This window comes from Engraulis encrasicolus, chromosome 24 (assembly GCF_034702125.1).
Source record: "Engraulis encrasicolus isolate BLACKSEA-1 chromosome 24, IST_EnEncr_1.0, whole genome shotgun sequence".
In the NCBI taxonomy this organism is placed as follows: Eukaryota; Metazoa; Chordata; class Actinopteri; order Clupeiformes; family Engraulidae; genus Engraulis; species Engraulis encrasicolus.
In genome coordinates this window covers 36,725,221-36,786,382 of record NC_085880.1, presented here as the reverse complement: position 1 = coordinate 36,786,382, position 61,162 = coordinate 36,725,221, and the positions used below count along the sequence as shown (strand labels likewise).

At 41.5% G+C, this 61,162-nt stretch overlaps 3 protein-coding genes across 3 annotated transcripts; 2 read left to right on the top strand and 1 right to left on the bottom strand.

The window, feature by feature from the left end:
• The first annotated feature begins 8,011 nt into the window (after positions 1–8,011).
• On the top strand, positions 8,012–13,049 carry tmem254 (transmembrane protein 254). The gene is made up of 4 exons (XM_063191928.1): positions 8,012–8,209; positions 11,456–11,559; positions 12,119–12,178; positions 12,660–13,049. Exons 1-4 carry the CDS (start codon positions 8,123–8,125, stop codon positions 12,778–12,780), a joined length of 372 nt encoding a protein of 123 aa, XP_063047998.1. The 5' UTR covers positions 8,012–8,122; the 3' UTR covers positions 12,781–13,049.
• Positions 13,050–14,184: 1,135 nt separating this feature from the next.
• On the bottom strand, positions 14,185–34,878 carry LOC134441091 (L-threonine ammonia-lyase). Its single transcript, XM_063191282.1, has 10 exons — positions 34,588–34,878; positions 32,378–32,494; positions 30,678–30,919; positions 29,785–29,950; positions 28,800–28,899; positions 26,566–26,641; positions 24,769–24,894; positions 17,787–17,954; positions 16,921–16,978; positions 14,185–15,816 (listed from the first exon to the last, which is right to left on the bottom strand). The coding sequence occupies exons 1-10, from the start codon at positions 34,876–34,878 to the stop codon at positions 15,718–15,720; spliced, it is 1,443 nt and encodes a 480-aa protein (XP_063047352.1). The 3' UTR covers positions 14,185–15,717.
• Positions 34,879–48,322: 13,444 nt separating this feature from the next.
• irf1a (interferon regulatory factor 1a) lies at positions 48,323–58,286 on the top strand. The gene is made up of 8 exons (XM_063191281.1): positions 48,323–48,418; positions 49,839–49,952; positions 52,485–52,584; positions 54,403–54,582; positions 55,471–55,560; positions 55,853–56,005; positions 56,622–56,692; positions 58,170–58,286. Exons 1-8 carry the CDS (start codon positions 48,395–48,397, stop codon positions 58,284–58,286), a joined length of 849 nt encoding a protein of 282 aa, XP_063047351.1. The 5' UTR covers positions 48,323–48,394.
• Positions 58,287–61,162: the final 2,876 nt, after the last annotated feature.

The window sequence follows — 61,162 nt, the reverse complement described above, 5'->3', positions numbered from 1 at the left end:
TTCTGTCGGAATCGAAAGTGCGCCGCAATGCTGTCGGAGCCGGTGTGCGGCCGGCCCTAGGCACAGCAAATGACCTTTGACACCAGCCCACCGCTGAAGGGTCCCGACCGGTACCTGGAGGGTTATCATCCCTCCGAAAATGCATCATTTACAATACAATAGGCTACGGGATGCATAAAAAGCAATGTAAAAACTCATTGAATAATTAACTAATGATGACAAATTCAAAATTATTAACGAACAATAATTAATATTTGTTGTAAATGAGTCGAAAATGTTATGTTAATATTTTATAGGTACGTTTTTTTTTTAAATAAATGATAGAATTCCGCAACATTATTAATGCTTCCAGTGATTTATTTGCACGACGTTTCGGATCTTCGTCCTTTCTCAAGTGCAACGTTTTTTTTAATCAAACATTTGCATTTTTTTGAAAAAAAAAATTTTTGTTTTTAAAGTCTGTTAAAAGGTTTGTAAAATCTTGAACATGTTATTTGTAGATTTTTTTTTTAAAGCATTAGTACAACTTAGTAAATGATAAAAACTTGTTTGTTCATCATTGGTTAATTATTTACTTCTTTACATCATTGGTTAATTATTTAAAGGGACACTGCAGGAAATGGTCAAAAAGGTACTGTACTGCAACTATGCTGCTCATTGAAACTGGTCTGTCTATTGTCAAATGTGATAGTTACATGAAAGTTTACTAAGTAATAAACAAATATGTTCTAGTATGGTCCAAGTACATTCATTTTTGCAGCTAAAAATGGCTATTTTTGGAAATTCAAAATGGCGGACCATGGAGAAGATCCCCCTTTTCATGTATGAAAAGTGCAATTTCTCCGGTCATAATGAATACTTAGAATTTCACGGTGGTGGTAAATATTCATGGAAAAAGGTAACATTAGTGAATGGGCAGCATGAATTCTGGAAATAAACAACTAAAAATCTCACACAGTATCCCTTTAAGTCTTTATAATGCTTTTTATGCATCCCTTATTATAAAGTGTAACCACATCAGTAACAGTGTGCATGAGTTAAACTTTATTTTAAGATGTTTGCCATGTTAATTGGATCCAGTTTAACTTGTCTGTAACAGCATGCAACATTCCATCAACATGTAGTTTGCACTATACGTCCTTTTACCTCGTTGTCCAGCACTTTCAGCTATTTTTCTAAAGTGTTTTACAGTGTGTAGGCCTATACATTTGATTTGACCAGGGGTGGAAAAGTAACTAAATACTTTTACTCAATATTGTACTTGAGTAGCTTTTATGAATACTTTGTACTTTTTAAGTAATTTTTTTAATTAATACTTTTACTTGTACTTGAGTACATTTTGACCCAAGTACTTTACTCAATTACACTGGAACCTGGCCTGAGTACTGAGTAAAAAAAATTGACTGAGAGACAAAATGCCATGCACAATAATACCACAATCCGCCGTAAATGAAAGATTGTGCAGGATGGCACACAGCATTTCCACTATTTTACTATCTTGTATCAATGTATTGGATGATGGCTGGTGCCAAGCAAGAGATAAAGGTTATGGAGGACGATATTCAAGAAAAATAAACATGACATTCTCAAGAGGAAAGCTAATTAAAAGTAACTAAGTACTTTTACTCAAATTACATTTTAAGTGAAGTACTTTTTACTTTTACTTGAGTGGATTTTTAGATAGGTACTTTTACTTGTACTTGAGTAGAATTTAGGCAAAGTAAAGATACTTTTACTTGAGTACACATTTTCTGTACTCTTTCCACCTCTGGATTTGACTCAGGCTTAGGTTTAGGCTTAAATAGGCCTATGTAGTAGGGCCAAACATGTTCATACAAATAGATGCGGGCAGGAAATGTTAAATAAAGCATTACCCCATGCAGAAATCTTTATATTATTACATATAGGTAACAATGTAACAATGGCAAGTCTACTTTCATCTGGTTATACCTGTAGCCTAATATTAACTCTGTAATATAGCCTAGGCTAAGCCTAGGCCTAGATCATGGTTTTCAAAGTGGGGGCCGCGGCAGGTTGGCAGGGAAAATATTGCGAAATAAACTCAATAATTTCAAAAATCAGAAACTAGACTGCCTGTGCAGTCGCCTTCGACTGCTTAAGGAATATCCCCGAAACGCAACGCTTCCAGTCCCCCATCATTCCTACCACTCCCGTCCACCTTTTCATAAACATATATGATAAATACAAAATATTAAAGAAATATATTTAATATATATACAAAGATCAATGACGTGCATAGGCTTAAAACCAAATGACTATTGTGAAAATGAAGCAAAAAATGGGGCAAATGGTAACACTGTTTTAATGGTTCACTATTACAGTGAATATACCACATTAGGTACAGTGTAATAACCATTGTAATATGTATTTAATACCATAATACCAGTGTAATGTACCATGTACCAATTTTGTACTACATCATGTATTTTTGTGTAAGTGGTATTACATGGTATTGCATATTGTTACACTGGTATTACACTAGTTGTACTGTTCTCCCCAACGCCTTGCCAGGTAAACAGTCAGATAACTCCACTCCACAAACCACGCAGACAAGTTCTTCCTTTTGACACTTTATGGCTCGTAGAAATGGGTAAAATAACGATGCCTTCAAGGCAACCTTGAAACTTGGTGAGAAGTGTTTACATTCTCAGGAACAGACCGGTAATTAGAACATGTCCAATAGTTATGACGTCAGTCAACCTTGCACAGAGAATTATCTAAATTTGCCAGAAGGTGGCGATAGAGGACCAAAAATAACAGAAATAACACTTAACCTGAATTTCACATTATGAAAATAGCACCAGTATGCATGAAACAGAACACTCCCCGCCTGAATACCCAAGGGGTTTCAATCATTCTTTCCTTTCCTTTCCTTAGTTGATTAAAAATGTCCTTTCCTGAAAATTAAATGAACTCATTAAACATTACATTCAATTGACCATGTTATCCTTTCTTCTTTTCCTTCTTCTTCTTTTTTTTTAAAAAAGTATTTTTTTTTAACAAATCTACTTCTCAAAACATTAAACCTTAATAAGTCACTCAATTAATATCCGGAGGAAATAAGTGAGATCGGTTCGTCCATAGGCTGTCGTGTAGCTAGTCGCTGTTTGCGCCAGCTGCCCCAGGAAGTGTAGGACAGATTTGGACTCTGCCCTACCGCTGCGAGTCCTTCTGGTCAAAGTAGCCAGACGGAGGCGAGCGTGGACCTAACCTCAGAGTTAGCCGTGATGCGGGTGTGAGCAGGAAGCAGTCTCCCCGCCATCCTCCTGTGCAGGGTCTGTGGGGTCTGCAGCGCTGTTGACTTCCAGCGCTGGGCCAGGATGTAGCGCTGCAACATGCCTGTTGCTTCCACACTCTGTGCAGCTCACGTCGTCATTGCAGTCCTTTGCCAAGTGTATGGCTTTGCAGCACTTGTAGCACACTCCATGCATTTTCAAGAGTGCCTTTCTCTCCTCGTATGGCTTGTCTCGGAATCCCCGACACATGTGTAGGGGATGGGGCTTGTTGTGAAGGAGGCAGTGGTTGGCTGGGTCCTCTCTGCTGGTGGGCCTATCTGTGAGAGGGGACTCAAAAGGAGTGAGTGGGGCAGTGGCGGTCACTCCAGTCTTGAGAACAGCTACGGCTCTCTGCTCCTCTGACCTGGATGGTTTGCTATGACTATAGAGTTCGTTGTTGGGGGGTGCCAGCATGAAGCTAGGGTCGTTGCGCATTCTCGCTTGTTGACTCACAAAGTCAGCAAAGAAGCTGAATGGGGGATAGGGGGCTCTGCGCTGTTCCTTGTAATTGAAACCTATTGTGAGCCACTTTTCTTGCAAGTGAAACGGCAGTTTCTGCACAATAGGGTTAACTCCCCGGGGTGTGTCTAGGTAGCCAAGGCCAAACAGTTCCCCATCAGCTTTGGCTGCCTGTATTTCCATCAGGAGGTCGCCCAGCTCCCTAAGTTTTCGTCCGTCTTTGCTCTGTATCTTGGGGAAATCTTCCAATCTCTTGAGGAGAGAGTTTTCAATCACCTCTGGTGCGCCGTAGTACTCATATAGCCGATCCCACACCGCCCTGAGCCCATACTCTGGGTAATTCACGTACACAGTCCTTATGAGCCTTGCGTGGTCAGCTGAGTCTTTGCCTAACCACTTTACAAGAAGGTCGAGCTGTTCGCTAGCAGATAGGTTGAGGTCTCCTATTGCATTCATGAAGGAGGCTCGCCAAGCTCTGAAGCATTCGGGATGGTCGTTGAACTGCATAAGCCCAGTGGAAATGAGCTCACGCCTGGCCATGAATCTAACAAAGTCCGACATTCCACTGTTCTGATCAGACTGTCCATTCGCAGGGTTGCACTGTTGATGAGCAGGGCTGTGTGGTTTTCCTGCTGGTTCTTGTTTGGTGTCCTCGTTTCCTAAATGCTGCCGTACCATCTGTGAATGTGTGTGGACAGGGGGCTGCTGCACATGTTGCTCTGCAGGGCCTTGCTGTATGGGTGGGCTGTGGGACTCTACCATTTCAGTTGGCCGTGTGTAAAGTGGCGCATGGTTTTGTAGAGGGGGCACTGTATTTGGACCTATGGTGTGGTAAGAAGCCACGGAAGCCTGCAAGTCTGGAACACCGTCTAGGACTACGTGCACCACTGGAGCGCTCTCACTCACTCTTTCAACGTAGTCCTGGGTGCGTGCTAGTGAGTCATGGACTGGCACATCGATATCACCGAGATCCTGTTCTAATTCCTGTTGCACTGCTGCCTCTAACACATCTGCTTTGGCTGTAGCAACCGCAGCTCGTTTGTCAAGGCGAACTTTTTCCAGTGTAATTTCCAAACGCTTAGTTTCCAATTCTAATTCGGCCTGTTTAAATTTCAGTTCGTTCTCTTGCGCAGCGAAAGCCGCTTCCACCCTGGCCGCCTCTGCCTCTGCGCGAGCGTTAGCCGCAGCTAGTTTACTGGCTGAGGAGAAACAAGTCCCTTTATATGAACAAGAGGCGTAAGATCTTGTTATTATCATTCCTGAGTTCGAAGCCCTTTCTGCCATTTTAATTTAGTCCTCGCAGTGCTTACTTGAGAAGACAATCCAGTTGTGGTGATACTGTTGGGCGCGTAGCTCCCGCGTAGTCCTGTGATCTTTCAAGTGTGAAGATTAGCCCGCCGAAGACGTTATTTTACTGTACTGTTCTCCCCAACGCCTTGCCAGGTAAACAGTCAGATAACTCCACTCCACAAACCACGCAGACAAGTTCTTCCTTTTGACACTTTATGGCTCGTAGAAATGGGTAAAATAACGATGCCTTCAAGGCAACCTTGAAACTTGGTGAGAAGTGTTTACATTCTCAGGAACAGACCGGTAATTAGAACATGTCCAATAGTTATGACGTCAGTCAACCTTGCACAGAGAATTATCTAAATTTGCCAGAAGGTGGCGATAGAGGACCAAAAATAACAGAAATAACACTTTAGCTGAATTTCACATTATGAAAATAGCACCAGTATGCATGAAACAGAACACTAGTATTACATGTTATTAAATATTGTTACACTGTACCTAATATGGTAGATTCACTGAAATGGTGAGCTGTTAAAATAAGGTAGTACCGGGCAAATCAATCCACCCAGTCAGAAGTTATGGGCCAAATAAAAATTCCGCCATTTTGAAACTGTTGACCTCCAAACTCAAATCAGTTCATGAACCTACCCTAGAGCATTAACACACCAAATCTGGGACAAATCCATCCGACTGGTCAGAAGTTATGAGCCAAACAAAAATTCGGCCATCTTGAATTCAGCCATCTTGAAAGTGTTGGCCTTCAAACTCGAATAAGTTCATGAACCGACCCTAGAGCATTAACACACCAAATCTGGGAGAAATCCATCCACCCAGTCAGAAGTTATGGGCCAAACAAAAATTCGGCCATCTTGAATTCAGCCATCTTGAAAGTGTTGACCTCCAAACTCGAATCAGTTCATGAACCTGCCCTAGAGCATTCACCCAAAAAATCTGGGACAAATCCAAACATCCGTTCAAAAGTTATCGCGTTAACACGAAAGACCTTACGCGGCGGCGGTGGCGGCGGCGCACGCAAAACCATTACATCCCCGACGCTCCGCGTTTCGGGGATATAATAATTTATTAGCCAAAAATAAGCTAAACAATCCCAGTGTAATCATCTTCCCCTTTACAATGTTTATATATGTACAGTATTGTGGTTTCTGTAGTAGGCTTACTTGAATGGTTTTAGGAATGCACCAACTTCATTGAGTTGTGAAACCGGGTGCACATATAGTGTGGCACGGCTGGAATCCAGTGGTGTAGTCTAGAACGCAGGTATACGCAGTAGCCTATAGGCCTACCCACGTCAAAATTTCAGGGATTTCAGTATACCCACTTAAAATTGATTGATACATTACTCATAATAGTACAAATATATGTATACCCACTTCAAAAAATGCTCCAATATAGGGGACATTCCAGGATTTTGGTACATTTCAGGGGTGAAAATTTCTGAAAATTTGATCTTCAATTTGATAATTTTTTGTCATATATTTATTAACTACAGGTAATATACTATCAAAAAGTTTGATTCGTCAAGCTCAGGTATCAAATATTTTTTTCAATGTAATAATCAATGTAATAAAAATACAACAGTAACAGGGTTGCGAGGAACAGGGTTGCAAATCTAGGCTATGTTGTGGTTTACCCCAGGAACAGATGCTAACTGTAAAATTAATCTATGTGTACAAGATCAAGGACAAACATGGTTATATAAATATATAAAGTAAATTTTGACTCTACTCAATGTTAGTCTTACAATATGAGTAACAGGGTTGCGTTCACTGAGTGACGCACACAACTTGGACAAACATATTTGGAAAAAAAACTAAAAAAAAATGTTAGTGAATTCACCCTTGGTCTTGCCATGTGGGCAGAAAATGTCCCTGTAATGAAACTTCCTTTGTGACAGTAGGCAAATGTTTTTAACTCTTTCCCTGCCAGGAAAAATTCCCTATGGTAACAGGGTTGCGCGCATGTTGTGGGACACAACTTTAAAGCATAAAAACTGTAACATGCAATACAATGTAGACCAAAGAAGTTATTTACATAAGTAAAGGAGATGCATATCAACAACATACAAGATGAAGTAATTTATTTAGAGCTTATTTTAATTGTGAAATTTGGCAAAGGAGTTGGTAACCCAATGTGTGGGACAAGAGAAAACGGCCATTTTTTGGGGTGTTCCAAAGATATTTGGCCTTTTGAATAATATTTAAGAAGCTTATTTTTCCACCAAACTTTACAGTTTGTCTTATAACAAGTACATTGTTCATAAAAAATAGTAATTCAGATATTTTGGAAATGTGCATTTGAAATGTAAGTGGTGGGACAGGAAATGTACCAATATCTTGGAATGTCCCATACAGTATACCCACCTATAAAAAGTAGACTACACCACTGCTGGAATATACCGGTATATGGGGGGCCTCGTCATGGTGAAGTTTGGGAACCCCTCGCCTAGATCATTTCCTCACAATCTGTAGTGATAGGTTACTACTGACACTCAGGTTGATTATCTTATCTTTATTGAGTCTAATTCAGCAAAGTACATTTACATTCAATATAGGCCTACATTACCTCGAGTTGTAAGGTTGAATGGCAATTAATTGAGTGAGTGATTGTGTCTAGACAAGGCTATTGTTACCTTACACTAAATTAAATACAAATGTCTGGTTCCCAAAAGGCTATCAAAGCAATATAAAAACAAAGGTGTGAAGTAAGCCTTGCGTTCTTAAAATTAATTGTTTACAGCGTGGTTATCAAAACACAAGACACTTGCATCTGATTTAGGCTACGATAACTCCACCTAACTCCACCAGGGAACTAAACCGCAGAATGTCAGAAATTCGATATATCGACATCGGAATCTGTCGCTTGAAGAAACATGAGAATGGGATGGACGACGACAGGACTAGGAAGATAGGGAAACATGAGAGAAGAGGAGGAGAGGATAGGAGAGGTAGACTAGCTAGTCCACCCGCTGGTTCATTGTAGGGTGGCCACGCAACAACAGGACTTCGGCACGTTACGCAACGTAGACAACACAGCAATCATTTCAGTATTCAGCCATGGCCAACACGGATGGAAGATCTTATTTTAAAAGAAGCAGTTGGTTTTGGATAATAACCGTAACTGTATCCATGGGGTACTACACAGTAAGTTGGTTTACTTAATGCGCTATCGACTTGGGTGTCTGTGCTATCGTGCAGTGGTTCCTGTACACTCACTTCCTTGACAATGAATGTCCAAATTTTGTGTCAGAATAGGACAGTATCGTTGCTTCCACCCTTTCTTTCCATATTATAATGCATCAACCATTACCACAGGCTACGCAAAATGTTTCGTGGCTGGACTCGTCTCAAAATGGTACTTGGTTATGAGAGGGTTTGCCATAGGCTACTTTCACGTATGGCCAATGCATGTTTAACGCATAGCAACAACAAATTTGTAACAACAGTTTGTTAACCATTCCTTTCCCGTATATTTGTCTCACTTGTCAACAAATAGGGGTAACCTAACCTACATCTGGCTTAGGATGGTGAGATGCCATCTAGAAGTTGAATAATATGTATGGGAGGAGGTGCCACGCGCGCTTGGAGCATGACGCATTCTCCATGCGACTAGAGGCTGTTCTGTCGCATTTGACAGCCGCCTGCCGACGCTGCCTGCCTAATCTCTACGCAATCTTATACTTTTATTTTAGGATAATCACATCAGTTCTACCATCCACAATAATAATTGGAGACAACCTCCTTGTTATTCAACTTTGCTATCTATTTGCAACACGGCAAATTGTTTTGGGTTGGATTCTGACCCCAATTCCCCCAGTGATGTGAGATAAGGGTGTTTTTGCGCCATACTGTGGACTGTGGACTCGGCAGAGCAGATGCAGGCTACCCAAATTAAATGGAAATCATGACTGAAATGTCACTCCAGGCAGTGTCAATTAAAGAGGAAATTAATGTAGTCTGCTTTACACCAAATATGAGTTTTTAATTTAATGTAATGTTTTAAAGTAAATTCAAAAGATAAATAAAATAATAATAAAAAACAACCTGCTGAGTAACCATAGGCTGATGACTTGTATTACTTTGTAGATTTAACTCATAAGAAAATGAATTTGCATGTAGGCCTATAGCCAATTGAGATACAACTTGTATTACTTTGTAGATTTAACTCATAAGAAAATGAATTTGCATGTAGGCCTATAGCCAATTGAGATACAAACATTACAGTGTCCGTTCATTTGGGGTGCAGTCACCACGGGTCCATCTCATTATCTATCCTTGTATTCCCACCCTGTGCTTGGGGTGTTGTGCTCCGCTGCAACATGATCTCCAAAAATTCTGTGCTCCTGGACACGGATGTTAAGGACACAAAATCCGTGTCCAGGAGCACGGATTTTGCCAAAATTCCGTGCTCCTGGACACGGAATTGTTTTCCGTGCTCCTGGACACGGAATTGTTTGAAGTGCTTTCTATAGGCTATTTCCACAGTCTTGTGTTTTCTCAGGATTTTTCTCTTAAAATATTTTGTCTAAAAAATACATTTCTTACTGACAGGTTAGGGTTAGGGATTGTTTTGGTCTGGGCACAGCTAGTTTTCTTTCCTGCATTATATGAGTTTGATAGCCTAGTAACAAATTGGAAAAGGTATTTCTCAAAAATATGTCTTTAGTGACAGGTTAAGGTAAGGGAATGTTTTGGTCAGGGCACAACTTAAATTGCTATAGCATTATTTTGTTTGGGATTAGTATTTGGTATGTATTTTCTAATGATAGAGTTAACACAGTGCTGTGGTAATAGCCTATGGAAAGCACTTCCGTGTGCCCATCACAGAAAACGATTCCGTGTCCAGGAGCACGGATAACAATTCTGTGTCCAGGAGCACGGAATTTTGGCAAAATCTGTGCTCCTGGACACGGATTTCGTGTCCTTAACATCCGTGTCCAGGAGCACGGAATTTTAGGAGATCAGGCTGTCCCCTGACCCTGTCTCAGTGGAGAAAACAATAAACTTTCCCCTCTGCCAGTCTAGGCACAACAACTTTTCACAATCAAACCCATTGCAAATGAGAAAATTCCTTTGAATTGCGCCTTTGTAACGTCATGGAGGACAAGATATTAGATATTGAAATGGACCGCATGTTTTGATTCAAGAGTGCGCCCAGACCTCATTACATTAGCCAACGCTTTTATTCAAAGTGAATTACAGTTATTGACAGGGTATTGTCGTTACAGGCCCTGGAGCGATGTGGGGTAAGGTGCCTTGCTCAAGGGCACTTCAGCCCTGGAGTGTGGGGAGGTAGCCTAAGGGTGGTATTCGAACCCACAACCCTCCGATATAATTATCAACGCCCTAACCATTAGGCCACGAGACTAGTACCATCTCACTCCTGTACAACAGAACATGTGCAGGACAGCCACATTCAGTCTACCAGAATACAATGGGAATGAGTGTTTGTGACACTTGTCTTTGAATATTAAGTGCTTGCATGCACATTTTTAGTCCGGCGCACAACTCAGATTTTGATTTTGGCCCTCAAGTCAATTTGAGTTTGACACCCCTGGCACACACCATCTGACTCGGAATTCAGAATCAATGCTGTATCACTTCAATAAATTTTATATCACAGATGCATTTGATGAACACACTGTCAATCTGTCTTGGGCCCCACCAAATTTGCCCATTGTAGGGGGGGCCCAATTTGCCTGGCTCTTGCCCGACCTGTAGTTTGAGCAACTTTGTGAGCTGAGCTCCACTAGGGGACTTCAGAGCTACACACACACACACACAGAGGTCTGGTAGGAACCAGGCTAGGCCCCAACAGTCAGCCCAGCCATGATAAATACCAGCAAAAGTAGTTCAAGAGGGCCCTATCTATATTTTGCCTAGGGCCCCCAAATGGATAGAACCGCTAATGCTCCTATTTGTAGAGAAAGCAGTATATGCTACACACTTTGAGAGAAAGCTTGGCCTGTTTTTCAGTACATCCAAATATTTGTGTGTCATTTGGTCTAGTCAAGCACACTAGCTTCAACATTTCAAATTCCAACAAGACAGAAAGAGGGCCGATCAATGTTCAACATTTCCAATGGCTCAATGGTGCTTGTTTAAGGCAGTGACACACACATTCAGTTTGTATGCAAGTGAAGGAATGGGTTTTCTGATCAGTTGTATTGTACAGTAGCTTCAACCAGTAGCATACAGAGGCATTTCATGAACGCAGAGCAGACCAAATGCTCACAGAGCTTTGAAGTCGTGATAGTCAGGCTATGTTTTCATTACTTCAGTCACAGATCTAAGTCAGTCAATGGCAACCGAGAGTGAAGATGAAGAAAATCTATAGCCTGTTTGTTTTTGTGCTTAACAAAATGTGACCATGCTTTCTTTTCATTTCAGTGGGTTGTGTTTTCGTCTGAGACAGTCCCATGTGACCTGTTAGGCCCACTCGGTTCCCTGACCAAGTATTTGGTGGACAATCATTCCTCTCTTATTTACAATGGGTAAGTATCAATAGTTATTCCATTTGTCCCCACTGTTTGGTTCACATAAATGATTACTAAATTCATAGCTCACGCCTTTTCATAAGTATGATTCTTAAATTCAAGTTTACTATATGTCTTCTTTCAATACAGCTTCCGGTAACACTTTATTTTAATGGTTAACTATTACAGTGGATCTACCACATTAGGTACAGTGTAATAACCAATATAACAATATTTACTGCCATGTAATACCAGTGTAATACAATGTACCAACCCTAACCCTAACCCTAGATGTACGGTAAATACAAAACTAGTACATGGTGTTGCACTGGTATTACATGATATTAAATAGGTTATTACACTGTACCTAATGTGGTAGATCCACTGTAACAGTGAACCATTAAAATTAAGTGTTACCCAGCTTCTGCATAGTGTTAACTTCATTGTAATGTCTTGAAACATAATATTGAAAGGGAATTAAAGAGATGAGATACCACAGCCTGTTGTCTGTTCTTTCAAAATATGCACCAAGTTGTTTTGTTGCCAAATCTTGTCTATGTCTTGTCTGTGTCTGCAGCTGGTGGCTTGCCTGGGCTATTCACTTGTTTGAAGCACTTGTTGCCATGAAAATTTGCAGGTAAGAACATCATCCTCTTCAACAATGTTGGTTGGATCAGCTTAGGGCGCTGTACTTCAAGATTCAAGGTTTCTTTTATTACATCTATTTTACTCAGGAGGACTGTAAGAGTGAAATTTGTAATTTTTTTCCTCCTCAAAAGATAAATAAATGAAAAATAAATGAGAAGTGTTTACAGTACTTGTCTTTGGAATGAGAAATGACTTTAGTGTAATGGGTGGCTATTGTAGAGGCAATATTTGAGGACATTTATCTTAAGATAGAGGACATTCAATAGTATTAGCTTGTTGCTTCTGACCGCCTTTTAACTGTACAGTTTATTGTAATGCAATTTTGCAAAGGCAATACAAACAAAATTGGATTTGTTTGAAGTGTGGACTCATCTGGTTGGCTTCTTTAATTATTTTACATTGTTTCAATGGCCAGTGAGTGTCTAATGGAGTCTATGTAATTTCTCTTACTGGTTCTTTTGTCATTGTAGTGATAAGGGAGTGGAGAGCCCAACAGCGCGCTGCCTGTGGTTTGTCCAGACCTTCCTGTATGGGTTCGCCTCTCTCGGCCTGCTCATCAAGTACAAGCCTGACCGCCTCAAACAAAAATGACTAAGTCCAGAAGAACAGCCTCAGTGAACAAGAAACATCTCAGAGAATATGTATGAATACTGTGATTTTTTTTAATTTGTGGAACAATTTGGGAGGGAAAACCATTTGCAACATAATTTTTTTATTTCCTTCAGTGAAAATGCCATCACTTTGAAACTTTTTAAAGTGATGTCTTTGAAGCTAATACGATTACTTTTTACTTAACTATGTATGACATATTGAGCATTCCTTGTAGAGAACTAATTTAATAATAAATGTTAAAGAGATAATGCTCTGCGTTTTCTTGACGTGAACATTTTTTTGCCCTCACGGGGACTTATGCAGTTGTCAGTTCTGCCACTCTCCCAGGCGCGCATGAATACACAGGGATTTCTCAGCTTTGAAATGTTAAATGCTCTCTAAGTATTTCAGCCGCCAGTCTAGTCTGAGAGCGTCAGAACGAGTTTCCTCTTCATTTGCAGACACTTCCCAGTAAATTGTAGGGGCTTTAATGGGAAAATCATATAGGCTCCGCATTACGGCACATGGTGAAAGCGACTGGCTAATGAAGCGTTTATGAATAGCGAACAAAAGGAAGTGGCTCCAGACGAAGAGCAGTCACCTGGCTGGCAATTAAAGCGTTGCCGCTGGTTACGTTGTACGTTCCGCTGCCTCCTCTTGCCTACAGTCAAGGGTCCTTCAGCACGACACTGAACTAAAAAGTTGCGCCGTGCATGCCAGCCTTTCAGCAGAAGCAGCTGTGTGTGTGTGTGTGTGTGTGTGTGTGTGTGTGTGTGTGTGTGTGTGTGTGTGTGTGTGTGTGTGTGTGTGTGTGTGTGTGTGTGTGTGTGTGTGCGCGCGTGCGAACATGCATGTGTGGATGCGTGCGTGTGTGTGTCTGTGCATGTGTGGATGTGTGTGTGTGTGTGTTTGAATGAGCCTGTGTGTGTGTGCATGTATGTGTGCGTGTGTTTGAATGGGCCTGTGTGTGTGTGCATGTATGTGTGCGTACATGGGTGTGTGTGTTTGTGTGTGTGTGTGTGTGCGTGCGTGTGTGTGTGTGCATGCATGAATGTGAGCAACTCTCAGTATAGTGTTTTGGTTCCGTTAATCTGCTAAATGTATGAAAGCACTACTCCAATGCCGCTCATTTCCCTCTAAGACCTTTGATCATTGAATTAACATTTGTCAAACATGTCTAAATAGCGCAATGCAATTACGATTAAAGTAGTGTCTTAGCAAATTGAGCCTAATCAGTTTAATTGGTACTAAATAGACAGACTGGGTGTTTGTAATATGCTGCAGTGCAGGAAAAAAACTGGCATAACCAAGTTAGTAATTTAGGAAAACATTGACTATTAAAAAGCCTGTATGTTCTGATGCTACAAATACCAAAGTAGACAAAATAAGATCAAGTGTGGTCTTTATTTCCCCAAACCGCATAAACATGAAGAAGATGTTTCTAATGTTTAATGGTTCTTCTAAAGGACTTTTCAGCACAACAGGTCCAAGACGCAATGATGACAGAAAACTATGTTGCATTCAAAATAAATACATTTTACCCAGTACGACATGGCCGCTGTTATAAAGTACTAGCTGTTACAAGAATGGCAATGGCCTAGTCATAATGTATTACTAAAGGCGCTGTCATAATAGTGAAGCACTATGGTAATAACGTTTTTTTTCAGTGGCTATCACAGCGTTCCACTGGTGGAATGGCGAGTGTTGAGGGGCGACGCAATTGGTGGTCATCTTTTTTTTAAAATATATATATATTTTAGGGCTTTTATGCCTTTATATTTGACAGGACACTGGAGCAGAGACAGGAAATGAGTGGGGAGAGACAGACAGGGAAGGATCGGCAAATGATCCGGGCCAGAATCGACCCCGTATAGAGAGTGTAGTAACCCAGTGCCCTACCCTTAGGCCTCGGCAGGGCCGTGGTCATGTAACATCTTAACCCAAAGGGTAGAGAGGTAAATTGAGCGTTTGGTTCTGTCATTTGAAAAAAACCTTACAAGTCACCCAGGAAGCACCATGGGGCGAGATACACAATATATTTGAGTTAATTCAACACAAATATAGTCAGATTTCAACACTCTTCCAGTTGGTTCCATTAACTCTGCAATCTCTGTGTACCTTTTTCAAGGCCACTTAGAAGCTGTTTACAAGTATATGTGATATTTTTGAAAATGCTTTGGCTTTGGCTTCTCATTTACACATAAACAGAGTTTAAGAACGCGTATTTCAAAACTCTGGTTTTAAAAATACTCCATTTAGGCGGCTAAAACACACCTGTCACAATGGAATTTTTATTTTTTATCCACATCCCATGTTTACACTTGAATGAATAAAAAAATATCCGCATTTAACAATATCTGGAAATGTGTAACCAGCACCTTAAGCCGTGGTAAGGGTGCAAGGAGCACTCGCTGTTCACTCCCCTCTTGAAGGAGTAGTTTGAAGCCTGCACATCCCAAAAAAAACGTCTGACCTGGGTGCAGGACAAACAAATAACCAGATGAAGATGAGAAAAAGTCATCTTTGAAATTGACTTTTTCTCATCTTCATCCACTCCCCAGTTGACCCACATTATGATTTCACATACAGTACAGGAATTGAACCAGCAACCCTCCAACCCCCAAATCAAAAGTTATGTCCACACGATCACACAGTCTTACGCAAGAGCTCTGAAGACAAGCACATTTCTTATAGTTTGTAAGTGGATTCATGAAAAGCTGTGTGGCCCCTCTGAGCCTTGTGAAATGCAATGTTTGTATGCTCAACCAAACTGATTTTATTCTCAAACAAGGGAATCCCAGTGAACTACTTATAAGTACAAAGTGATATACATGTTGTAACCCAGAACTCTTGTTTGTGGCTTCTGCTTCATTCATTCAAGGTGTTCTGCTATGATGAGGAATGTGTTTTGGACAAGCGGCGGCTGTAGTATTTCGGTCATCGGTCCAGCCAAGAAAGTGTAGGGTAGCGCTCTGCGAGTGTTCGTTTCAGCTGAGAGGTTTGCGTCTTATCCCTGGTTTCAATTACACACTCCACCTACAGTACAAAAAAAAGACAAAAGTCATAATCACATAAGTATTGGTTGGAACATAAGCCCATTGCTGTAAGTGTAGGCTACATACAGTAGAGATAGCTAAAATGGACGAAGTACAGCTTAGATAATATGAGTAGTGGTAAGAGAGGCCTGCACTTGAATGTACATTAACCCCTTAGCACAGAGCCTATGTTATAACCTTACTGTCTCCAAAATTGTAATGGCTATGTCTTAATCTGTCACTTAAGACTCTCTGTAAAGTCATAGCAATGTTGTCATGATGTAGTTGAGTATTTTCAGCAAATAGTGTATAGGCCCTCCCGGCGGCGACCATATCTACACTAAGAGGCTACAGTCAGCCAAAGCCCAGTTGAGGACAAGCAAACACATGACAATCTGAACAGAACCAATCACCCTCGGGATGGTGACACTGTGTTCTATGGAATGCTTGAACAATTTAACCTGACTCTCGCCAGATGAATGGCTTCCAACTTGCTCCACGAATACACAAGGGTCTGGCTAGCGTCAGGCTAGTACTCTGTTATGTTTGATATGTCCTGCGAGAGACATCTGTATGACAAAAATACTATGCTACTTTAATGGAACCCTTTGCTATTATGGAGAAACACAATATCCCTATGGTTTTGTAAGGCAAAATTGATGATGCTAAATGAGAAAGCTAATCTTACAGTTCTTTTAAAACATCTATTACATTGAAGATTCAAATATTAATGAACTGCTGAATACAATGAATAGCTGATGAGGTTATATTTCATATGGATGCTGCTGCTATATAACCTAATTCCACATCATAAGATTCAGGCCCATGTGGTCAGGTAGAAATTAAAAGGCAAAATAAAATGAAATCCTTCATTAGAGTGTAAGTGATCCTCCAATACTGCCTCCTGCCAAGGCGAGCCCACACATTCGCATGCATAAAACATCCAACCCGAATAAATTATTAAAAAGACTAAAAACTAGGCAAGGTAAAATATGAAAACAAAGAGTGTTTGAGTTATGCATAAAGCTGTGCCCTATGCCCGACACAAGCCATGCCTGTGACCGAAGTCTCCTTTGAAGACCACAATGCTTAAAAACGGTCGTACCTTTGTTTTGGCGAGATCCGCTCTGTCATTGTACCTCCTGTGGCAGATATCAAGTAACCTTGAAGGGGGTCAGACAGAGGAAGAATAAATATGAGATACATCCGGATGCTACAAGATGCTAATGAAAAATGGACTGTGTTCTTCCATAGTACTTTATGGCTAAAGATGTTATAGACCTAGGCCTACTGTAATTTAGACATAATCAATACAAGGTTCTATGCTGCACTAACAGTGCACTATGGCTCTAGATCCGTCCTCTAATACAAAATGATTCAAACTGCTGTTGACTGTGCCGCGCCGCCTGTTGCAGTCTTTGGGGATATATCCTTTACCGACCCCTCTCGCTTTCATGTCCTATTCCCTAAATAGACATCATGATGTCATGACAAATCAGGGCCAGTGTTAACGACGGGGGTTTTCCTTTTTTATTGTTGTTGTTGTTGCTGCTGCTGCTGTCTCAGGGATCTGTTCTATAATCATTTTAAGCATTTAATAAAGAATAATAATAGTATTTGTATAGCACAAGAGATCATGGTAACACTGTTTTAGCGTTACATCTATTAGCACTAATACAATGTTAATGCCTGTATAATGTATAAGTAACTTGCATGTACTTAGCACAATCAAACATTTGTTAGGCATGTACTTGCCAATGTGTTGTCCATGCACAATAAGGTATTTATTACCAATATAACCTTAGTAAGGACCTAACAAATGTTTGTTTTTGCTTTGTACATGCCTTACATGTTCCTTATACAGGCTTTAACATTGTATGGATTAGTGCTAATAAATGTAACACTAAAATAAAGTGTGACCGAAATCATACATAGCATGTACGTAGCTATAAGTGCTTAAACAATCCTTACCTTATGTCTTCACGGGCGAGCATATCTAACAGTTTGGCCATTTCCCCTGGCCAATCAGTGACGTGCACGGCAAATCGAGAGACCCGGTTGTCCAAGATCAAAGCCCGGTCCACACAGTGCCTCACGAGGTCCAGCTCCATGTTGGAACTGCTGGTGACTATGGCAACCCTGTAGGAGGAAACGGGAAAAGAGAAAAGGGTACCGTTTGTGTAAAGGAAGCACATACCATACACGTACCCTCTAAGGTTCAGTTACTGTGTAAAGTTACACCACTGAATGTGAATAGTAATACAAGTTGTACCATTTTGAAGTCTGATGGAACTAAAATGTGTGAACTGCACATGTAACAATGTTTCCCTCTATCTTTTAATCTAAAGAAATAAACCATGAAGGGAAATAGTGAAGGGGAGGAGTACACAATGATAAACAATGAGTTACATATTTTTCAGACACCTTTTTCAGGTTTTTAAAATTTATTTTTGAAGTGCAGCCTTTTGGAAGTGTGATAGAAATGCAATGTGCACATACTGTACTGTAATCAATGAATATTGGGAGCTAGAGTAAACATATTTTCTAGGGAAATTAGAGATCAGTGGCATGCTAATTTAGAGTTCATCAAAGAGCTTTCAGTCTGGCACTGCGGGGGAACCTCTAGACGTGCTGTGTAGAAGCCATTGGTGGCTGGAGGTTCACGCCAACACATTGAAGGGTCTTTGAGGAACTTTTCTTGGAAAAAGGTTGGCACACTCCTTTGGATTTTTTCCTCTTTACATTTTTTTTTTCATTTTATTCATTCATTGGCATGATGACCTTGCGACCTTGCGGATTTCCTCAGATTCACTAACAAACACAGGCCTGCCACATTGATACACAACACACAATAATGTGTCAATCCTGTGTTTGTTGGTGAATCTGAGGAAGACCGCAAGGTCACAACATCATCACGCCAATGAATGAATAAAAAGAAAAAAGGAACTTAAAGAAGGGGGAAAAATCTAAGGGAGTGTGCAAACCTTTCTTTTTTAAGTCACTTTTTTTGTTCAGCATCAGGGATTGGTTGTGCCCAGGAAGTGAGTCTTCGAGGAAATTCTCATGTTATTCTGTGTAGAATGCAATCGCCATTACACGCTGAAGAAGGGCTCTGCCCGAAACGTTCGTAGGCGAATAAACAGAAAAATTTGAAGGGCTGTCCTGCTGTCCTTCGCTTCCTTCGTTCATCTGTGTAGATAGAATAACCATCATCGTGAACTTGAGTGTGTATTTGTGACTACTCACAAGAAAACAGGCCACAAGGAAAAAATGATTTTCCTTTTGCAGAATCTGCAATTCAAGAAGCTATTAATTGTTTAAAAACAATATTAATTTGTCTAAAATCATAGCCTGATAAACCAGACTAAATGTGGATGTCTAATTTACCACCCGTAGACAAAACATTTTGCCGTCCAGTGGGTGGCGCTGGTTCACCAGGCTACTAAAATCATACATTTTGTCCGAAAAGGGGCAAGCTTTATGTCTTTTCTATGCGCAAGAGGAACTTTCAGAGCTGAATTCTCCGTTTTCTAATTTACAGTAAGAAGTGTACACTTTCAAAAGGCCACAAATTCACCACAGATTACCATAAGTAAGATATCATTATAAAGCTCAGAATCTTCACTAACAGAATGTATGATTAAATCAACATGCCCCCGGGCCTTCTTCTGGCAGGGCACATTTTAGATTAGGGTGCAGTAGAGCCCTGTTTAGGATTCCAACCCACATCTTCCCCCTACTGCTGGTCAGTGGTTCCCAAACTGGGGGGGCGGGACCCACAGGTGGTAGGGGGTCACGGAGAGAAGGGACTGTGTGCATGCATGTATGATTTCATATACAATAATCATTCAATAAATAGGTTGGTAACCATATTAACATGCGTGTTTAATACATGTATTTAATGACCCTGTGAATTGCACATTTAAAATGCAGTATTAAGGGAGAAAAGAATGTTTGGCCTTAGAATATGGGAGGTGGGAGGGATTCCAATGATATTCTTAGGTTCAAAGGGGGCCCCAGAAGATACAAGTTTGGGAACCACTGAGAACCTGCCATGTCAAAAGAACAGCTCCTTCAACTACTGGGCCACAGCTGTCAAACGCTGGTGATGAAATATCCCACTCGTCACTGTCACTTTGTACCTTTCCAACCAAGCAGATATATGGAACTGGGTAACTCTCATGCTCCCCATCAATAGCTTTATAGTGCAGCGGCTAACCAAAACAATCGTTCAGTTTGTGATACAAGCATGAAAATTGGTACACATATAGCCAAAGGCATTCTAAAAAGAACTGGATATGGAGCCATCGTGAATTTTCAACATGGTGGCCATAGCAGCCATTTTTCAAAATGGCCGCCAGCAACAACAGTTTTCTTATGAGTAATGGATATAATATGACATTTTAGACACATTTACCATTCATACTATTTGGTAAATGTCTTATGGATAATTTAAAAGTTGTCATGAATATTCAAGATGGCCGCCATTTTCAAGAAAAAGGCCATTAGCGTTACGGAGCTGACAAAAGCGTGAAATTTAGAACATACTTCCTTAGGACCCAGTAACTGCACTGTACTGTACTATACTGTACTGTAATGTGAAATACTGTACTGTACTGTACTGCACTATACTGTATGCTACTGTACTGTACTCTACTGTACTGTAATGTGAAATACTGTACTGTACTGTACTCTACTGCACTATACTGCATGCTACTGTACTGTACTGTATGCTACTGTACTGTACTATACTCTACTGTACGTTTCTATACTGCACCGTACTGTATACTACTGTAATATACTGTACTGCACTGTACTGTATGCTACTGTACTGTACTTTTCTATACTGCACCGTACTGTATGCTACTGTACTGTACTGTACTGTACTGTACTGTACTGTACAACTATAGAACTGAAACATGTAGAGCATTCTGAGGTCATGTATAAAGCAAAAAAGTGTAATGTGTGGGAATGAGTTATGTTACTGTTACCACTCAAATTCGTGAAGGTTAAAAAAAAGTCATGTGGCATTTTGTTTGGGTGGGGGGTATGGTAGACTATCCTTCCTCCCAGACTATTTGTGTGCCTTGCATATCAAGAAAATGAGTACCGTAATGACTTACTTTTATAGTATACCTGTATACCATATGAGAGTTGTTGTTTTATATACGTAGATATTTCTCCTATGGGTAAGGGTGGCAAAGACCTACGGTACATGTTGTCCATCAACTGTCAGTTTTGAAGTACCAATTGAAGTACTCAATGATTACTGAGCTAACTGTAATGCAACTTGTGACACACCTACCTACCTACCTACCTACACACCTACCTACCTACTCAACACCTACTTAGAAAACATTTCCATTTAATTTGAACTGAAGACATACTGTAGCCTATATGTATATTGAATAATCTGTAATGCCATTCTAAAGATGGCAGAAATGCACTCAATATGCACAATGCTACTTGTGAGAATGTAGAATTAGGTGATCTTATGGGTTCTTCATACATATGGAGAGGTCCTGTCCTTTACCCTCTCTCATACAAATAAACAATATCTGTCAGGGAAATTAGAGGATGGAGAACCTGCTACCTTGGACATCATCTTGCACTGACACTTCCCCATTCAGATGCTGCTCAGCAAGCATTAGCAGCAGTCGTCTATTCTCACCATAGTTTTAGTGTGGGAAATGCTCATTTGAATTCAGATTCAGAAAACAGCCAGTAAAATGTTGTTCAGTATCTGACTACTTGTATTGCCTCATCATGACTGATGAAACATTTGCTTTGCTGTCAGTAGAAATGTAATGCATTGCAATGCATCGTAGAATTGAATCAAATCGAATCTTGAGGGCAGTGCCAATGCACACCACTATGTACATTTTTGTAGTTTCATCAATCTGGTCAAGCAGGCTACCACTGCCCTTTCATCTCTGCTGAGTTCCGGACTATATTAACATTGTCAGCTACTATAATGTCATTTAATAACAATGTAATGCATTACACAACATGACATATTGTATATGACAGTAGAAAAAAATGTGAGGGCTCTTAGGCTAGAATTACAGCATATACCCTAAAGAAACACCATGCAAAGTGCTTTTCTAACTTCCGTAATGGTAAAACCCTTAACAGACTCCACTATTGTATGATTATCTGACATGGGCTGCCATCTTGAAAGAAACAGTGATACTATACTGTATATTAAGTATAGAATGAGATAAAAGTAAGCTTCTGGTTAATTCCAAAATTACAATTTTGAATTCTGCATCATGAAAAATGACTGATTTGACACTGATATCACCTATATCAGATAAATCATACAAGTGACGGCTGCCATCTTGAAAATTCATGACAACTTTTCTATTATCCATATCACATTTACCAAGTGGTATGAATGGTAAATATGTCTAAAATATATTATATCCAAGAAAACTGTTGTGGCTGGCGGCCATTTTGGAAAATGGCTGCCATGGCCACCATGTTGAAAATTCATGATGGCTCCATATCCAGTTCTTTTTGGAATGCCTTTGGCTATATGTGTACCAATTTTCATGCTTGTATCACAAACTGAACGATTCCTTTAAATTTTGGAGCTAAGGTATTAGACTATTATAGTTAAAGGGGTATGCCACTATTTTGGGGCTTAATACACTTAAAATCGTTGGCTGGGGTTTATAAAGGTGGTAAAGTGTCTTATTTTTCATGTAAGCCATTGTCTTGCTTTAAGACAAGTTAAAAGAGGGAATATGTTGCTAAGCTAGTGAAAGTCAATGTATCCGTGTAGCATTGTAGCATGCTACACGGATACATTGACTTTCACTAGCTTAGCGACATATTCCCTCTTTTAACTTGTCTTAAAGCAAGACAACGCTTAACATGAAAAATAAGACACTTTACCACCTTTATAAACCCCAGCCAACGATTTTAACTGTATTAAGCCCCAAAATAGTGGCATACCCCTTTAACTACAAAAAGGCAGTAGAGGTATATAATGTAATTTAGCCTAACAATTACAACTATCTGCTGAACTGGGTAATAGTTTTGGACATTGCACTGTTACCCAAACAACGTTCCCCAAACTAGAGCATCTTAAATTTGGATTCTGTCCACTAATGAGCTCTGTGCACTGTGTGTGTGTGTGTGTGTGTGTGTGTATGGTCAGTACAGAGGGCAGCAGTATACACGTATTGTACAGCAGAAAAGAGAGCAGAAAAATAGTGGAGGACCTACGCACAGTATGTAGTGCAGCAGGTTAGTACTCATGATTTGAGGTGATAAGAGTTAGTTATGTTATGCAAGGAAGCTCTCTCGGAAGAGATGAGTCTGCACTAGTTTCTTTAAGCCGTGCTACCTCAGAGGAGGGAGCAGAGTGATTTAAGACCTGAAGTGTCCCGTGATACTGAGGGACACTAAGGTACTGATGTAGTGCCCTGGAACTGGGCAGACAGCAGCAACCAAATCCAACAATAGGGCGATTAATTTAGGACTCCGCAATAATAGAAGCATACACCTAAAGGGGTTATGTAACCGAATGTTAAAAATAAGGTTTGCCGTCTGGATGGCAGAGTTGGTTCTCCCAAAGGCCTTCCTTGCTGAATTGCACAAGTATCTTTTTTGTTTTCTTCAAATAAATAAATCATGCAATACTGTAAACAAACAAACAAGTAGGTCTAGCAGTCGTCTAACAAGTAACAACATTGTGTCATGATATCTGTTGATGCAAGTGTTACTAGTGCACAGTAATTGTTTGACTATAGTGGCTGTTATGGAGACATTATCACAATGGTAATAGTTAGAGTAGATAGTATGCGCAGCTGTATTTCTTAGGCAATAGACAATTAAATCAAGTAATAGTACAATGGGCATTGTACAGCAATAGATCATTATCTCTTTGCCAATAATCTGTTTCTTCTGCATCAGAGAGCAGCGCTGTATGTGGAAGGCATGTGCCCCCAGACTCCACTTTATCTCTTAATGACTGATGGGATACTGAGAAAACAACCAATAGGCAAATATCTGCTTACAGATATCTTTAAACGTCTTTACATTTGTTTTCTTTTCCCCTTGTATAATCTTGCAGCATTTACTGGAGAGATTCAAGTGATTTTGGATGCCCTCTGGTGTCCATTATGGGAAATTGCGCATGAACCCAAACAATCCTCCTCTTTATTCTTGGTCTGTAATTATGGCAAATAATGGGTTTGGATTTCCATTCATTCCCGTTAATTAAAACACTCCCTGTGCCTTTTCCTTTTGTGTTTCTTACTTGCAATCCCACTTTTTAGAAAATCTGCAAATTGTTTCATGACCGTCATTGTTAAAATTCTATGTACTTGATATTACACTTTGAAAAGGTGAAACAGGTGCAGTTCTCAACATATCACATCAATATTCTAAAACATTTGATAATATCGATATACAGTATAGAGAAATGCACCTTTTCACCCCTCAAATAGTTACCCAGCTAACATTTTACTTGAAGGTGGCGTCGCGTATGACATGACGTGTCAAATATAATGTCATCCACATTAACACATTGTGTGACTGTTGTCACTTGTGACACTTGGTAATGGTGGTGATGACAAGTGGACATTATTTGGGCTGTCTTTATTACAATGTTTATGACATTAACATAATGTCAATGGCACGTCCATGACTGTGTCATGACTTTTGTTTTGACACTGTTATGACACTGTCATGTTATGTCATGCACATGACACCGGCGTCAAGTAAAGCGTTACCGTGACCCCTATAGACCCTATATAGACTGATGACATGGACTAAAATCAAGCAATCAGTTTGCTGTTTTTGAAAGTGTCACCACATACTGTAGAAGTAACACTTTGTTATTATTTGCCATCATACTCAAATCAAGCAATCATGCGTTTGCTGTTTTTAAAGTGTCACCACATTGGAGTAGCACTTTGATATTATTTGCCATCGTACTTACCTTTTACCTTTCAGTTCAGGCAGCAGGTCAGCTGTGACGGCCGCCACCCCCAGCGCTCCCTCTAGGTCCAGTATGGATCGCTCGCACTCCTGAAACCGCAGCATGGCCACCAGCGCATCGTCCTCCCTGTGGGCAACAACACGACACAGGTTGCAGATCATTGACAGTATATAGTGCAGATCTATGGCTTTACTATTAGTAGTACCCGCATTGTTGTTGTTGTTGTAGTAGTGGTAGTAGTAGTAGTAGTGGTAGTAGTAGTAGTAGTAGTAGTAGTAGTAGTAGTAGTAGTAGTAGTAGTAGTAGCAGCTAGTAGTAATAGTATAGTAGTAGTAGTTTTGTAGTGTAGTAGCAGCAGCAGTAGTAGTAGTTTAAGAAAAAATAGCAGCAGTAGTAGTAGTAGTAGCAGCAGCAGCAGCAGTAGTAGTAGTTTAAGAAAAAATAGCAGCAGCAGCAGCAGTGGTAGTAGTAGAAATATTAGCAGCCGTAGTAGTAGCAGCATTAGCAGCTGTGGTAGTAGTAGTATAGTAGTAGCAGCAGCAGTAGTAGTAGTAGTAGTAGTAGCAGCAGCTGTAGTAGTATACTGCCCTACAATTTCAGAACGCAGTATAATTCAAAATGCCAAACTGAGAAAAAAGGCTTTAAAGTTTCCTTTCTGTCCACGTGACTGTGTTGGAGGTAAAGTGGTGATGACACTTCCATATAATACTTTTTTATGGTGAAAATTTATGCAAGCAAGAAAAAAGCAAAAAAAACAACATTCTCATTACTTTTTAGCTGAAAAATCATTATACTGCGCTCTGTTGTGGTATTACTGTCTACACCAAAACCACGGTGTCAATGGAGAAGTGCAGTATAATTCGCATTATACTGCGTTCTTGGCTAGTAACACGTAACCTCCTAAAACCAAAAAGCGCAGTATAATCAGTTTTTTGCGTTTTTTTCCGAAACGGGACCAAGTTGGGCCAAAAAATTTTAACACAAGAAAAAGAAGGTATTTTAAAGCCAATTTCCGGTCTAAACCCATTTTCGACCATTTTCAAGATACTGCGTTCTGATATTGTAGGGCAGTATAGCAGTAGCAGTAGTAGTAATAGTAGTAACAGTAGTGATAATGTAGTAGTAGCAGTAGTAGTAGTAGCAGCAATACTAGTAGTAGGCTAGTAGTAGTAGTAGCAGCATAGCAGCAGTAGAAGCAGTAGTAATTTGCTCCTACATTTGTGTCGATAATGTTGGCCTGCTTGCTGGAGGACTATATTAGGGCAAACATGAATCATCCAGTCTTTGGCAACAGGTGTAGGCCTATTCCAGTCATAACACAATGTAAGGCCAAAATACACATATCACTGCTCTTCTCCCTTGAACCGTTGCCCAGATTAATGTCAGCCCATATGCTTGGCTTCCCTTCCTGCTATTCTAATGCATCTACTGTCCACTTATTGTGTCCTCCCTACTCTGCACTTTCCTCATCCTTTGGTAAAGATCATGTCGAAGGCTAGGAATGCTGTGACACAGCGTGCTACAGTAATGAACCCATCCATACACAGGGCCACATTAAGATGGAGCCTAGGGCCCCTAGGATACAGGTTGCTGTGTAATGAGAAACACAATGGTGTCCCCATAGTAAACCCACAAAATAAAACCACATTACATCGTGTAAACAAGTGTCAACTTGAAATTCAAATATTTGTATAATACCGCCAAGACAGCTTGTGGCATATGTACTTTTTACCTAGTCTGAAGGCTTGCGCGTAGAAACGCAGCAGGGGAATAAAGTCTGAATATGTAATGCGTTACCTCACTGAGACGACTTTGTTCACAAACTTCTTGGCAAGGTGGAACGTGTCAGTCCCCATGGAATGATGCACCAGATCTGAAAGAGAGGGAAGATTCAGTTTGAAGCTAATGACATGCCAGTCATTTCTTAGCGCCGCACGACTATGAGGGTGGAAGGGTTTTTTTTGTTTACCACAGCTAATTTAATGTCAGAGTGGTTGATGCAATATAAAAATATGTGTTTGCAATCGTCAATTGGCCGCGTGCAACTTCACCTGGTGATGAAAACGCATGACAATGTATTTGGTGCATCAGTGCATGAACATTGGCAATATAGGCTTTGTAAAATCGTATTGCATAATTCTGGAGGAGTATAAGATCATTATTTTAAAAATGTTATGGCAATTCCAATGAATTATAATTACAGTATATAATAGCAACAATCAGCACAGGGACAGTAAACCTGCAATTGTACAGGACAAGGCATTTAATAAATACATCAAGCACACTAAATAAGGTTACGCTTACTCCAAAATCATAACAGGCCATCATAAACATGTTTACCACTTGAACACTTTTTTCCAGTACTCCTAAAATTAAGCAGGGTAGACAAAAGGCATTTTCATACTTTTTTATTTGGCTACAATGCCTATGTGTTTCGGCTCGTATGGCCTTCTTCAGGGCGCATCAAGTAGTCAAATAAATAATTGCAAACTAGTGTCCCTTGGATTTCCTGACCTCCACCCTGCACAAGTTTGAGAGTCCCTACCGATGAGCACCAAGAAAAAAAGGTGAACACCCTGCAGTACTTGTTTTCTGACTCTTGAAATCAAATTGAATTGAATTGAAAACGGGTTGGACCGGTTCAGAGGAGCCATCTTGTACCACATCTGAAAGCATGACTTTGCACAGCACAAGTCCCTTGAGGAGATCTTGAGATATCGTAAGTGTGTATACATGCATACATGATGTAGCCACTGTGTCCTAAAATGCAGTGCCCCTCTTGAGTTTAGTATATATCCCATGATGCTCCACTTTTATCATTTCATTACACAATACATTTCTTGCTTCACCATAGCACAATGTTACTTTCAAAGACCAAATTTGCCATACCATGGGGAATCTCTGGTCAGTTGCTAGTCTTAGGGAGTCTATCAGCTAACAAATCTGTTAATGAGATCTCTGAGGCCCCTGAACAGTATGAGGAAGTGTTCACATCTTCACCGCAGTAGACGGGAGCGTGTCTATGTTCCCACAGCCCATTGGTCTCACATCACTAAGACTTTTAACATTCATTTTTAGGCCCATTGGTCCCACAGCCCATTGGTCCCACAGCATATTCCTGCTGCTCCATGTTCCCACATTTCTAAGAATTTATTCAAATGTAGGCCCTATATTCCATGGCGGGAAGAAAGGCACATTCTCTTAGGAAATGTGGGAATATTGAGTTGTGGAACATAGGGCTTATATTTTTGAAAAATGTCTTAAAAATGTGGGAACGTGGAGCAGGAGGAATAAGCTGTGGAACCTTCGGACTGTGCTACCAATGAGTTGTGGTACCAAGGTTACATGGCGCTATTCCGATATGACACTATTCCGGCATTGATGTCTATTGTCGGAATACCGGTGCAAGATATGCCATTTCTGTGGTTTGTGCTACATTGGTTAGCTTTTATCGGCTTAGGATGAGTGCATGCAGTTACCCTAACCCTAAGCTTAAACCTAACCCCAATCCTGACCCTAACCCTAACCCTACGGTATGTCGGATGTCGGAATAGCATTATGTCTGAATAGCAGTTGCCCCCCAGTACAAATAGTCTGTGCCTGTGGGAACATAGAGCTGACCCACAGTAGCCCGTTCACACAGATGGGATCGCAACCCAATCCCCCTCACTGTCTGCTGAGAACAGAGGTGTATGAAGTATAAGTAGGCCTAGATGTAGCCTACTCTTACTGTGTATATAGCTCATTAGCTACAGTGGAATAACTGGTGTGTAAACGACGTAAGATCTTGTAGTAGTGTTTTAATTACATCGGTAAGAGTACTCAACCATCATCATTAACATCAAAACAGCATTGCTTTGACATTTTCCAACATCAAAACAACATTGCTTTGACCTTTTCCAAGAATTTTGACTAACAAATTGAGGCTTGGTCGTTACCATTTTGTTAACGGCAAGCTTTTAAATGAGGCTCTGCTTGAGAGGGTTCAGTCAGTGCACATAGAAAAACACTTCAACAGCAAGCATGCTCACCCCTGTACAGCTTCTTGTTGTGGTTACCATGGAGATTCTGAACTGGTGAGTCGGTCTTGAGGGACTGAAACAGGAGCGGAAACTCCTCTGGTTCTACTCCCTGTGGACACATTTAAAACCACAAAACACATCATTTTCACTGATTATATTACTATTCTTTTTATACACATACATCCAGTATACATAGTATATATTTTGGTCTTTTATAACTGTATTGTACGATAGGACGGTGAAACGAGAGAGATGTGGGGAAGGGTCGGCATTGGATCTGGGCCGGAATCGAGCCTGTGTCGCCGGAGTAGCAGCCCGGTCCCCTACCGTTAGGGCCACAGCAGGGTCACTGATTACATTATTAACACCTCGTTATAAGAACTGTTCAGCTTTGTTAAATTTCAACTTCTATGTCCTTGTGCATTTGAAGAGCTCTTTTCCAAAACGCTATATCCACCATTTTTGACGTTTTGCATTTAATATTGGAATTAACTGTTAAGAAGTCCTATCTCATCTATGCGTGAATTCTTGCCATTCAAATGTTTTGAGAACATACTTTTAAAACCTATAAAATGCATTTTGCAATGCAATTCAATGGCATGCCCAACAGAAAAATGTCAATTTCCCAACATTCTATAAAATGGATATACTGTATCTCATTTTGGAAAAGAGCTCTTCATTTCAATATAAAGTGGACGTCGCATGAACCTTGCTGATGTGAGTTGTAGTTGAAGGGTTTATTTGCAAAACGGTGTATCTCCATTTTGTAGAATGTTGGGAAATTGACCTTTTGTATTGGGCATTCCATTGAATTGCATTGCAAAATGCATTTTATGTAGGTTAAAAAAGTATGTTCTCAAAATATTTGAATGGTAAGAATTCACACATAGGTGATAGGCCCTCTGAACAGTCATTTTCAATAATAAAATGCAAAAAAAAAACCTTCAGTTGTAGTTCTTGCTGATGTGAGGTGTAGTGGTACAGGCACACTTACTATGACTGCTATGTTGGGATTTAGGTGTTTGATGGCCACAGCTGCACTCGTTAGGAGACCACATATGCCACCCGCAGGTATGATGACTGCATCCAGCCTGGGCACCTGCTCATAGATCTCCATGCCAACCGTACCCAGGCCCGCCAAGTACACTGCACAGTCATCTCTATAGGAATGAAAACACTATCATTATTGCTGTCATTACTGACCAATAGCAGTTTTATACAGTCTACCTATGTATATACTGTATAGAATATCTTTTTATTTGTCATTGGCTATGTTTACATGAGACATTTAATTCTGAATTAACTCACTTTAATTCTGAATAAAGCTTAATTCCGCTTTGAAAACGTCATGTAAACAATTCACAATTCGGAATTAAATGAAAGACCAAAGGGAACTCAACGGAACTATTAAAGTATACAGTATACAGCAGGGGTAGGCAATTAGCGGCACGGGGGCCAAATCTGGCCCGCCATCTAATACTTTCGGCCCGCAAGACGCAGCAAATAGCAGTACAATGCAGTGAGTGCAGTCAAATAGCCTGATTGGGGAAAAATGCAGACGTAATTTTGCATTGATAGCTAGCAATCTTGTAATAGCTAGCAATCTTGCTAATGAAACATGTAATAACGATAAATAACTGCCAACTTTATACATTAGTTATGGGTTTCTAAGGCAGGTTGCCCTTTTCATGAGAGAGAGACGCCAGTACTTTTTAACCAGTTGAACACCATGGCCATGGCCGGTCCGCGATGCCCTTGTCAGAAAAAAACGGCCCTCGTCCAAACCTAATTGCCTACCCCTAGTATACAGTATACTTCTAAAACCTCACAGTTTGTCTTCTCTCTGTGTGTTGGTGCGTGGGGTCTACGTAAATATGGTCAACTCACTCCTCAAGGCACAGGTAGCCGTTCTCCTTGGCCAGATAATGCGCGTGGCATTTGGACTCGTGTGCCGTGCCGCCGTACGAGATGACCATGGCGCTGTATTCGCGGTACATGCGCAGCCGAGACTGGGAGCTGTTGGCCGGCATGATGACGAAGGCTGGGATGCGCAGTTCTGAAGCGTGGTGAGCAATGGCCAAGGAGAAGTTGCAGTCCGTGGCCACGATTACGCCTTTCTTTTGCTGTTCCTGTGGGAAATGAGTAGAAATATACAAATTCTTCTTTCTCTACCCTTCATTTGATGGATATCAACTGCAAGAAGTTCAAAAATAAATCCATCAATATCAACAGGGCACACTGTAAAACATTGCAGCCAGTTAAACGTTTGTAAGTTAACTCAACTTGAGAAAGCCTCGAATTGAGTTAAGCCTCATGTTGAGTTAACTTACAAACTTTAGGCAGCAGGGTAACTTACCTTTTAATGTTGCTGCAGTGTTATAGTCAATTGCTAATGTAACAGAACAAGTGCTGTACACACTGTAAAAATTAAATGTCCAGAAGAACTTTCAGTTTGCCACTGTGGAGGAACCACAAATGTTCTTTGACGAACCCCAATGTTCTCCAAGGAACCTATATGTGACAATATGGTTCTTACAGGACCGGCGATAGGCATAGGTAGACAAGGCGGTCACCTAGGGCACCAAATGTCTTGGGGGCACCATAGCAAATCTCACCGATTTAGAATGTCAATGAAATAATGCATAGAATTTTTATACTGACCCTCAGTAGGCCTATACTAAATGAGGAAACAGAGAAGCACCACGCACCAATGAGGTTACTGGGGCAGTGACGGCCACGAAAGTAGATGATAACCTCATTACATCATGACCATGGCACAGACTCTCCAGAGCCATGTAAGACTTTATTTTAAACCACAGTGGCATTCAGGACTGGACTGGGGGAGAAATAGGGCCCAGGCACTTTTTGCTTAAAGGGCCCCTCATAATTAGCGACGCAGAACTGACTCACCGGTGGGACCGGCACCCTCGTGGGCCACCCACGAGGGTGCAGGGCCCCCCGGAAAATGCCCGCTATGCCAGATGGCCAGCCCAGCCCTGATGGAATTGTAGACCTGAGGCCTTCTCAGTATATTGTTTTGCCACGAATGAACGGGTCAGTGCAAGTGTGGTAATTGTGGAATGAGTATTTTGAGAATTAAATGGTGGTTTGAGCAATTAGCGTTCAAGTGTTACTCATACCGTTAGATTGCCAACATTTAGTTGACTGTGCAAGTTCTATTAAGGCACTGACATTCAGCGTTTTTCAGGAAAAGTCACGCTGGCCACTTCAGTGATCTGAAAAGGGGCAGCAATTCACATTTGCTGCGCTGCTTTATCTAAATGCATTGCATGACCTATGTTGACTTTGGAGGTAACCGTGTCCTTATGGCAACCCTGTAATCCAGGCTGACGCCTATAAGCCAATTTGAAAAAACAAAAACAGTCAGTTAATGAGTTTGGAGCTGAGGTGGGGGGGAAGTGGAGTTCCACAATGCGTTGAAGTCAGTCTCCTGACCCCCTTGTCTGTCCTTCACGCCTCGCAGACTTGTTTGAAAATGGGTTTAATTTCCGCAGGTACGTATATATAGCCTGTAAGAATGTAAGAAGCCTACTGACTGAGAAGCCTACTACGTACAACTGACTTACTGATGTCATGGACAAGAGAAGGTGAAGGGCTCCTCTCTCCTTCACAGATCCAGTGTAGTTCAGATGTTCCTTCTTCATGAAGAGCTCCATCCCACACTGCTTGGACATCCTCGAATACTGTGGGACACAAAGACTGGATTTAGATTACATTGCCTTTATTGCACCCAAGGGGACATTTGTTTTCACCACCATCAAGGACAAGTTTACAGACAAAACATGAAGACAAAAAACCATTCAGCTCTGTACACCACAGAAATACTCAAGGACACCATAAGGACATCAATTGCAATGTACATTCATACATAAATACTGTCATACACACACATGGGCCTACTCTCACATACATACACATCCACTCATACATGCACACTCCAACTCAGATACTTACACACACAATAAACCATGCAGCCATACCAACAATCACATACTATATACATACATACACAGCCAGGGGGGGAGGAATGGCAAGTCAAGTCAAGTTAGGTTATACACATGGGTTTTTTTTGTTTATAAACACGGTGTTGTGAGGAGGGGCAAACACTGGCAGTCAACCTTGTGTGAGCTAATTTTTTGACATACAGCGGTTTCCAGCAATCAGAGGTTGAGTTGTGCTCAGTCAGGGTCGCGCAGCCAGGGCAAAACAAAAAATTAAAACCCATGTATTGTCACTTTCTTCATATGCACAAGTCATACAAGGAAAATTATATTACGTTTCTCTCTCCATTCCATACCATGCCAGGACATACAGACTACTGACATTTACAGACTGACATTAAAATGCAAGACAGGACAAGTAACAGTGGTGAACACGCAACAATAAAGTGATTAAATAAGAACTGAACATTTAACATTGAACATTTAAATGTAGAAAAAGATTTAAAAAGAAAAAGATAAGAAAAAATAGGATGGAAAGACATGGGTAATAAAAATAACAATAATAATAGTAACAGTAACAATAGTAACAATAGTGATGCATTCAGGCATTAAGTGAGGCTGTGGACATTAGTGGTGTGGATTGGCACTGCCCTCACAATCTGATTCGATCACGATTCGGGAGGTAGTGATTTGATTCTATGCAATCCGATCCAATCCAATTCTACAATGCATTGCAATGCATTACATTTCTATTGAAAGCAAAGCAAATGTTTAATCAGTCATGATGAGGCAATACAAGTAGTCAGATACTGATCAACAATTTATTGGCTGTTTTCTGTATCAGTCTGTATCAGTCTGTATCAGTCTTGCAATGTTTTGAAGTGCTTTTATTTAATTTAACATTCATTTGCTCCCGAAATATCCATGGAAGTAATTGAAACTTAAAAAAATTGCCGGATCGATTCTGGAGCTTGCCGGATCGATTCTGGATCGTCCATGCCCCGCATTGGATTGCATCGCCGAGTCGATCATTGTTGACACCACTAGTGTCATGTGATGTTTTTGTTCTGATATCTGCTGGCGTGTAAGTGTACAGTAAAACAGGGCCGCTGACAGCTTTGGCTGGGCCCAGGCCAGGACAAAATCATTTGAAAAGGCCCCCCCTTCTCAATATAGACCTATACATAATGTCATGGAGTCCCAATTCTGGGGCCTCCTTTCCTCTGGGCCCGAGACAACTTACTCATTTGTCCCCCCCTGTTGGCGGACCTGCAGTAGAATACAGTACTTCACTATCCCCAGGGGGAGATCTATCTTAGGATTCACAGGCAGTACAGTACATCACATGCTCACATCACTCATACTTAAAAAGAATACATATGATAAAAAATATATACATAGGTACAGTGTAGGCCTAGCACATGCTGTATCAAATGGGTTTAAAGCTTGCTTGCATCTCATACAGTAGCACATCATGGCTGCTTTTGTTTTCTATTTAAATAGCAGACCTTACTTTTTTCAAATGTGGGTTTTGAGCAGCATTAAACATATTCTCTTAGCCTACTGCGCACCTGCTGTAAATTTTGTACCGGTGCTACGCACCAGATGGAAAATAGCTATATAGCTATAATCTGGCACAAGCCATCTTTTTACTTCTGTAAACAATGTCTATTGTGCATGGTCCCTGCTGAACTAAACTAAATCAACTAAACTAAATAAACCTGTGCGCACCTGCCTACTTTTACCCCTGGGCGAATTCTAGATACAGTAAATTTGCACTGAGTACCAACCAACCAAGACTAGTACAATTATTATTGAGAGGCAGATTGACTTACTGTGCACGGGGTCTTTGGGATCCCTGACTGGATCTGAAAGGCGGCCATGTTGATGTTTTCCAGGGTGAGGTATTCGGGAGGAGGGGTGGTGGTGATGGACGAGCATGGACTGTCACTGGCGCATTTCTTCTTGGGCTTGATGGAGTTTGGCGTCCTCTTAGTCTCTGGTGTCTTACTGCCACACTGGTGCCGCTCCGGTGCCTCCTTGGTTTCCGTGGTTTCCACGGCAGTGATGATGCTGTGGTCCAGGTACTCCTCCGCCCCGAAGTCCTTGAGGCGTTCAGGACTCATCGTCGGAACGACCCCGGCTCCGAGGCCATTGCTGATCGTGACCCTTTTTCCACTTTGTTTGGTGTAGTGGTCCAAAATACTGCCTTTGGTGGGGATGCTCAAACGCTCCTCCTGGCTGGGGTTAAAACATATGATGACTGTTAAATTTTGTTTATGATGTGCCCTTTTATTCAAATGGAGGACGTGGACAACAGCTTAACACTGGGGCTGAAGCCTGGCTAGACTTGATGAGTACTGTAGGCCTCATAGCCTACCCCCTAAAGACACAGCGTTGTATGCTGTTACCAGAAAAACAATGACCAAGTAGTAGTGCATTACTAAAGGCCCTGTGTTATGTCATAGTATTGTAGTAGTATGGTAGCTAACTTTTCAATGACTATCACTCCGTGCCACTGGAGGTACTGCGTGTATTAAGTGGCTAATGTATGAAGTGAGGTTACTACAGGAAAAAAAACCTGTTTCAGACCAACTGTAGCCGGCTTTTTAAATTTCTGATATTCATAATCTGAATGTGCCATGGCAAAACGTTAAAGGTTGAGTGTGCTTATAACATTTTTTTGACAAAATCTGTAGTTGTTGTCAAACTTTCTGTTGCCTGCAAACATGTTGTTTGTCATGAACATTTGTGACTAGCCACAAGACAACAGGCCACAAGTAGGCCTGGGGGTATATTGAATTCAATTGCATAGATTCGGGTAGTGTTGATTCTAAGCTTTACGATGACACCTTACACATTGCACTCTGGTGATATCTGATTAATTTAGGGTCTTTTGAATGTAGCCTCTTATGGCAGATGGGGTCGCTGGCAGCACTATTCACTATTTGCTGACAATACTTCACTACATCATACCAACATTGCTATAACATTACAGAGAGCCTTAAGTTACAAATTTAAGACATAGCCATATGTCTTAATGTGTAACATTGGTGACAGTAGCGTTATAACATAGGCTGTGTGCTAATGGGTTAAAGTAGGAAAGTTTCTCTTGCCCTTAGAAAAGACAAAATGTATGATTTTACACAAACCAAAGCTGTTTTCTGAAGCATTGAGTAGCCTGAGCCTACCTGTACTTGTAGCCTGTTTCATTGTGGCTAAACACCACCATCATGACTTGTTATTGGCTTGAGATTTGTGTGCATGAAAAGGGAGACAAATCTCCATATTCACGCACAATTTTGAAATACACTACCTAATCGGGAATATGGATGGTTCTGACAGTCTTGTTTTTGTCTTGCTACAACATTTACAAGACTCATGGCTGTTGTTTTGTCAGTTAGCCACCCTGTGAAAATAAAGATGAATGTCCACACACTGCTCCCGTGTTGCTTTTTAAAATTTTTCAAGTGAGCGGAAGAGCGACTAGCTTGAAAGCACTCACTTGGACATTCTTTTTAGAAAGCAACACGGCAGCAGTGTGCGGACATTCATTTATATTTTCATAGTATAGTGACTAGGGCTGTAACGATACACTCAACTCACGATTCGGTTTGTATCACGATTCATGACCTACGGTTCGATACACCCCACGATTTCACATTTGCCAACATTATAAACTTTATGAATAAAAACTATGATAGTTTATAGGTAGAATAGGTTACAAGAGGCTACTAATCATTTAAAAAAGTTTCTATATAATAATGATGATGCTTGGAAGCGCTGTCACTTCATATCGTGTGGTTGCTTTCTGGGCTGATGGGTATCAAAACGTTAAAAGGGTGTATCACGATACGGCCTCCTTGTATCACGATACAGTATCATGACTCTGTGTATCACGATTTCTCGGTTCGATACAATATTGTTACAGCCCTACTGCTGACCTTTTGTCATGCACCTGCGTCTTGGGTTATGTGCACTACTAGCCTACTAACTTCTCCACTCTGCCAAACTTCAGGAGGGGGAGGGTGATCTTACAGCTTACACACCGTAGGCCTACATTAGACCTTGGCTGGGTTGGTCATATGGCATACAGGGCATTTGCTCAGTGGCCTTCCCCTCAATTGTATCAGTCCTCATGCCACTACAGAGGCCTCCCCAAGACAGTGAGATATAAAGGAAGCATGTTGGCTGTTGCCATCACCATACTGTAGCACATGTTAATACTTAAATGCTACTATTTTTTAGAATTCTTGCACACCTCCTTTTGCCAGGTGCATAGGGGTGGAACCACTGGGTTACCAACGTAGAGACAAAAAAGCACCCGCACACTGATCAATTGCTTGAAGAAGGTACTGTAATTAGACCGAAATGTCGCAAGTAAAAACTCAAATGTGAACAGTGTGCAGGAAAGTTTTTGCCATCGGGCCTACTTTATTGTTGTCATATGCTTCATTGTCTCTCTGCATGCCTGGTGGACTAGTCTCCACTGCCCGGCCCCGTTTATCATCCCAGTCCAGCCCTGCATTACACTGTAGCCTATATCTACTAGCCTACATAATGACAAGGTACATCATGACCTGTCTCCTCAGAGGATTCAGTGAGCAGATCTGGTTGTGGAACACAAGCAGAGTGATGTCCTTTCATTGCTTAAAGGTGCACTGTGTAAGATTTGTAGCTGTTTATGTCCAGAACGTCAATGTTTCCATCAAAGTTCCCCTGAGAATTGAAGAACCCAAAGGTTCTTTGATGAACCCTCAAGTTGTCACTGTGGGGAGACCCCATTCATGAACATCCAAATTGAGTCATAAAGCTTCAATTGTGTTTCATCAGTTATAACTTTAACAACACTTCCGATAATAAATGGCATCATTTGATCAACAATGTGTAAATATATAAAGTTCATAAAGTCACAGAACTGAACCTGTTAGTGAAACGTTTGAGAGAAATCAGCCTATCAGAAAAAAACACACCTTAACCATTTAAGTGAACAGCCTTCTTCTCAACATCACTTCTCTACAATCATCTTTTCAACACAAAAACACCCCAATCACTTCTCAAGTATGTTTTGTTTTTTCAAGAATAATGACAAGTACAAACTCTGTACCTAAATCTAGATGGCCAATGTACATTAGATGAGGGGTGGTCATGTTCACAAGATAATACTGTACAACTGACACCTTGTGAGGTAATTCTTTGTAAAAGAATTACATTAACCCCTTAGCACAAAGCCAATGTTATAACCTTATGTCATCAAATTTGCAAGTCAGTAATGGCTGTAACTTAAGGCTCTCAGTAATGTCATAGCAATGTTGTTGATGTAGTTGAGTATTTTCAGCAAATAGTTAAAATGCCGCCAGTGACCCCATCTGCTGCACTAACAGGCTACTAAGAGAAAAAAGGAAAATACACCAACCAATGACAAAACAAAGCATTCAAAGCCTCTCTGAAGACTTTGTCATAGATTATCACATCTGTGTGCGGCTGTTTTCTCCCACCTTGTCCAGAACAGGTCACTCTCCTCCCCATCCTCAGGTGCCTCTGTCTTTGTTGACATTGCATATATAATTTGAGCTGCAAGGTTCATCTTGGAGAGCCTGCAGTGTCCTCCTGTTACACGGCTGTTCCTCTAGGATTTACAACACACTAGACTCTCCCACAGACTTGTGCCGTTGGGTTGGATGATAACCGTGATTGAGTGGATGCTTCAGGTTCGTCGCCGCGCACACTTTCACTGCCTCCACTGTCTCCCTCCTCCCAGCCCCCGTGTGTCTGAGACTGTATTTAAGGAGGGATTACGCGCAGGCGCTTCCTCCCAGCAGGCATTTGGAGTCCAATAGGGCCCTCTTGACTTCTATCCATAGATATTTTTATCCCCCAGACATGGATTATTCCCCCCGTCTTACAACCCTCTGACGTGTCTTAATCAGACGCCCTAAGGAGATGAATTGGGGCTTAATGTTTATCTAGGGGACGGCGACCTACAGCCACATGGGGGAGAAGAAATGCAACAGGATCAAAGATGAAACTTGTATTTGGATGACTGGAGACTGTTGCAAGACAGAAAGTCGGATGAATTATTCTATTGATCACTGCATTTGGGGATCGTAGACTATTTTAATTGTCTAATGTTTTATATTAAGTGATGTTAATAGCCAAAATGAAGGTTACTCTAGTGTCACGGATTCCCCATCATGTTCTTCAAATCTCAGATAATCGTCACTAGCGATAATATTATGAATGAGCCCACAGAGGGACAGACAGGTGACTAATGTGCGTCTGAACAGATGAAGAAGGAAAGGGAAGGGAAGGAAAGCCACTGGAGCAGTTTTAGGATTAGTGGGGATTAGAGGGCTCTAGCTTTGGGACAATGGCATTAGGCATCCTTAGCAGTCCCATGAAACAGTTAAACCTGCACCACAATTGACTTGTATCTAATTACCAACAGGACCAACACATGTGTGTTTCTGTGAACATTGCGCATTTGGGGTGTGTGTGTGTGCGCAGGCGCGTGCTGGTGTGTGCGCGCACGCATGTATGTGTGTACAGGTATGTATGTCAGAGAAGGTGTGGGAAAGACAGTGTGTGTGAGTGTGTGCCCACCTGCTTGTACAGTACACATTTACAGTACACATACATACTGTATGTATGAGGCAACACTTCATAACCACTAGCCCAATATACATTTACCTTGTCAATGTGCTAAAAGTTGGTTGGGCACAGTCACAAATCTCAAAAGGTGTCCGGCCAACTACAAGCTAACAAGGTACAGGATTAGATCCATGAACTCCTGTCAGATGCACTCTTCTCTCCGGAGTTGGATTCGAAGTGGCTTAGAGCCAATAAAACGCTTCCCACAGATTATGTGATGTAATTGGGTTGGCCGGACGGACAGTCAAGGGTCAAAGGTCACAGGTTCATTTGCTCGGACAGCAGACAGATGGGTGTGGAGTGTCAATGACCAGTCCAGTCCAGCGTTCTCCCTTCTCCTTTCTCCCTTCCCCCCACGCGTGGCTTTGCTGGCGGCAGCAGCCAGGTGTCTCCCGCTGTTACCTCACGTGTGCTGCTCACCTCCTGGGGGCAGGTGATGGTAAAGGTGCCTGGACGAGTAATCTGGCATGCAGGGCATCTTCTCAGAGGACCGTTGGACTTTTTTCCAACATACAGTAATAATCGGTCCACAATTGATAGTGTTACTACTAAGGGAAAGAGAGGGAAAGAGAGGAGGCCTATCATAGGTCACAAAGGTCTCTCTCCAGGCATCCTCGAGCCCTCTCTTAACCGTTACAGGTAAGAACAAAGATCTTACAAAGCTAGTCCTTACAAAGCTGGGACCTTACAAAGCTAGTCCTGCCCTAAGACAAAAATACCTGAGCCGTGTTCTGGCCCCAGTGCAGTGCAGCCCTTCAGAGCTCTGTGAGCATTAGGTCTGCCCTACTCACCTTGTCAGACCATTTCTCAGAGCTCAGAGTGAGATGCAGGGTCTATGATGTCAAACTCCTGTTCACTGAACTCTTACCTACATACAGGCCCGCTGACAGGGGGTTGACAAAGGGGTATGTTGTCCCAGGCCCAGGGAGATAGGGGGCCCAGGATTGAGTCCCCATTACATTATATGTATTGGGTAGGGGGCCACTTTTAAATGACTTTGTCCTGGGCCCAGGGAAAGCTGTCAGGGGCCCTGTCTACATATGCTGCTGATTGAAGCAACAATCGATAACTGATTCCTTCACTTACTGCTGTGCTGACTGAACTGGTGTGTCATACAGTAGACATGCAAAGTGGTATCACCAAAATGCAGTCGAAACCCCACCCCTGTTTCCATGGCAAGAAAGTGCAAGGCGCTTTTATATTTTGATCTCAAACTGTAAAGAAGGCTAATCACATTTATTTCTCTAATCAACTGTTGCCTGCAAAGGGGCTGAGCTTTTAATTTTGCTAACAATTTTCCCAGGTTCCACTTAAGCTATTCTATTTAGCAAACTAGAATATTGAAAAAAAAAAAAAAAAGCTGAGGATCAGAGGGAGAGGGAATTAAAGCTATGCTGTGCTAGCCTGGTCCTGACCATCCCATAATACCTCCATTTCATTTCGTATTCATAGTCTGGGGGTTGTTTGATCTGACGTGATTGCAGGAACGGGGAAGTTTGCACTCAGTTCTGGTTTGAAATGATTGGACAGCTCTCACCAAATTGCCGACAGTTACTCAACAACAACATAGTGCAGGCATTTACATCATCGTCACGAGCGTCCTCCCCATTTCGCCCCCACCAATCTATCTCTTCGCTTATTGGCTGTTTTCTGGGGAGCGTTGGCCGGCCAAATCCTACCGCTCAACATTGCTCCACAGAAAACAGTTGCCAGATGTAGTACGGAGCCAAGTCTCTTGGTGGGAGTACGTAGGATGGCGCGCGAGGCTAATGCTGTGCATCATTTGGTTAATTCTTACAAGACTTCCCTATCAGGCCAAGATGGTATCTATTACCAAGTAATCACATACCGTACAAGCCCATTTGGGAAACTCCCAACTCCTATTGTCATTGTGACACAGCACTCCACAGTACACAAGTGATCACTGTACACTGCACACAACGAAATTGCATTTATGCCTCACTCATGCAAGGTCTAAGATAAGGTTCTTATCAAGACTATTGAATTCATAATTTTACAATTTACAAATTCAACATGCAGCTGAGGTTTCAAGTAGGCTACAATGTAAACAAGCAATGACCTCTGGCTAGCTGGCATGGCCTGGCTTTCTCTCTGCTCAAGGAAAGAGCTGAACAAAACAACTACATTGTACTAAAAAGTAAAGTAGTATAGCTGCCTGTTGACATTGCCCATTAACCCCTTTGAGCAGAGCCTATGTAATAACCTCACTGTCACCTTAAATTGTAATGACAAAGTCTTGATCTGTTACTTGAGCGTCTCTGTAATATCAAATCAATGTTATTATGATAAGAGTTGTATGAATTAGAGGTAGAAGTACTCTTATAGATGTAATTACAACACTAGTGATGTGATATTACATGGTTTCAACTGTAATATCATACTCCTAGTGTTGTCATTACATATGAGAGAGTACTTCTACTTTATGCAACTGTGGTTATGATGAAGTTGAGTCTTTTCAACAATGAGTGAGAGGGCCCATCTGCACAAAGAGGCTACTTATTAGTTGAGTCAGTGACTAGACAAACTAGAATGGTACTGGGAGAGTGCAGACCTCTAACAAGGTAATGGGGGGTGGGGGTGGACCTATCCGGGCTTAGCTATTCCAGTTTAGCATTTTCATTTAGTAACAGAATTTGGGTTTTAACCAACTGGAAAATGTAGGTGTGTTGTCACTCCAAGTAAACTTTGAAGAGGCTGTGGGGATGTAGGCAAGCTCCCTGTCAAGGTGCTTATCTCACCTTTCTAGCAGTGTTTCCAATTTAGTAACTTATTCGCTAGATTTAGCGACTTTTTGACGTCCCTGGCGACGGAAAACCTCAAGCTACTTTTTGGTGCATCTGGCGACTTTTTAAAACATACTTTTTCAATGAGAAAATCATTGTTGTTCTACATAATTGTAACTCTGTGCCGCCGTCAGAAGAGTTTCACACGGTTAAGCAGGGCTGCAGACAGACAGGGTTGCCAGATGAGGCTGATGATTTCAAGCCCAAAAAATGCTGAACACGCCTAGAGGCACAAAATCCCACCCAATTCTATTGATTTTTATGGCAAACGTTGGCGGGGTTTTTCTGCTAAATGCCATATTTACCCGCACACAGCCATTCTAAGCAGCCCAATTGGGCGGGAAACAGCCCAATCTGGCAATACTGCAAACAGTGCACTCCCTCTTTGTACTGGGAATGAAGGCGTGGGCACGTTTTCTAGGGATCAGCGTGTCGTGCGTGACGCTGTGACGTCATACATAATGTCATGACGTCATCTTGCGACTTATAGCGACTTCTCAGCGAGTCAATAGGCTCGGTCGCAACCAGGCAGATATTTTCGTGATCAAAACGAGATCTGCTTGGTCTTAAAAAGGTGGGGTTGAATGCTTGGCAAACAAAATGGACAGAAATATCTGACGTGATTTCCCGAGACAAACACTGCTTCCTACTTGAAGCAGCATGTGAACTGCTTCACAGGCATGTGGACTACACCCACAATTCACATCAGCTAGATTAATGCCAATCAGGGTAGATTACCGACGGCATGGAGGAGGTCCCAAGCCAGAGCAGTTGCTCTGAGGTGGCTGCTCCACTGCTTAGCAAAAATGTTGTTCCCGCGATGGCTTAACCCCGTGTGACATGACTGCCACGCAGAGGTCATTCCCATATTCCACGTTGTGGACAGAAATTCTAACCAGGATGCTTCACGCGGGTCACAGTGGGCATGCTTGCTGCCTAGCAAACTTGCTGCCGGCAGCACTGCTTCATCATGAACAACCTTATCAGCGACTTTGGCTGATTTTTTTTTTGGGCAACACTGTGTAACCGAGTGGACATTCGAGGTTTAATGAATATAGCCTAATTAATAACCAAGAGCACGACTACGCCACCTACGGGGGGTTAGACCGTAGGAATTAACCCTTTGTACGGAGGCCAGAGACAAGGATCCCAATATTAACACTTTTTATTATTCTTACAAGACTGGATTTACGGAGGGGAGGTATAAAAGTATGTGCAAAATGGCAATATAATAGACATTCACATTCACTCATGCGCACACAGACATGGCAACTCAGGCCGCGGAGATGGAACAAATAATGGATGGTCACAACCACGTTTCACTGCAAGTACCACAAGTTAAGAAACACAAGTCAAACCACAGCAGATTAGTAACTGAAAATAAATAAAAGCACTGCAAACTTAAACATGCAAAAACTCCCAAATGAAAATAAATAATTAATGTCACGGCACACAGTGGTCTTTAGGGTCGGTGGACGCCGCCCTCCAAAATTGTTCTCCGCTAAAAGCGACCCAAGCCAGCCGACACACAGCGTCACTTGCGCAGGCCAGGAGAGTCAGATGGGCTACCACAGCAGCCAGCGTAGGCTCAGCATGGACCAAGCAAATTACAGACAAAATAACGAAACATAACAAACAAAAAGTAGAACTGTCCTCCAGGCAAAACAGCGGCTTGACTGAAGCATGCAGGCACCCCACCACGAGTCCTGGCTCTGGAGACCGCCGACACTTATTGCAACACGAGCGTCACTCGCGCACAACAGCTCCAAGGGCCACACTCCACAGCTTACGCGCCACCAGGTTAATTGACCTGGGCTGAAACAGGCAAAAGCGCGTCAACTTTTAGGCAGCGTCTTTACCAAAGAGGCTTGAGACAAGAGGGCTTACTCACGTCATAACAGCATAGTACGAAATGATGGCGAGGGGAGTACGGACATTTTATTCTTCTTCTACAGTCAGTATTGGAAGCATCAGGGAAGCATGCAATGACACTTCCGCGAGGGTCGGAGTGTGGAACAGGTCATAGGATAGCGTGAATGTTTGTCAGCTGTCCTTAATTACCCCCAGCAATTACTGCTGATCAACAGCTGCCGTTAATTTGGCCACAAATTATCCATCATGGTGCCGCCCCCACTGACCATGCGCAAGGAAATACGGAAATCGTATCCATCGCACCCACTGACCAATGACCATGCGCAAGGGAGTTAATTTTCCATCCACTCGTGTCCTCAGGCAACGCCCCCGTACTACACCGTGACCAATGCATTTCCCCTCGAGAGATTGTTCTTCTGTTGAGTTTCTTTGGTCTTTACGCACTACGGGCGACCATTAATTACATCAATTTCGCCATTTGGTCCACGGTCTCCAGCAACACTGCCCATGCAACTGCCAACAACGAGGCCTGGTTACGGTGAACGGAAAACGCCAGTACCGGAAACATAGGCCTCCCCAGGGGATCACCTCTGCAGGTGCGCCCTGCTACAATCGCTTTCTAGATTTTTGTTACGTTGTGTCCTCCGAGCAACAGTGACAAATCTCTGAGAAATTGAGATAGAAAGTGAGAGTGATCTGAAACAGTCTCAAACACTAATCAGTTCTAGCCAGTTTCTGACCGACCATGACATTTTCATCCAAACCTGTCTACTACTTCTTGTGTAATGCTGCTAATTGGCAAATCCAGCCAATTATTTTAATGTTGCATACAAACCAGGAACTGCTGATTTAAATTAGCCTAAGGCTAACTCTGGTACAATGCATGAAATGGCAACATTTATGTTTTAATTATAGGCCTACATGGTCCTTAATAAACTGAAATTGAATTGAATTGTGCTTCTAGTTGATCACTGATGAAATGGCTTGCCTGCACTTGCCTTGTCTAGCTTTCTAGGCTAGTGTCAACAATGATCACGACAACATATTATCAGCTGGGTGAAATCAGATTCTCATTTCAAACTTCATCAGAGTTGCATAATTGGTGATCAGAGGTTCCAGACCCTCAGAATGAATTTATTTCAAGGTCATGATAAGACCAGGCTAGATTTCCAGGAAATCCATTGGTCAGTGTGGGTAGCTTGTAGTAGGCCTATAGACTTCTCTTGGGAGCTTTGCTACTGACAACATGGCTTGAACAGCTGAGTCACAAGTAGAAATTGGCACTGCATGCACGCTTCATCCTCAGGTTCGTGTGCTGGAGTCCCTGCATGACTAGGACCCTGCACGCCTCTGTCCTCGTTTAAAAAGCTTACCTCTTCTTCAGGGCAGGCCTATTAATGTCCATCAGTCCTCACTGACTTCTACAGGAGAGCTACTGGAAGTGGCCTGAGAGCTGCAGAGAGGGTGCAGGCTAACACTTTACATGTTATATATGTTGTATGTGTAGCATGAAGCATTTATTTGTTGAATATTTCATAGTTTTTCTACTGCTTTTAACAAACAAACCACACAAATTGTTACGGGGTGGTACATTAGGCCTATGTCATTTTGGTCCTGTTGCGGAGTGGTTATTTTGGTCACCACACTTTCAAATATATTTTGGCCATTTCTGAGATGTTTTAAACGTTCATGAAATGAACCGGACACACAAGACACCAGTTTTGTAGAATGACCCAGATACACTGTCAGTTAGAACCTTAGAACTAGAACTATAGAACTCTCCTGTCCTGACAAACCATACACGTCATAAAGTTCAAAGTTCTTTATTAGCCATTTGTGCAAGGACTAGTTGCCCAGGCACATAGGAACACTTTTGCAGGCCCTCTGAGTCAATAAAAAGACATTTTTTTAAAAAGTGATTAAAGAAATGAAAAGAATCAAATAAAAAAAAGAATCAAAAGAATCAAGAATGTTCTATGTCATCATGTTCTTCTTTGCCATTAAATAAAGCCTCATGAGTCATGTTCATGCCTACTATTTCTAACTTCAAAGCTTTTGCAAGCTGTCAATGGAATTCACACACATCAGTGTCATCACACATCAACAAATAAATACAAACAAGCACAAAAACAAAACATCTCCTCACAACTAACAGCTGAGTCACCAGTTGGAATGGGCACTGTGCCGCATTCTTAGTTCTTAGTGGTTCATGTGCATGACTAGGTCCCTGCGTGGCACACCTCCTTCCTTGTTTTAGCTTACCTCTTCTTCAGGGCAGCAGGCCTATTAATGTCCTCACCGACTATTACAGGTGAACTACTGGAAGTGGCCCGAGACCTGCAGAGGCTCACAGGGAGCAAGTGAATTCACAACTCACATCCTTAAAGGAACAGTCCACCGTTTTTTGTTTGTTTTTTTCTCCACATATTTGCAGTATTTCCAAGCATTATTCATGAATGTGCATGTAACTTTCTTCTCAGTGTTTTCAGTAGGCCTACTTAGACAATGACAATGGGAGTTGGAGAGTTTAGATTTATTGGTATCAGAATTATTAGCATACCTTAGCATAATCGCTGGAAGTAAATGGGAGCATTAGCATCAAGCCACAAGTGATCACAGGATGGGATTACAGTAAATAGCTGTTTTGCACTTTGGTGAATTTCTCATTCATTTTAAAGTAATAAGTACATTTGATGATTTGTTTGCTCCCATAGACTAGCATTGCTATGTTTAATTTGGCTATATACTGTTAAACTAGGCAATGCAAACACATAGATGAAAAATCCTCTGTATTCTCATATTTTACTGGGACTTAACAACATATGAGCAATTTCTTGAAATGAGGTGGACTGTTCCTTTAAACTCTGCCCTCCAACCTTGTGCTTGGCTGCCTACAGGGGTAGAAATAGTTGTATATGGAACATGCACATTCATAGGCTTTTTCAGATATCACATATTTTGAGTGTTTCATAAATGTCCAATATAAAACTGACTTTTACCCAGGTCAACAATGAGGCACAAGAGGAAAGGACATGAATTTGGACCCAGAGAGAGGGGCCCTAAGGCATGGGAAGGGAACCTGTGTCATATCCAGCTCCCGATATAATTTTAACGTTATGCAGTTTCACAGGAAATATGACATATTTTCTAAAAACACTACATTCGCATTTATAAATAAATAATATTTTCAGGCTAGCTAGTGAAGGTGGGGTATGTTGTAAAGGTGAGCACCTTCAATGTACGTATACAGGGCTTAAGTGCAGGCAGAAATCCTGGTTTGTGATCATAGTACGGCCTTGGAGGACTTTATACAATTTGAAGTGGCCCTCGAATGAAAACGGTTCCCCACCCCTGCCCTAAGTTAGAGAACCCTCTGAAGATCACCGCCGGCACGTACTGTAACCAGTAGGCCTCTGTAGCCATTGAAACATTTACTTCAGGCCTGAGAACAAAACCGCCCTTACACATGAGCCCGTCCAAAGATTTTCAATATGGTAAGCACCCAATATAATAATAAGTGACCAATAATCATTCACCAACGCAACAAAGTGGGATCAATTCTGATCTCCTATAAATGGGTGGGGCTTTTAATATTTTCCCCATTGAACTCAATTCATTTCGAAACCCTGCAGCTCTCCTAAAGGGGTATAGCAGCTCATAGACTTGCAGCTTAGAACGTTATACGCCATATTGATTCCAGAAGAAACTCTTTATGAACCATCTCCTCCTTCCTCCTCAGTCGTCTCTGGCCCTACACAGGGAAGTGGGTGGTCAGTAGAGGTGTGTCGTTCATGAACGAGCCGGTTCTTTTGAACGGCTCCCTGAAGTGAACAATGGGAACCGGATCACAGCTGGGGGAGCCACTTGACCGTTATTTCGTTCATTTTTCATTCATTTTAAGCACGTGACCTCGACCAGAGTAATTAAATTTGGGAAAAAAACACAATTGTTTGCCTCAAAGAGAGGCAAAAACGGTCTTTAGAAGCAGGAGAATAATCAGTTGTTGTTTGGACAACATTACCTTGAGGAGGAGTCAAAATATTACATTCTTAACACTGAATAAATAATTTAAAAAAGAGCCAAAAGAGCCAGTTTTTTGAACGGCTCTTTGAAAGGAACGAGCCACTAAGATCCGGATCCCGAAAAAGAGCCATAAATCCCATCTCTAGTGGTCAGCTCAGCTGAGAGGGATACTAGGAAATACTGCCCCCTGCTGACCATATGACCAAACAGCACTCTCCAGAGGGATCCAAATAAGCCAAGGTCCAACTCAAACTAGAACCTCACATCATCTCCTCTTGCTTCCGTCCTCGTGATGCAAGGAGGAAAAGGATATGAGGTAGGACTACTAGCTTGAGTTGGAGCCCAAATGTTTACAGTGTTCATCTCTTAGCCCATCACCTGGCCCAGCACTGCCATCTGCTGGACAAACTAAGTCTACAAAGTGTAATAAAGGTCACCAAGGACTCAGTACATTCACAGTAATTCCATTTCTGTGTCCAACAGACAATACAGTATGAACTTCAATCAGTTCAATCCATCATTAAAGGCGTGGCTAGATTTAATTTAATGCACAGTAACATTCCTGTTGCACCATGTGATGATTCCTGTCACTAATGCAAAACTGATGAATAGAATTTTCAGTACGAACTATACAAGAAAACTAGAAAATATATATTTGGAGATGAAAGAGTTGGTAGAATAAACCTAGCCTAATCAGCTTTTTAAATTATTATTAGTAGTTTTTTCCCCAGCCAAATACGTACTATGTCAACTATCCAAATACAATTTAAATATTGTGCACTGCACTATTACAAAATAGACTAGCTGATTTCTTACATGGCCTATAGCGAAATGGCATTAAGTACTTTATTTAGCATTATGTTAAAAAAAATGTTGATCACTGTTTGCAGCCTTTTAGGTGTACAAGCGTGTGGAGGTGTACAGGTAAGCTGTAAGGAGGAGTATGCATCCACATGAGAAGGGGAAATGATCTGGGTAAGGATATCTCTGAACTCTTGAGAAAGTGTCACGTTAGGCCAAAGGAAGCCTGGTGGACCTGTCACAGCAGGTGAGCCCCTGACTGCGGTCGTTAGTCTATATCTAAAACAGAGGAGGAGACACTTTCACCTGCATCCTTTTTCCAATCTGTCGATGCCACAAGTGTCTGTAGCCACTAGCCGACATTGTCAATGCTGCTCCCTGGACGAAGGTAAGGCATACATCTCTAAGCGTGGGACACATCTAGGCCTACATGCATTCTCTGTCAGTCAGTTACTTAGTTAAGTCCTCTATTTAACAATGTACTGTGTAGGTCTATACAGAAAGAATGTCTATGTCTGCAATGAGAAAGTAAGAAACATAATTTTAATTCTTCGCATGAACAGTGCATGTAAAGAAATTTACAATAAAGCCGACTTTACATGACTTGACTAATTAGTATCTCTGTCATTGTTTGTCACCAAAATAGTAATAACCAAGTCTTAATTGGTTACTTAAACCTCTCTGCATTGTCATAGTAATGTTGTTGTGATGTAATTCAGTGTTTTCAGCAAAGATTGAATAGGCCCATCCGCGGGCCCATCTGCAGTAAGAGGCTACTATATTGTAATGTCCATTAAAAAAAAAAAAAAAGTGCAAAAAGATTTAATCCTTTAAACTTTTTGATGGAGGAGTGTGTATTTGCCGGCCGCTTGCATTAAAGGCTGATTGAAATTGAAGAACCTGCTTTGTGTTTTGCTGTCCTCCCGAATTTCTAGGAGGATTCAGTAAGCTACCGCACAAAGATGCACAAAGGTCGTCTACGCCTTCGACCCTGGCTGGAGGAGCAGATTAACTCTAGAAAGTACCCAGGAGTCGTGTGGCTCGATGAGGTAACCTGTCATCAGGATCTTCTGCTCTTAGAAGCTGATAAAAGTTTTGTGCATGTAGGAGTCTGTTATGGCTTTTACTGTTTTTAGAATGCACTGTATTAACTCTTAACAATTCAGGGTCACTTATGTCTGTTTACCACTGCCAGTTTTCTGGTAGGCCTACAGCTCGACAAAGCATGACTCGGCTGCCACTTTTTGCTTTTCGAATAGGCGCGACACAGCTCAACCGTAAAGCAAAAAGTGGGGGCTGAGTCCAGGCCCGTAGCCAGCCTTGTGGTGGGGGGGATCTTTTTCCCCCGAAAGTGGACTTCATTTGGCTCCCTACTCCAATGTTTCCCAAATACACGAGCACACTAAAAATATTTTAATTTAGACATATTTTATTCATTATGAGTTTGCTGTGAGTCTGTTGCTGCTGTCCTTAATTGTTTGTCTGTTGCTCCCCATTCTTAACATAAATGGACATGAATTGCTTCAAATTACTGCTATCTGACAGTTATTTTCATTGTTGGCCCAGTGTTGGGGGGTTCGAGTGGGGGTGGGGGACGGGAGGGGGGGTTCGAACGAACCCCTCGAACCCCCCCTGGCTACGGGCCTGGAGTCATGTTATGTTGAGCTGTAGGCCTACCAGAAAACCGGCAGTGGATAAGCGGCTTTAGGTAGTTCAAAATGACATATTATCTAAGTGGTTTTGTCATTTAGGTTAAGTCTGAGGAAGCCTGAAGAAGGTTGGATGACTGAAATGTTGCTGGTGGACTGGACAGTGCGCGGAATTTCTTTATACTTGCGTAGCTTAAGTGGAAAAGAATTGCTAATAGTGATTAGGAAACATTTGTTGCATAGTGTAGTTTATATTATATTATTCATTATATCCTGCTCTATGAGCAATACAACATTTTGCTTGGTTTCATGTGCTAAAGGGGTCATGTTTATGCACAGTCTTTACTGCACCGTGAATGCAAGCCAAGAACAAAAAAAACATCAAAAGAAATCGAATTGGACACAGGCATAATTTTTACACATACAGGAAGGTATCCAACGATATTTAAAACATGTGTTGAACTGCTAACATCTATAGCCTTTACTATGGGAAAACATCATCAAACAGCAGATCGAGCATGACACCTGCTATGCAATGCCAAAAAGTACCACCAGGAGAAACAAAGGAATCATTGTGACAAAATTCTTACGATTCAAATTATAATAAATACAGATATCAAATGTGTTCAATTTATTCCTATAAAATCATTGAGATGTTTTAAATTATATTTGTAATGAGTAGATCTCGATGAATGCACAGACTGGATATGGCTGTCAGGAGCCCCTGGTTCGTAAAAGGTGGGAGGGAAAAAAAATCAGAAATTGCAGAAGTGTGACGTGATGTGCTATTGAAAAATGAATCTGCAGTGTCGAGTAGAGGCAGACATGTTATCCTTTTTCCTTGGTTGGAATTCTGATGCCGTCTACGTAATTTTGTCACAAAATGTTGCTTCTGTGGGGGCCTACAGGATCCCGTAGCCTGGGGGCCCCAGACCATCTTAATCCGGCCCTGGTTATGATCTTACGTTGATCAACAGTGATTGTATGGGCATATTTTAACAGGCCAATATTTCCACCTAACTTGCTAAATAGCCATCCGACCTTCTTCAGGCTTCTTCAGAGTTAGCCTAAATGACAAACCCACTAAGATAATAACACTAAGATAATAAATAGAGATGCACCGGATCCTGATTTTTAGGATCCTGCCGGATACCGGATCCACTGCTTAAGATCCTGCCGGATCCGGAACCGGATACCGGATCCTACGAAAGGGTTGAAACACATAGCCTACTCACGCACGTGGGCCCTTTTTATCACGTTGTCTCAAACTGTTTTGACTGAAAAGCCTCGGCTACCGGATCCTGGATCCTGGAACCGGATCCGGATAGTCTGAAAAACCCTATTATCCTGCCGGATCCGGAACCGGATCTTGGATCCTGTGCATCTCTAATAATAAACCTGTCAAACTACATATATGCACAAGTGTCATTTTGAACCATATACTGTAAGTGACTCTGAATTTGTGAGAGTTAATACTCTAGTGAATTGTAAATAAAGCAACAGCCATAACAGACTCCTAGTATGTGCATTTATTGTTCTGATAGCATGACCCTTTAATGTCTCCATACGCATCTCATATGTCTTTCTAGGTCTACTGTATAATATGCCTTTGTATGTGTATTTATATGTAAGGTGCTTGACACTTGAATTTCCTCACAGATAAAAAGAAGAATTCTACTGTACTCTAATCTAATCTACTTCTCCCATACTCTACTCTACACTACACTACTCTACTCTACTCTTCTCTACTCTATTCTACTCTACTACTCTGTTCTACACTACTCTACTCTACTCTATTCTACTCTACTCTACTATATACTACTCTACTCTACTCTACTCTATTCTACTCTACTTTATACTTCTCCACTCTACTCTACTCGACTCTACTCTAATCTACTCTAATATATTGTGTGGCTTGCCTTCTTGGAACAGCAAGCCAGGGTTTTCCAGATTCCGTGGAAGCATGCTGCTCGGCATGGCTGGAGTATAGACAAGGACGCCTCTCTATTTCGCAACTGGGCGATTCACACGGGTAATGGACATGTTCAGACAAACTGACACCCATATGGCTTGCTAATTATACCATGTCAAACACGGTGTCAAAGGCTGCAGATTCAGTTCCATGCATAAATATCACATTGCCAAGCTAAAGCTAGCACTGTAATTGATCACCAGACACGCTATGACAGTTTGGTTGACTTCTCTGTGTTTCTCTATTTATACTCCATTTCACTGTTGGGATTTATTTGAGAATAGAGAATGATGTAGTCTTACAATATAAGCATCCCCACAAAAAAAAATACATAAGCTATGCTTGCATGTGCCAAACACTGATATAATTTGCATATACTGGTATCATGTGCCAATCCTGTCATTTGCAATTCACATAAATTGCGTGAGCATGCCTTTCAATAGTTTGGCTATGGGAACTAAATCTTGCACAGTCTTATCATTGTCTAAATTAGGCTTTGATGCAGTAATATAATTTGCATGTCCTGAATCGCCTTTGGGGCAATGGGCGGCAACATGTGTCAACTGCTCCCCTCCCCATTTACATTACAGGGAGATTAGGTAACGCTTAGAGGTTAATTACAGTAATCACCTCCACCAGTGAGATCTCATGTCGTATCTTTGGTCTACAGACTGCAAATTCATATAGTCAGCACTTTCCCATATTCAATTATGGCACATTTCCACTGCCAGTTTTCTGGTAAGCGTTCAGCTCAACACAGAGCGCCTCTGCCGCCACTTTTTGCTTTTCGATTGGGCACGACACAGCTCTATCGAAAGGCAAAAAGTGGCCGCCGAGTCGCACTGTGTCGAGCTGTAGACCTACCAGAAAAACAGCAGTGGAAAAGAGGCATTAGATGCACATGATGAATCAGGTGTTGTAAGTGGTCTCTAGGATGACAGCAGTGAATGAGAATTTCAAATGGATAGGAGGAGGAAGTTACAGAGTGGCGAAGGCCCTGTCCCCCAGGGGGCGATATTTAGCAATGATTAAGGACATTGATTATTTCAAAGAAAAAAAAAACAAGATTTCTGCCATCTTTGCTTGGCTGCTATTGATGACTGATTTTTCCCCGCAAATGGGTCATTCTGTGTCCGATCAGAGTCTTTGGTGCCCAACTGGGATGGATTTTAATGACTTGGTGTGCCTTGGTGTGACAAGGTAGAACCCCAAAACAGCATTTGTATTACTGTAATGTGGCAGCAATATTTAAGAGAAGCAGAGCAAGAAAGTCCTAATTAGGTGGCCAATACACAATCCTCTATTACTGCAGTCAGTTTAAGCTACACAGAAGGATTTTGATGTTTGAAAGCTCTGTTTTGCATGGCTTGCAACAATAAAACCTAGTATATGAGTTAAGAATTAAACTATACAAAAATGAACATCAAAAAAAGCTAATTAGGCTATATTATCCTTAACATCCCTAGACAATCTGGTATGGTTTGGTTCTTGAGTCACACACACACTCTGCTCAAAATGATTTCATTATGCATGTGTTTTTGAATCTGTCAGCAAAGATGTTGCCAACTGATGTTCATACCAATTGATGTTCACTTCCGCAGTCTTCCACTTAAAAAAGTATATGGGGATATGATGGTTATAAAATTGAGACATTCATTCAAATAGACTCACGTTGTCAGTGTGAGACAATGTGTTTTATCTACAGTATATGTACCCATGTAGCCTAATCATTTGATTTCTGTCACAAATGGTAACCAATTTGTTCACTGATGTTGGACTGCAATTATTTTAAGCGAAAAATAGGCCACAAACTGGCGCTCTCTCCCTCTCTAGATCTGCGTTGTGTTGATAATGAATGTCTCCTCCTCCACACCCAAGGCAGATATAAACCAGGCATAGACAACCCAGACCCCAAGACCTGGAAAGCCAATTTTCGCTGTGCACTGAACTCGCTGCCCAACGTGAGGGAGTTGCCAGACAGGAGCATGAAGAAAGGCAGCAATGCCTACCGGGTGTACGTCATCCTACCTGGCAACCGCAACGAAAGGAGAAGAAAAGGTAGGCACTGATTGTCACCTCATGCCCCGTGTACATCAAGCGCTACCAACGTGACCGGGTAGCTGGGGTGGTTGAAGAAGTTTCGCCATGAATTCGTTTTATTCGCTCTGGACGCTGCACTGACATGTTTGATTCAGCTAATCACATAACGGCTCTGTCTTGACAGCCTGGGACATTCCTCGATATGAACGTTCCGATTGGTTTTCGCCGAACAGCGTCATAGCGAATTCGCTTAAGATTAGCTTGAGTTTAATCGTCAAAAGTCGCCCTGGTCGCTCAAGAAGCTTCGCCCCTGGCGAATTCGCTCCGGTAGCGCTGGTCGCGCACCCTCCATAGAGAATGAATGACTTCCGTCGCTTCATTCGCGTTGGTCGCTCCCGATGTACACGGGGCATTACACTGCTGCCCAGCGAAGCAAAAAGGCAGCAAAAAATTGGATTAACACACTCAACACACAAATTGTTAAGTTATATAAAATGTAAATAATACAGGAATAAAAAGTAACAAAACAGCCTCATGACAAGTGCTTTGCGCAGTGACAAGCTTTGCGCAGTTACTGCCTTTTTCTCTTGTAAGGCATCTTTGAAAAAGATGAGAACACTTGAAGAATTTCGGTGCAAAATGGTGTATCCACCATTTTTGACTTCTGCATTTTATTATTGTAAATGACAGTTCAGAAGTTCTATGTGTGAATTCTTGCCATTCAGATATTTTGAGAACATACTTTCTATTTATATAAAATGCATTTTGCAATGCCCAGCACCAAAACGTCAATTTCCCAACATTTTCCAGAATGGATATACATTGATGAATGATTTTCTTCACTTATTTACTTTGCCCTTTTGAAAGAAACTGATCCACAACTTATACTCAATGATCTTTCCAAAGGTCTGTGGCCCTCTGATGCTCGCATCAAAAGTGAACCCCCGCCGCCAGCACTCACGACAGATCTCAATCTCCCCCTGAAAAGATTCACAGGTAAGCCAAAAGGTTGGTAAGCCAATGCTACCACCAGGATGAATTCCCAGAGAGAGAGGACTTTTCCTTATTGTAATCAACATGATCAGAATTTGAGTAGACTATATGTTCAAATTCAGACATCACACCGTAGTTTCAACACATCATAATAAAAAAACGTTCCTCTGTACTGTACAACCTCAGAGCAATATACATCCTGTATGGTTTATGCATTTTACAGTGATTTTACAGGCAGCAAAAGACATTCCACTGTATACTAACACACATACAATGAACTTTTATGACGTTTCAGAAGCTTTCTCAAAGTACAGAGGAGATGAACCTGAGCTCCCTTGCGACATTGTCCATCGAAGAGGCCATTACTCCTCGTTGACCTCCACCAAGGGACAGCAGGCCTCCAAAGAGGACCCCCCTGATTTGATGCACTCCAGCACTGAAGCACATGGTGAGAAATTACAATCTTCCCTTCTCATATAGTAAACATCCTCTCTTCAAACACATCCTGTTTTTGATCAGCTAATTAATGCTTGTTTGTATGAAGAGCTGTGCAACATATGCTATCCATTTTATTAGTCTGTATGTGTGCAATGTTTCATCTGTCTTGCAAATTGATCTGTCTTGTGGAAGGAAGCCTCTCAGTGCAGATGGGTCTGCTGGCTCAACTACATCAGAACAACAGTGCTGTCACATCACCGAGAGCCTTAACCAACAGTTCAAGACTTGGTCATTACAATTTTTAGCACTATACTACGTTTATAACATCTAGGGTCTACGCAAAGGGCTTAATTCAACACTGGGCACATAGTCCCATTTGTTGCAGTGATAAATGCATATCTTTGAGGGTTGAATTAACACTTAGTCCATTTTAACACTTTTTCAGAGCACATACAGTAACTCTTTGTGTTATCAATTCCACACTGAAATGGTTCATATTTAGCTGTTAAACCGAAAGTGGCCATGTGCTCATTATGTGTAGGCCTACTGTGTAAGCTTGGTATATTCATTTCCCTGTGTGATTAATTAAGCAAGTTTACTCTACTCTACTGATGTTTTGTTCATAGCCCTTTCCAACACCAACATGGACATCCCATACTCAAATCATGGCCAAGAGCAAGCAGAGGCGATCATGAAGGCAAGTCAGGATACTAAAACTTTGCTCTTGAGCTTTCAGTCCAACCGTAACTCGGGCCATTCGTGAAGTCTTAACGAGCAAAACAGAAAAAAAATCAACTTTAAGCCTCGTGGTGCCGTTCCGAATAGCCTCGTTTCTCGTGGTTGGGTGACACAAGGGGGAACTGACAATTGGGGTAGTTTGTTTCTGGGGAGAAGAATAATGCGGACGGACGTCAACAATCAAGCGTGAGTGAAGGCTAACTGGAAACGACGGTAATCAAACATTTCAAACAAGTGATTTACGGTTAAGTTTAGGGTTAAGGTTAGGGTTAGGGTTAAGGTTAGGGTTAGGGTTAGGTTTAGGGTTAAGGTTAAGGACAATGTTGGAGGAAAGGAGACATGGCATGAAGCTAGCACAACGACAGCGCTCCCCTCCCGGAATGCACGCTGCTTTGGTGGTCTGTCTCTCTCACTCGCTCTCTCTCACCCTCTCTCTCACCCACTCTCGACGACAGCGTGCGTTGCCCAACAACGAAAAATGAGGCTATATCGTAGCAGCACCACAAAGTATACAGTTGATTTTCCGCGAGATTGGGCTCTTCAGTTTCTTAAAGGTGCACTGTGTAGGATGGTGGCCAGAGTAGGTATTGCAACTATGCTACTCATTGATACTGTGATGTCTACTGCCAAAGTTGATCTTTTCATGAATTTTTAGTAAGTAATGAAGTAATATTTACTAGTATGATCAAAGTGCAGTAAGTTTTGCCGCTAAAAATGTTTATTTCTGGAAATTCAAAATGGCGGACAATGGAGAAGATCCCCTTTTATTAGGAACGAAAAGTGCAAATTTACCAGTCATAATGAATAGGCCCTACTTAGAATTTGACAGTAGTGGTAACTATTCGTGAAAAAGCTAACATTTGTGAATAGGCAACATGAATTCTGGAAATAAACTTCATTACACAGTGCACCTTTAAAAGCTGAGACACAGTATTATCTTCTAGAGGTGTGTCGTTCATGAACGAGCCGGTTCTTTTGAACGGCTCCCTGAAGTGAACGATGGGAACCGGATCACAGCTGGGGGAGCCACTCGACCGTTGTTTCGTTCATTTTTCATTCATTTTAAGCACGTGACCTCGACCAGAGTAATTAAATTTGGGAAAAAACACAATTGTTTACCTCAAAGAGAGGCAAAAACGGTATTTTGAAGCAGGAGAATAATCAGTTGTTGTTTGGACAAAATTACCTTGAGATGGAGTCAAAATATTACATTCTTAACACTGAATACATAATTTAAAAAAGAGCCAAAAGAGCCAGTTTTTTGAACGGCTCTTTGAAAGGAACGATCCGGATCCCGTCAAAGAGCCATAAATCCCATCTCTATTATCTTCATCCCACATTATTGGTATAGTATTCAGCAAGACACTTTGAAAATCAGATGGAATTTAAAATGTTTAAAATGAACATTTGTAAAATATGAGCATTTGCCCAAACAGATAGTTGATTATCTGGAAAATAAGGACCACCTGATCCCCCCTGTGGAGTTGGAGCAAAGCTGGAGCAAAGCTGCAGTGAGCACCGCTTGGGCAGGCCGCTTATGTGAGTATTACTAGTATGAGTGGAGGTGCAAAACGCACACAAAGGAGGTGCTGGAAACCAGAAAAACACTTGCAGGAGGAGAGAAGTGCTGCACACTCCCGAGTTGCATAAAACAGGCTTTTAATGTGACAACGTTTTGGCCTGTCGGCCTTCCTCGTGACCTGAGGAGTGTGCAGCACTTCTCTCCTGCTGCAAGTATCACTAGAGTAAACATTCAAACATGAATAAACCTGAAGTTGCTGTTTAAATGAAGTATTGAATATGCCTACAGATTACGCAATGGATGACAGCTTGGGATGCCCCTTGCAGATGGACAGCCAGTTCAGCACAATACTGGAGAGTCCATTTAATCAAAGTGCCTCAGCTATGTAATGGAGTAATAATGAGTTGACAAATGGAAAGTGTTTCATATGGATGAAGCTCGAAAAGTTAACCCTGTAAGATGACTGTTTGCCAATATAGGCTACTTTCTTTACTTAATAAACTCTCTAAAAATGTCTTTCCACACTTACATACCCACTGTCATGTGTTATTCCCACACATTGCACACACAGTTCTTGCATACACATGCAGTGATGGTGCCCATCATGATACTAGTGTTGTCAATATTTGGGTTATTCAATATTGATGTAGCTGGGATGACGTGTTGTTGCTGAACCACAAACAGACCTAGGCCAGGTTAGACCTACACAGACAACACAATCAGAGATTCTAGATATGTCAATGTAATAGGTTGCTATGGGCACCTAACATGACCAGGTTCCGGTCTGCCTAACGGGGCGTGTCATAATACTCCTACAATGAATAGAACAGTCCTTAGGTCTGCCTAGGTCTGCCAAAAGGGGGATTTACCCCCCTCCCCCTTGCAATAATAGAACCCGGAAACAATGGGCCAATGGAACCTCTCTCTCTCTACTCTCTCTGATGCAATGGCTTCACCTGTGTTTGCTGGTTGGCCGTATCACCAAATACAGTGAGGACAGCCCGGCTTGCTTTGCTCCAGCAAGGCATAGAATCAGCCACATGTGTGATACCAAGGCAATGTTGAACACCCTCGGAAAAAATACTGGACCCATCAATTAAACAAAAAAATCAATTTCATTTTCTTTGTTAAAAGGCTGTTTAATTAAATTGAAAGTATTAAATGCATGTAATAGGGTTAGGGTGAGGCCTCTGGCATTGGGACAATCTATATTGTTCAATTAAATAAATGAGAAATAATAATTTTGCTATTCTAACCAAAACTGAACTCACATATCCAATTAATTTGTGATTTAACTTTTAATGCATTTAATTCTATTCTTTTTTTTTTACATCGCCAAACATTGGCAATGCAATCAGTGAAGTATGTATGACCACAATGCACCCCTTTTGGCTTTTGACCCAAATAACCTGATTCCACCCCACATCAGCGGGTGGTTAACTTACAATCTCAGAATGCACACACAAACGTAGACGCAGACGCAGACGCAGACGCAGACGCAGACACAGACAGACACAGACACAGACACATGCACACACACACACACGCACACACACAGGCACACACACACACACACACACACACACACACACACACACACACACACACACACACACACACACACACACTGAGTTCCCCCTCTGGAGTTACAAGACAGGATATAGGGCTAGACAGCTGTTTTTCATTAGTTTGATTGACACACCTAAGTGACTTAAAAAAAGAAAAACACACACACACATAATGCACAATATGCCTGTGGTATCTTGTGACCACTAAGATGCCACTTACATATCGTAGAAATGTTAAAAGTTATAGCATGTGGGAATTTTATTGTGAGCTAGAACCGCCAATTTAAACTTCACAAGGTATGACTGGCATCTGCCTTGAACAGAGGGAAAATCTTCACCTCTATTTGCGCTACATACTACCGTATTGTTCAGGGATATACTTAACTCACAATTTGCTGTGTTTGATCCAGTAAGAAAAAATATCATACAAAATCATACAAAAATATAGATCTAAATATAGAGTGAAAAGACCCCAAATTGTGCGATTAAAGTTTCTTTTTTTCTATTCACTGGTGTCTAAAGCGAAGACAGAAAGATAAAGAGTTTCTTTCCTTAGGCCATCTGCATTATGAACTTAAAGGGGTATGCCACTATTTTGGGGCTTAATACAGTTCAAATCGTTGGCTGGGGTTTATATGGATGCATTGTAGCATGCTACACGGATCCATTGACTTTCACTAGCTTAGCGACATGCTCCCTCTTTTAACTTGTCTTAAAGCAAGACAACGGCTTACATGAAAAATAAGACACTTTACCACCTTTATAAACCCTGGCCAACGATTTTAACTGTATTAAGCCCCAAAATAGTGGCATCCCCCTTTAATAACCACAAACACACACACAGACACACACAGACACACACACACACACACACACACACACACACACACACACACACACACAGACACACACAGACACACACACACACACACACACACACACACACACACACACACACACACACACACACACACACACACACACACACACGCACACATTGGGTCTTTGTCTTGTATTTGTGTATTAATGTAAGCTGTCAGACACCTTCATTTCCCTCGGGATAAATAAAATGATTCTATACACACCTTTCTTTTCTCCCTTTTCTATAAGTTATTCACTCCTTGTGACGTCATCATATGGCCATGTTTTGCCCAGGCCCTCTCATTTAATTGCATTCTTCATAAAAGTGACCCAATGTACTGTACCATATGTGGCCTTTTACACTGTCCTTATGTCCTGTTGTGGTAGATATAAGAGTCCTTGACCTGAGCATTGTGTTTATGAGAACTGCTTCCCACGTTTAACTTACATAATGGCAGTAGCGTCCGTTCTTCTAACT

Excerpts from the sequence above, each read along its gene's own strand:
- tmem254 (XM_063191928.1), top strand. The coding sequence starts at position 8,123 with ATGGCCAACACGGATGGAAGATCTTATTTTAAAAGAAGCAGTTGGTTT. Across the intron at positions 8,210-11,455 it reads TATCCATGGGGTACTACACA|TGGGTTGTGTTTTCGTCTGA; the intron begins GTAAGTTGGTTT and ends TTTTCATTTCAG. Across the intron at positions 11,560-12,118 it reads TCCTCTCTTATTTACAATGG|CTGGTGGCTTGCCTGGGCTA; the intron begins GTAAGTATCAAT and ends CTGTGTCTGCAG.
- LOC134441091 (XM_063191282.1), bottom strand. The coding sequence starts at position 34,878 with ATGAGTCCTGAACGCCTCAAGGACTTCGGGGCGGAGGAGTACCTGGAC. Across the intron at positions 32,495-34,587 it reads TCCCAAAGACCCCGTGCACA|TATTCGAGGATGTCCAAGCA; the intron begins GTAAGTCAATCT and ends TGTGTCCCACAG. Across the intron at positions 29,951-30,677 it reads GGCTACCTGTGCCTTGAGGA|AGATGACTGTGCAGTGTACT; the intron begins GTGAGTTGACCA and ends TCATTCCTATAG.
- irf1a (XM_063191281.1), top strand. The coding sequence starts at position 48,395 with ATGCAAGGAGGAAAAGGATATGAG. Across the intron at positions 52,585-54,402 it reads CAACTGGGCGATTCACACGG|GCAGATATAAACCAGGCATA; the intron begins GTAATGGACATG and ends TCCACACCCAAG. Across the intron at positions 55,561-55,852 it reads CCCCCTGAAAAGATTCACAG|AAGCTTTCTCAAAGTACAGA; the intron begins GTAAGCCAAAAG and ends ATGACGTTTCAG.